Source organism: Symsagittifera roscoffensis, chromosome 4 (genome assembly GCF_963678635.1).
Source record: "Symsagittifera roscoffensis chromosome 4, txSymRosc1.1, whole genome shotgun sequence".
Taxonomy (NCBI): Eukaryota; Metazoa; Xenacoelomorpha; order Acoela; family Convolutidae; genus Symsagittifera; species Symsagittifera roscoffensis.
The window spans coordinates 10,135,999-10,208,087 of NC_087065.1; the positions used below are offsets into that span (position 1 = coordinate 10,135,999).

At 33.8% G+C, this 72,089-nt stretch overlaps 2 protein-coding genes across 3 annotated transcripts; both read right to left on the reverse strand.

The window, feature by feature from the left end:
* Positions 1-10,878: 10,878 nt before the first annotated feature.
* Positions 10,879-49,018, reverse strand: LOC134843649 (patched domain-containing protein 3-like). 2 transcript variants are annotated; one of them, XM_063859844.1, is made up of 8 exons: positions 48,538-49,018; positions 39,124-39,268; positions 26,048-26,239; positions 25,384-25,551; positions 17,316-18,191; positions 13,995-14,266; positions 13,439-13,592; positions 10,879-12,641 (listed from the first exon to the last, which is right to left on the reverse strand). In XM_063859844.1, the coding sequence occupies exons 2-8, from the start codon at positions 39,266-39,268 to the stop codon at positions 11,041-11,043; spliced, it is 3,408 nt and encodes a 1,135-aa protein (XP_063715914.1). In that variant the 5' UTR covers positions 48,538-49,018; the 3' UTR covers positions 10,879-11,040. The 2 variants fall into 2 exon arrangements, with proteins under 2 accessions (XP_063715914.1, XP_063715913.1); XM_063859843.1 differs by lacking the exon at positions 48,538-49,018 and adding an exon at positions 43,643-44,362.
* Positions 49,019-59,506: 10,488 nt separating this feature from the next.
* Positions 59,507-60,952, reverse strand: LOC134844544 (uncharacterized). The gene is made up of 2 exons (XM_063861270.1): positions 60,574-60,952; positions 59,507-60,229 (listed from the first exon to the last, which is right to left on the reverse strand). The coding sequence occupies exons 1-2, from the start codon at positions 60,800-60,802 to the stop codon at positions 59,670-59,672; spliced, it is 789 nt and encodes a 262-aa protein (XP_063717340.1). The 5' UTR covers positions 60,803-60,952; the 3' UTR covers positions 59,507-59,669.
* Positions 60,953-72,089: the final 11,137 nt, after the last annotated feature.

Below are 72,089 nucleotides of genomic sequence, written 5' to 3' on the forward strand. Positions count from 1 at the left end.
CGGGTGCTGTTCGTGAAATATTTACTGCTTTCAGATCAATCGATCACAATTTTCTATTAGTAAAAAAGAATAACTAGCCTTCAATTCAACCATCATTCATTTTATATTCATTTTATGACAAAGAGACATCATCAAGTTGCCTTAGAACAGAATCAGATTGGTTCACAGTCGTGGGAGGAATTTCTCAATGTACAGTTTTAAGAGCTCTTTTGTTTAATTTAAAATCAATGATATCTACAAAAATGTAAAATGTGTTAGCGAAAAAGTTGGCTGATGAAACAACTCTGCTGATGAACGCTAAGAAAGTTAGCAAGACAAAGAGAGTTTTGCAGAGAACATTGCTAACTTTTTGAACTAAATTGAGCAAAGTTCTGTAAGAACTAATCAAAGTTGAATTGAGTTTTTTCTTTCTAGAAGTATTTCAACAACGAACTTACATATCAAAATCAGGTTAAATATCAAAAATATCTATACACTCCTAAAAATTGCACCATCCAATTTAAAACTAATGCTCAATAAATGCTTAGCACTCAGCCATTTGCATCGTTCGACTGTTTTTTTGACTACAAAATTAAAAAACCTAGCTGTTACACTAGAAAAAAAAAACTCAACTGGGCCGTTAAAGCCTGCTACAGTGTGTGCAACTTTCAGTCCTTGTCAAATTAAAAACTCGTTTTACTAATGGTGGTCTCGATGGACCAACAGCAAAATGCTATTTGCATGAGATAAAAAATAAAAAGGTTCTCACAGTTTTCTGCTAAGAACAATAAAAAAAATGTGTTTGAAATGGTACTCTTTTTTATAAAGATGACCATTTAAAAGAGCATCGTTTCGCAATTGCAATACCTGTCGCATCCAAAAAATAAATAAAACAATTTTTTTGAGCCAAATTAAGAAGGACCCACGTCAAGTGTCCTGCGCAAACTATCTTGGAAATTGTTTAATTTCTCTCAAATCATGCCTGTGAGCAATGTTAGTAATATTTGTATATGTCAAAAAATACTGACTGTAAAATTTAAATAAAATCCGCTGATATATCAAACTACAGAAAAACACTCTTCATTTTTCTAAAGTGTCTCATCTCGTTCACTCTCCGACGCTGCAATAAAACGTTAAGGCTATCCATTAGTCGTTGATTAGGTTTGAATATCGTTATTCATTGGATCATTTAAGAGCTATTTTTCAGGTGCAAAAATTATTTTCTTGTCGCAGAACTTTTTGGTTGCACAGATTTAGTCTAACTACAAATTTTGTCCTATTAATTTAAATAACAGATTTCGTCCTATTCAAATTTTGTCCCATGTCCAACAGATTTCTTCCTATTTTAGGAAAATTACTGTAATTGCAAATTAAGTTGTTCTCAAAAGTGCTAATCAAGTCCTGCTGTGATTTGAAGCATTGAATTTTTTTAACTACTTTTTTTAACTACTTGCTTTCGAAAGCGCACACTTCACAAAAATTAGGACGAAATTTGAGTACTCCCAAATTTGTGGGACAAAATCTGTGTACGCTTTGAAATAGGACGATATCTGTTGAAAATAAGATGGGACGAGATCTGTAATGGGACGAAATCTGTCTTAGCCCAAATTCTGAGCGCATTTTTTAAGGCAAACAAGAGTAATCGTATCAGAGGAAAGCCTTGAACGTTCCGACTGCATTTTAAATTCTATGGAGCAGTAAAATTGTTTCAAATTGAAGTTCAGAAACCACCCCGAGCACAAATATTCCGTTAGTTTCGTTACAAAAGTCGGAACAATAAACTGCTTTTGCAAGTTTCAATTTGAATCAAATCAAATTTGGTGCAGAAATAAACAAAATACTGGTGTTCATAGTTTTACTCTAGGCTAAATATCAACACAGAATCCAATAAAAAAGCATTTGTTTTGTTTTTTCATTCCTAGTTTTCCTGTTTGGTCGAAAAAATTTTAAATAAATTCTGTTATAATCTGTTTATGACCTGTGAATGATCTGTAAAAAATTAATAAACAAAAAAACTGATAAAAATCAGTACAAGTTGATTTAAATAATTATTTTTGTTAAATTAATCCGCTTGAAACAGAATTAAAAAAATTGAACTTGATTGAAATTAATTTTTTCGGGCTACATTTCTGTATTGAACTTAATAGATTCTAAGTTGGTGCAAATTCATCGTCTGTATAAAACCGTTTACAATCCGTTTCTTGTCAGTACTCAGTGCGTGTCAATCAAGCTATTAGTGCAAACGGTTGCGCGTACTACCGCGAATCCTAAGCATTAATGATTAGTACTAATTCGATGATTTGGCAAATTTGCTTCAGTCTAGTAGTTATTCTAAATTTAAGAAAAAACGTCATAAATGAAAATAACGTGGGTTTTGTTTGAAGAACAAATCAATGGAAGTTTTTTTTTCAATTCAAATTTGAAACATGAATTGGGGGATTTTCTGTTTTTGGTTACTTGAGGGGGGGAGGGGTGGGAGGGGTACATTGTTTTATAAAGTGGAGCACTCTTATTTGTAGTTTTGGGGTAATTTTTATTTGCTTAAAAAGCCACAAATATGCGTCTTAGAAAAAAATATTGACCCAAATTTTTCAAAACAAGCACTATTTTATTCGTTCTGAGTTTCTGGTAAATTTTATTTTCAGTTTTTTGCCTAAATTCAACTCAGTTTATCATTATGCAATTTTTTTCAAGTTTTTTTTTTCCAGTTTCGTCCTTACATTCAATATAAGTTGTGCATATGCAACTCAAGATTTCTACACAATTTGGATTGTTTTGAAGGAATCGGAAACATATTTTGAAATGAGCCCCACCTTTGACCGGTCTGCCCATCGTCTTCTGAACAAATTCCCAGTTCTTCAACAAAACAGGACATAATTGCAAAAAATATCAGTAGCTATGATATAAGGAACACTGTTGTTCCCAGACCTTCCGCATTACAAGGACAAACTGTGCACTGGATAGGATAACAAATTTGTGTCTGTATGTTCCTGGATCCCAGAGACAAGTCTTTAAACATGTTCCAAAAAGTAAATGAATTCCACTTACAAAATTTGAGTGGGTTCCCATAGCGTAAATTTTGTCGGCACATTTTTTTGTTGCGGATTCCTTAAATTTTGTTGCGGATTCGACAAACTTGGTTGCGGGTTCCTCAAAGTTGCTAGTTTTTGGAGCGATTTTGAGCAAAAGAGTTTTTTTGCTATTTTTCCGTGGAATTCAAAACAGCAAAGAACAACAAAGAAAAAAAACAATGTTGCGGATTACCAACAATTCTGATTTTGGCTAGTTGTGGAATCCGCTGAGAATTAACAAAGTGCACAGTTTGGCCTCGTAATGTAATTTATTAGTCAAAAAATTTGTGAACAAAAAACGACCCAAGATCAAATATTCCATCATCTTCTTCAAAGACAGAAATTTCAATGAAACGTTTTTTTGACCCTCTTGATGATCAAAACAAAGCGTTCTAATAGAAAATGGCATACGATAGATTAGCATTGCTAGTAGCATCATTTGACTGATTAGAAGAAAGATTGGAATGGTGCTTAAACACATATGCCATGAGTATACTGCAACTTTTTCCTTTTGACATTAAATTTTAAACATACAGACACAAAAGTGTGCGCCTGTCCAAGGCACAGTTTGGCCTCGTTATGTTTTAATTCATTAAAACGGATTGTTTTCATAAAAAATATAAATATTATAATTCTTTTTAATGGATTACAATCGAATAATTTTCAGTTTCTTAGAGACTGACTATAATATGACATATAATTAATTATTATCTTTTTGGGCTCAGTGAGCCGAGCTAGCGTTCAAAAACAGATGGGATAGTACAAACTGAATTCAAATTAAATTCTTATTACGGAATAAAGGGGTAAATTTTTATTAGGAAGATCAAATTAGTCAGCTTTAAAGAAACAAAAGATAACCAATTTAAAAAAATCTAACTTTCATATCTAAACTTATTGTTCAGTTTTTTGTTTGGCAGCGCTTTTGTTCTTGGTCTTTTTTTTCAGTAAAATACTTTTTTCAGACTTCCGTAGATTTTACTGGTTGAATATACAAGTGAGATTACTTGTATTTGATCGACGCAGAAAAAATTATCAGTAACCCATGCAGTGTTTTTGATCAACCTCTATTGGGCTTCTAAGAAAAACAAAAGCATGCATTTTTCTTTATGTATTTTCTGGGCTGGATTCTGGGCTGGATTTTCTGGTCGATCACTCCTCTCACCCATTTGTGCCTATTTTTTTAAAAAAAGAATTCTCCTTTGGACGCCATTATACTCTAAATTCGAGGAAGAGAGCGCAAATAAAGGCATTTTTTGCTGATCTCAAGGTAAATTTTTTTAATTGTTTTTTAAAAAGGGCGTTGATTTGAGAGAGTGGGATGAGAAACTCTTTCATTCATGGATTTTAAAATGAGTCAATTTGTTTTCGTTTTTATAATTTTTAGATTTTTTTTTGCGAGTGACCAGTTAATTATATGCGAGAGGCCAGTAAATTATATGTCGTCTAAAAATCTTTTTAAAAAGTTGTAACTCATTTTTTTCTTTATTTATGTTACAAATAATGTGTCCCAAGCAGTTTAGGGGGTAAATGTTAGTTTGGTTCTGCGTATGAATTTTCAGCCAATCAGAGTAGAGCTTTTTACCCGCTGCGCTTGGTAAATTCAACATAAATCGAACACTGGGGTAGAGAAAGCTAACTTGGTCTTTTAGAAGGTTTGGTTGTGTTGAAAACATTTATTGCAAAATCCATTGAATACCACTTTGACTATCCATTAACTCTTTAAAACCATTTTGAAATTTTGTATGAAAATTGTACGACAAGCATTTTTTCCATAGACACCATATTTGAATTTGTATGCTAAGCATTTTTTCCATAGACACCATATATGAATTTGTATGCTAAGCATTTTTTCCATAGACACCATATATGAATTTGTATGACAAGCATTTTTTCCATAGACACCATATATGAATTTGTATGACAAGCAATTTTCCATAGACACCATATATGAATTTGTATGACAAGCATTTTTCTTTTATGGGCGTCAACCCGGGTAACCCTACTCTAAATCAGGAAACAGTTGTAAAATCAATTCAACAAAACAAGTAGATCCTAACGAAAGCTTGAACTTTGGTGAAACCATGCCTAGTCAACATTTATATAAGGCTTAACAAGTTCAGACCTGTAATGAAATTTTGTATATTCCTGGGAGCGTTTAAAATTTCAAGAGCCATTGTGTAATCATAATACTCTTGCTGTCCATAAGCTGCAAAAAGCCAAGACCTTATATCAAAATGCAAATTTTGGTCGAGTTAGTGAGTAATGCTAGCCAAATTAAGGTAAAAAATTTAACCACACCAATATCCACAGCGCTATTTCTAACTCTTTAACTTGCAGTCAATAAATTATTCAAGCGCATATTAGTTCTTAGTTTGTCATTTTTGTTGTTTAAATGCTAAAAACGGTCGTCAGGTTAATTAAAACTTACCGTCATTTCTTGTTAACCAAATTACGTTTGATTGATTTGATTTTAATTTACCTTTTTGGCTATTCAATGATTTTAAAAACTTCTACGCCAATGTTTTCCAATCATAAGGATTATATGTATTATTTATAAAAACCGAGAAGAGACTAAAAAGGCTTCGAAAATTTTGCTCAAAAACTTTTGTATTTGTTTTGAATATGAAAACCCATATAATTCAAAAAAAAATTTATACTGTCTGGGGGTGTCGAAAAAAAGGTCTAATGCTTCCAAGCACAGTTCTTTAAAAAACTCCTAATTTTCCAATCAAACGTACTTAGAGTGTTTTTGGTTTGCTTTTTGAGTTGATAGGTTTCCACACCATTATTCAAGTTAATCGATTTCAATCAATTTCGGTCAGTTATTATACTGTCCTAGAAAAGTCTAAATACTGACTTTTTAAGCAATTTGCAAAGGCATCGTAAAAAAAGTCATAGGCAGTACTTAGTAACTTCTGATTGGTGACTATAATTTGAGTTATCCCAAAAGAGATAGAAAAAACTGGATACGTACTTTGTACCTATGATCTATCGATTAACAACCATTTTTTACCCACAAGAACTGCTGGATATTCACTCATAGTTTATGACACCAGTTTGAGAATAGTAGATACCTTTGTAAGCTACTGTCCTGCAAAAAGTGATCATCATTCTTTAATAACAATTACGCAACTCAACTTCTTGTGAAATTCAAGCACATTTTTGTTAACAAAAAATATTCAGCTGAAGAATTCAGAAAAACAACGAAAACATCAGATTGGCCAAATTGATAAATGGAAACTGAAGATAAAAAGAGGTTTGCTGTTATTGAAGAAATTAAAATCTTTCGAAACATGCTCCGATCAACTACTTGTTCACAAAAGATGACCAACCGGTCTTTTTACTAGCTAAACATTATGCATCGAAAATCATTTGCAGTTGTAAAATCATGAAGTTAGAAGATCTAGTGTCCACGGAAAACAAGAAAAATTACGATACCTTTTGGAATCACTTCATTGAATCGGCTCATCAGATAGATTGAAATGAAAACGTATAAACGAAGTGACGAGAAGCAAAAAAAAATTGCTTGTGATATTGCTTGGATTTGAATTTTGTTTGGAAATGTTTTAACGGATGGAAAATAGATAGTAAAGTTTCTGAGTTCTTGTTTGCACCTTTTTTTCCAAATTTTGTAAACCCGAAGAATCTCATCAGCAGGGATTTTTCCTCTTGCACTTTGATTACCAGACTTCAATTACGAAAATATCTTCTCGCTTTGATGAAAAATTAAACCTTCCGATCTTTTGAATTACCAGCTTGTGTCAAGATGTTACCGAATTTGAAACAATTTACAGACCAATATCTATTACTCCTTCACTGGCGAAAATTTTTTTTGTAAAAATTTCTTCAACAACAAGTGACCCTAAATAAATCCCATTTGACGAGCAAACATCAATTTGGATTTCGAAAATGTTTTTCATGCATAGATGCTCCACTGTTAACAGAAACAATCAGACCAAAAGCCGAAGAAACGCGCTAATTGCGGGTGCTGTTCGTGAAATATTTACTGCTTTCAGATCAATCGATCACAATTTTTTATTAGTAAAAAAGAATAACTAGCCTTCAATTCAACCATCATTCATTTTATATTCATTTTATGACAAAGAGACATCATCAAGTTGCCTTAGAACAGAATCAGATTGGTTCACAGTCGTGGGAGGAATTTCTCAATGTACAGTTTTAAGAGCTCTTTTGTTTAATTTAAAATCAATGATATCTACAAAAATGTAAAATGTGTTAGCGAAAAAGTTGGCTGATGAAACAACTCTGCTGATGAACGCTAAGAAAGTTAGCAAGACAAAGAGAGTTTTGCAGAGAACATTGCTAACTTTTTGAACTAAATTGAGCAAAGTTCTGTAAGAACTAATCAAAGTTGAATTGAGTTTTTTCTTTCTAGAAGTATTTCAACAACGAACTAACATATCAAAATCAGGTTGAATATCAAAAATATCTATACACTCCTAAAAATTGCACCATCCAATTTAAAACTAATGCTCAATAAATGCTTAGCACTCAGCCATTTGCATCGTTCGACTGTATTTTTGACTACAAAATTAAAAAACCTAGCTGTTACACTAGAAAAAAAAAACTCAACTGGGCCGTTAAAGCCTGCTACAGTGTGTGCAACTTTCAGTCCTTGTCAAATTAAAAACTCGTTTTACTAATGGTGGTCTCGATGGACCAACAGCAAAATGCTATTTGCATGAGATAAAAAATAAAAAGGTTCTCACAGTTTTCTGCTAAGAACAATTAAAAAAATGTGTTTGAAATGGTACTCTTTTTTATAAAGATGACCATTTAAAAGAGCATCGTTTCGCAATTGCAATACCTGTCGCATCCAAAAAATAAATAAAACAATTTTTTTGAGCCAAATTAAGAAGGACCCACGTCAAGTGTCCTGCGCAAACTATCTTGGAAATTGTTTAATTTCTCTCAAATCATGCCTGTGAGCAATGTTAGTAATATTTGTATATGTCAAAAAATACTGACTGTAAAATTTAAATAAAATCCGCTGATATATCAAACTACAGAAAAACACTCTTCATTTTTCTAAAGTGTCTCATCTCGTTCACTCTCCGACGCTGCAATAAAACGTTAAGGCTATCCATTAGTCGTTGATTAGGTTTGAATATCGTTATTCATTGGATCATTTAAGAGCTATTTTTCAGGTGCAAAAATTATTTTCTTGTCGCAGAACTTTTTGGTTGCACAGATTTAGTCTAACTACAAATTTTGTCCTATTAATTTAAATAACAGATTTCGTCCTATTCAAATTTTGTCCCATGTCCAACAGATTTCTTCCTATTTTAGGAAAATTACTGTAATTGCAAATTAAGTTGTTCTCAAAAGTGCTAATCAAGTCCTGCTGTGATTTGAAGCATTGAATTTTTTTAACTACTTTTTTTAACTACTTGCTTTCGAAAGCGCACACTTCACAAAAATTAGGACGAAATTTGAGTACTCCCAAATTTGTGGGACAAAATCTGTGTACGCTTTGAAATAGGACGATATCTGTTGAAAATAAGATGGGACGAGATCTGTAATGGGACGAAATCTGTCTTAGCCCAAATTCTGAGCGCATTTTTTAAGGCAAACAAGAGTAATCGTATCAGAGGAAAGCCTTGAATGTTCCGACTGCATTTTAAATTCTATGGAGCAGTAAAATTGTTTCAAATTGAAGTTCAGAAACCACCCCGAGCACAAATATTCCGTTAGTTTCGTTACAAAAGTCGGAACAATAAACTGCTTTTGCAAGTTTCAATTTGAATCAAATCAAATTTGGTGCAGAAATAAACAAAATACTGGTGTTCATAGTTTTACTCTAGGCTAAATATCAACACAGAATCCAATAAAAAAGCATTTGTTTTGTTTTTTCATTCCTAGTTTTCCTGTTTGGTCGAAAAAATTTTAAATAAATTCTGTTATAATCTGTTTATGACCTGTGAATGATCTGTAAAAAATTAATAAACAAAAAAACTGATAAAAATCAGTACAAGTTGATTTAAATAATTATTTTTGTTAAATTAATCCGCTTGAAACAGAATTAAAAAAATTGAACTTGATTGAAATTAATTTTTTCGGGCTACATTTCTGTATTGAACTTAATAGATTCTAAGTTGGTGCAAATTCATCGTCTGTATAAAACCGTTTACAATCCGTTTCTTGTCAGTACTCAGTGCGTGTCAATCAAGCTATTAGTGCAAACGGTTGCGCGTACTACCGCGAATCCTAAGCATTAATGATTAGTACTAATTCGATGATTTGGCAAATTTGCTTCAGTCTAGTAGTTATTCTAAATTTAAGAAAAAACGTCATAAATGAAAATAACGTGGGTTTTGTTTGAAGAACAAATCAATGGAAGTTTTTTTTTCAATTCAAATTTGAAACATGAATTGGGGGATTTTCTATTTTTGGTTACTTGAGGGGGGGAGGGGTGGGAGGGGTACATTGTTTTATAAAGTGGAGCACTCTTATTTGTAGTTTTGGGGTAATTTTTATTTGCTTAAAAAGCCACAAATATGCGTCTTAGAAAAAAATATTGACCCAAATTTTTCAAAACAAGCACTATTTTATTCGTTCTGAGTTTCTGGTAAATTTTATTTTCAGTTTTTTGCCTAAATTCAACTCAGTTTATCATTATGCAATTTTTTTCAAGTTTTTTTTTTCCAGTTTCGTCCTTACATTCAATATAAGTTGTGCATATGCAACTCAAGATTTCTACACAATTTGGATTGTTTTGAAGGAATCGGAAACATATTTTGAAATGAGCCCCACCTTTGACCGGTCTGCCCATCGTCTTCTGAACAAATTCCCAGTTCTTCAACAAAACAGGACATAATTGCAAAAAATATCAGTAGCTATGATATAAGGAACACTGTTGTTCCCAGACCTTCCGCATTACAAGGACAAACTGTGCACTGGATAGGATAACAAATTTGTGTCTGTATGTTCCTGGATCCCAGAGACAAGTCTTTAAACATGTTCCAAAAAGTAAATGAATTCCACTTACAAAATTTGAGTGGGTTCCCATAGCGTAAATTTTGTCGGCACATTTTTTTGTTGCGGATTCCTTAAATTTTGTTGCGGATTCGACAAACTTGGTTGCGGGTTCCTCAAAGTTGCTAGTTTTTGGAGCGATTTTGAGCAAAAGAGTTTTTTTGCTATTTTTCCGTGGAATTCAAAACAGCAAAGAACAACAAAGAAAAAAAACAATGTTGCGGATTACCAACAATTCTGATTTTGGCTAGTTGTGGAATCCGCTGAGAATTAACAAAGTGCACAGTTTGGCCTCGTAATGTAATTTATTAGTCAAAAAATTTGTGAACAAAAAACGACCCAAGATCAAATATTCCATCATCTTCTTCAAAGACAGAAATTTCAATGAAACGTTTTTTTGACCCTCTTGATGATCAAAACAAAGCGTTCTAATAGAAAATGGCATACGATAGATTAGCATTGCTAGTAGCATCATTTGACTGATTAGAAGAAAGATTGGAATGGTGCTTAAACACATATGCCATGAGTATACTGCAACTTTTTCCTTTTGACATTAAATTTTAAACATACAGACACAAAAGTGTGCGCCTGTCCAAGGCACAGTTTGGCCTCGTTATGTTTTAATTCATTAAAACGGATTGTTTTCATAAAAAATATAAATATTATAATTCTTTTTAATGGATTACAATCGAATAATTTTCAGTTTCTTAGAGACTGACTATAATATGACATATAATTAATTATTATCTTTTTGGGCTCAGTGAGCCGAGCTAGCGTTCAAAAACAGATGGGATAGTACAAACTGAATTCAAATTAAATTCTTATTACGGAATAAAGGGGTAAATTTTTATTAGGAAGATCAAATTAGTCAGCTTTAAAGAAACAAAAGATAACCAATTTAAAAAAATCTAACTTTCATATCTAAACTTATTGTTCAGTTTTTTGTTTGGCAGCGCTTTTGTTCTTGGTCTTTTTTTTCAGTAAAATACTTTTTTCAGACTTTCGTCTCGCTTGGAGACACTGCAACTGCACTTGAAAGAGAGTTGGAAGACCCGTAAAACTCAAACTGTTCATACTCCGATGACGTAACAGGATGTTGTTGGGGGTTAACATCAAACGTCATGTTGTAGTTCGGATTACGTAAGTTCACCGGATCAACGCGCGTGAAAGCGCTCGTAATTGGCCGTTCTCGGCCGCTATATATTGCGGTGTCTCGACTATTTTGATTTTCGGATAATTGGTGAAAACTACCTGAGTTTACCTTTGATGTCGTGTTTCTAGGAGGCGGGAAAGCCGGTTTGTTCAAATTAGGCACCGAATATGCAGGTTGCGATTGATCGTTGCCCATGTTTGCATATGTTTCCAAGTTTTCTGTCGGCTGATTGACTTTTTCTGATGATGTCTGCACAGAAACACATCTGCCTAGAGTGTTATGACGACTATTTGGCCTGCTATTGGTGTGAACGGTTTTTTCACCCACTCGAGTTGAAGCTGAGCCCGCGCCAGGCGAGTTTATGGCGTCATTTTTACCATCTGAAGACGATGGACTCTTGGTAAGAAAACCTTGGCGTTCGAAAAATGGAAAATCATCTTCGTCGTAATTAGCTTGATTATTTTTAGGTGTTTGGGATCTGGATGAATTACTTTTCTCGGCTTTGTTCTTTTTCGGCCCAATCGGTCCTATTAGGCTCAAAATAACAGGTGTGAACAGTAAACAATGAATCACACCAATGCATATTACCAGTAGACATGTTTTAAAAAACGATCGGAACAAATAGGATTCGGCGACGGCAAAAACTGAAATTGCAGCCGACGTGCATAAAGCACCGTTGAATATTGGAACTCCGTTATTCTCTATCGCGTCACGGACACGAGCGTTCTTCGTGTGGCTGTCGGATTCGATATACCCGAGACATATATGGACCGCAAAGTCCATGACATAAGCCGTGCTTAGAATTACATCAATTAAAGTGATGATGCTAAACTTCATATCCCAAAAGTACATGAAGCCTAAAACTCCGACATTTATAGAAATAACAGTAAGTGTCATTACAATTGCGATCATCAACGAAGGAACCAACAAGACCGAAACACCAAAAAGAGCTAAAACACTGAAGACCAAAACTTCAACGGCTGTTTTTATCAAATAGGTGTACTGCTCGTAGTAAATGAAAACTCCAGAGAAAACAATTGCCGGCAACTTTGATTGGGTGGCAATTTCCCGAACGTTGACCATAAAATCGCTGGCAAGAATGTAATTTGAGCTCCACAAACTTTTCGCCTGAAAATGAAATCTAGAAGCCACAATTTTATAAGAATCGTCGTCTACAATAACATCACCGGCGTAATTTTTGCCCTCATTTTCCAGAAAATGCTTCAAACTTTTCCCGAAGTCGACCGCATTGGTAAAGTCGCGGCCTTTTTTGGGGTTGTCGTAAAATTTTGGGTCCATGAATTTGTTCAACCACGAGACTGTAAAGTTGTCCTCGATCAACTCATTTGCTTGAAGCTCATTGGTCAGTTGAAATATCTGATCACGCACTTCGCTTTTGTGATAATCGATGGGTTCTGTGAATACCAACATCATAGGGACACCTAAAACATTTGATATTACTATAACCAAATAAGGAAATAAGGCTAAAAAATTGAACCTTTTCCAGTTAAAACTTCTCACAGTTAAACATGAAATTTTTCTTAAATCTTAATCTAACTTTCCTTCAAACCTCTAAATTCATGCCCGTTTACAGTATTCCTTTTGAGTTGGCAGAAAAACAATATTATTACTGCACTTTTCCCTGATATTTGAAACATAGCCAACTGACAGCTGGAAAAGAGTAATGAACGCAAGGAAACTGAAAAAAAACGACTTGTTTTTCAAATATCTTCATTTTTTGAATTTCAAATTAAAAAATTAGATGGCCATAGAGCTCTTTGAATTTGTTGAACAATTTATGATGGACACTTTTTTGTTAAAATTAACCCAAATTGAAAGAACTGGTTCAATAGGTAAAAAACTTTTATTTCGCTGGGAAATCTGATAATTAACTTCCATTTTCTAAATCAGAAGTCGATCACGCTTTTCGTGACCTTTGCACTTTTGCTGTTCGGTAGTGGCGTTTGCCTTCCTTTAAGAACGAAAATGAACTGAACTTACTAAGAAGAAATCACAAGTCAAACCGCGAAAAATTAAAATTGAGCGTAAACAAATTTTAAGACTTTTTCCTGGATTTCCTGAAAAAAAAAATCAGCAAGACCTATATAAGAGTTTTCTCTACGTTCATTCTTCTTAAAAACTTCATCAAAATCAGTTGATAGAAATACTTTGATTCTTACTGTTTTACATTATTAGGAGACCGAGAAATTATCGACAAACAATGAAATTCAAAGGAGACCTGTCTGATTAAAGTAGGTTTTGCTGGTAATGAGGTGTTGGGCGAATGAGCTGTGCTTCTCCACAATTGAGAAAAGAGACACGCCCCTCTCTGTTTTGATCACACCGTAGATGGCCGCGCCCATGTAGGCAAGATAGAGCAGAATACACACAGCCTGAAGACAAAAGATAAATTTCTTTGCGAGTTGTCTTTTAATGCGAATTGTCGCATTACGAAGTATACCCTTATGGTATCAAATCAAGAAAAACCATGCCTAAGAGCCCTAAAAATGACTAATTCTGTATTGACAATTGAACAAATGTGAGTGCCGTACGCGGCGAAAATTTCCCCCCAATTTTATTTACTAGAGGATTTGTCGCACTTGAACCTTTGCTCTTTCCTATTCCCCATAATCCACCCCTTCCAATCTTGTTCTTAATCTATATGACCAAAAAGATCTTCAAAACCCCCCTGCTTGGTCCTGAAACATGCTGTTAATCGGAAACGTTCCTAATTTATTGCCCTTTTCTAAGAACTAAAAACAATTGAGTTAAATTAAAGAATCAATTTAGTTTACCTTTGAGACTGGATTGAGCAGTAGCTTCTCGAAATAATGTTTGACGAACTTCTGCATCAGACTGTCCAGTTCTTCCGACGTCTCACGCGAGTTTCCGGCACAACACAACAACTTAAGAGGATTCTTCTCTCCTTCTCTCTGTAAATGCAGTCGGGTCTTAACTCTCATGCAGCTGAGACAGTGGCGATATCTGTTCACGCGTCTGGCGTGGATCGCGAGACAACTGCCGAAAAAGGTCATCTGCACGACAAAACACCACGCCACGGCACTGGCTGAAAAAAATTGACTTTTCTGAAACAATCCCCTATGGGATCTACAAAATAATCTCCGCTCCTCCTCTAAATTAAAACATTATTCATTGTCGTAGCAGCATTTGCTGCTGAAATCTCATGTTTTTTGTTAAGTTTAACAGCTGTTTTCTGGTTTATGAAAATTTTAATTTTCATGATATCTGATAAAAGTAGCAGCTGTTGCAAATCAGAATTTTCTGATTTCAGTTTGGTTTCCGAAGCAAACTGAGCACACAAAACTGTTTTAAAGCCATTTGTTAAATTTGATAACATTTTTATTTCATTTGAAAATTACTTATATATAAATTTTTTATCTACAAGTGTAGTCGGTTACTGTACAACTAGCACAATTTTTTTCAACCAGTATTTATGTGAAAAGAATTTTTTTTAATTTTTCCTTAAATTTTTAATTATTGCTTCTTGTGTAGTGCGAGATGATCATCACGAAATCAATAAAAAAGAAATCAAGTTAATACAATTCAATCAGTAGCGGATTTGGGGGGAGGGAGATGCCCCTCCTCTCAGCGATTAGAACCCCTGACTACACAAAGGGTCCTCCTTTTGGTACTATTTTAAAACCTTAACTTTTGACTGGTTGATTCTAAAATGTTTCTACCCAAAAACAACTTTTTAGGCCAGTTTTTTGAAAATTTGCTTGCGGCGCAAAAATATGGCCGAAACAGGGTCTCGTTACTGGTTTGGGAGAGCCCGGAAAATCAATTTGGTCGATTTAAAAAAAATAATTGAAATTTGGCAAAAACTTTCGAAACTTTTTTTGAAAATACTCCCCCCCCCCTCGAGAAAATCCTAATCCGCCTCTGATTTCAGTCAACCTTAGAGATTTTGTGAAATGAAAAAGTTTTCATCGTTAAAACTGAGAAAGTTTAATTCATCCGCTCTTCAACATCATTTAGTGTTGAAAAGTTGAAATTTCAGACCGGGCATTCTCAACAAGTTTTTTTTGGAATCCAAATTACGACGGAAAAATCTTTATTATGATGCAATAAAATGATTTTTCTGTGGGTTAATTTGGATCATACAAAATGACGTACTATCCTACGCCAATTTCCTACTCAATTCAACAACTATTGAATAAAAAAAGAACGATTCTAACGGACTTTAATAGAATTCTTAAGTTTTAATGTCGTTTAATTGACTCAATTATGAACGCCATTAAACATATTCACAAAAATTTTATCATTTCATTTAAAAAAAATTCAGATTGCGCGTGTATAATATCAATTATCGATTTGAATCAAACTTAATTTTACAGCAACAATTCTTAGAACTTCAGTACTTTAATCTCAAAAATTACCGAAAACAATAACTCATTGCTCATCTAGAAGTTTTACCTGGATAACAAGGAACAAGGATCGATTAGTATCGGGTTTTTATAGCAAAATTTACTATCGGACGCGTATCTGACACAGATAAATTTCATGATTTCATTATTAGAAATAGTGTCAGCCAAATTTTTTTCGAATTTCAGAGCGATGGAACATTCCTTCTCGAGATGAAATTTTTCTAGTTTTTTCGTTGCTTTACTGCCTTCTATATAGTCTGAGAAAACTTAAAGCCTTTACATTTGATTCCTTGAAAATCCGTATAAGAGATTAATATGGAATAAAAATCTGTATAATATGGTCGATAGCCAAAAAAGGGCATTTTATTTAATAAAAATCAAAGTCTTTGATCAAAAACAAATTTCAAACATTTTGCAAATTTTTTGGAGTATTTTCTCTTAACTTACCCTTTTTGGAGTACTTGCCTCGGTAACTCCAACCTTATTCTTGATAAACTTCAAAATGCCAAAATGACTAATTTTAGGTAAAATTTTGGTTGCGAAATTCGAAATTTTTTTTGGCCATACAAATTTTGGCAAAAATTTGAGCAACTTTTGCTCCCTTCTTTTTTGTCTAATCTAAACCCAATTTGAGAAAAACGCGTTTGAATTTTCCAGTTTTGTTCGTTGTTTGCGATTAACTTAAATCAGCTCTGTATCTCTATGAAAATTAATTGAGGCGGACTTTATTTTGCGGAAATTGTAAGGATTTTTTCCATAATTTTCATTTCACTGTTTCTGCTTTAAGTTATTCCCGGTCGTAAATGTTGTTTTGCTTCGATAATTGAAGTTTTATGAAGGACTGATTGTCCCCAGCTTCCCTTATAAATGTTTGATGCCTACAGGTTTTCAAAAGGTTAAATTGTCTGGCATTTAAAAATCTAATTATTTTCCAATTCTTAACTCAATTAAATTACCGTTGATAGAAACAAGATTAATATGTTTTCGTTTTTTGTATTTTTAACAGAAATCTTTCATATGAAATATTGCGCATAAAAACAGGAAAGATCTGCTTAGTTTTTTTCCGCAAAATGGGAATGAGTTGTGTTTGGTGGATATATGAACCATGACGCTAGAGTAAAACTCCAGAAAGGAAAAAATCGAGAAAGGAATTTAAGACTGGAACAAGAATGCTCGCATATCAGGGCAAAGCTCTGAATGTTCCGACTGTCTCTTAATTCATAGCGAATATTTTTTTGGGAACAAAGATATTGAAAGCCTATAAATTGTGGAAAAATATCAAAGTGTGAAAGTTTGAGTCGTACGTAATTAATACGATCCATTAGCCAGCCTCAATTCAATTTGGAACACTTTTGTTGTGCGGGATAATTCGCCGCGCATAAATAATTTGGGGTACACTCTCAGCATTATGAATAAATTCTTTAAAGCGCGCATAATATGGCAAAATTGGCAATTTTCAAACCCAAGAACTTTACAAAAAATGATTGGAGGTAAAATATCTTTTTACATTTGAACTCAGGAAGTCGATATCTCCAATGGGGTATGAAATTTGTTCGTCGAAAAATATGATTTCGATCGGCGAAAATTAACTGAATAAAAAAACCACACCAAGAAAAAATATTCCGTTTTCTTTGAAAGTCGGAACAATAATTAAAAAAATTGATTAATTATCCATTCAGTGCGACCGTTTCAAATATAGTCATGGGAAAACAATGATCGTAATTTTACCTGAATATACGCAAAAGTTATTCACGTTTTCGAAATCTGTAAAAGTGCTGAGGAGAAAAGCCGACAATGAAGCCACGGAGCTAATCGTGATCGGGTATCCCGCTCGGCGCAGAGTCTGAGCTACTCGGATCTCTTCGGGAACAGTCGCGCTCGTCTTTTTCCACGCCGACATGAATATAAACAAGTCATCCAGTCCGTTTCCAATGACGAGTAGCGGCATTATAGACACACTGCTCACGAATTGAGTTCCGAGCATACCAACCATGCCAAGTGCGGCGACTGTCGCCATTCCGAGCGCTATGACGTCAACGCCAGCGAGAAACGAACGACTCGTGACCCAATTAGTACCGCCGGTAACGAACATCGTGAACAAAAGAACGAAAATGTAAGATATTATGAACAAATATGTGTCGCTAGGTGGGGCCGAGTTTAACAGCATATTTAAAGTTTCTGACATGGCGAAAGTGATGTTAATTTTGCACTCTGAATTAGCATAGGATAGAAAATTATCTGAAGTCGAAAACTGCATCACTTTTTCTTCGTAATTTTTAAGCCATGACAGACTTTTGTCGTAAGCACCAGTATCGTGAGCTTGTCTGAGATACCATCTTAGCTTCAAAGCTTGAGCTGAAGTTGCCTTTCCGTCTGTAATTGAAGTATTGCTAATGAAAGTCGGCAGGAAATCGTCGTTTTTTATAGGCCAAGTGAGGTCTTTGGCGAATGAAAAAGAGTCTTCTTTGTTCTTCTCTAGTTTGTCGAAGAATTCTTCATGATCTTTCATTTTGATGTACTTCGTAATTCCCTCTTTGACGCAATGCGTGCTGTGTTTAGCACATAGATCAGTGTACTTGTACACTCGGCCTTGAATTTGCAATTCTGAAAAGCAATTAGGTACGTAAATACTATTTTAAAAAATTAGAAAAAACGGAACTGTCCTTAGATGTGAATTTTGATGAAAAATTTGCTTGAATTGACTTTTTCCGTTTTGTACCTTTGTTTTTTGTTTGAAAAATCCACTAAAAAAACAACCACCAGCTAATTTGAAGTTAGTCACCAGAAACAAGAAAAAATTTGAAAGGCAATACACAATGCAGTTTTTCAGCTTTTCAAGTTCCTCTAAAACGTGCAGAACAGAGTTTCATTTTTAGGATTACATTGTAATTACAATGACCTCCGAGACATGAAAATTTTTTTGAAAGTTTCTTTTAGGAAATTACAGAACATTTTTGCATCTGCTGATCATTATTCATCATAAATATAAAAAAAGTAAAAATATAAATCGCACTCAATTAAGAAAACCCAAAATTTTAAATTGTCCGTAAAAAATCTAAGACATGGACATCAAAATTTGTTATTTAACTGGTCAAAATTTAACTGTTATTTAACTGGACCTGAACAAAGCAATGCCAATATCAAATGTTCCGTCCTTTAGTTCGATAGCTTATAAAATAAATAAATCAGTCCAAACAGCTTTAACAATTTATTTTGATGAACTATTATGTCCCAAAACTACGCTTATTAGTTAGTTAGAAAAAAACTTGACTGCTGATATCAAAGCAAAACCCCCAAAACTCCAGATGCCGTTAAACGTATGGCTATTGATGAAGACGATTAATAGCAAGATTTGCTTTAATTTTGCAAGTCAATGATTTTGGAAGATTCTTGAAAAAATTGCATTCAGTTTGCAGGTTTTTGCCAGTATCTAGCAGATAATGAACAAAACCTCGCAATGGAGACGGCTATATTATATGTTTCCCCTGAGACCAAAAAAAAGCATAAAAATTGCTTGAAAACATGCGAAACTAACGTTTCTAAAGGTGTATACACTCTTTTAACGCTATGGTGACAATTCGTAATAGGCGACAAATCGTAACAGGCGACAATTCATAACATGGCATTGGCAAGTAGAATACGCTTTTTCCTCTGCGCTTACATCAGGCACGAGAGGAATATTGCGCATGAATTAGTATTGCCGCTTAAGTTATTGTTACGAATTGTCCCCTGTTACGAATTGTCGCCTGTTACAAATTGTCGCCTCACGCCTTTCAACTTTTTTTCAAAACTGATAAATAAAAATTCAATTTTGAAAAAAACTGGTTGTGAAAGTAATGAACAGTTTTAATACCGCTAATCAAAACTAATAGAAAAAATTAAGGGCAATATGTTTATGCAAATTGATATGTTTGCGCAAAATGCATAAATTATAAATCATCAGTGGAAATTATATGTGGTTTAGAGAACTCAAATTTCGCAGGATTCTTCTACGATTCTAGCAATATATGTAATTTTTGTGAGAGTCTTGGATGATTTGCTATCCGAGTACACAACCCGGGTTAACCTCCATGCACGAAAAAAGCCACAAACACATTTCCATGCAAGAAAACTGCTTATCGTACTTTTTCATACACAGAGTGTATAAAAAAAATAATTATCATACACTTGCTATAAAAGTATAAAAAAATTATGTATGATAAGCAATGTTTGCATTGATCCAAAACATCATCCGTAAAAATCCAAGTTTAAATTTAAAAAATTTTCAGCCGCAATGTAATTTTCATGCCTATATAAACAATTTTTGAAAAAAAGGATCCAAAATTTGTTACTTTTGTCTACAGCATAGTTCAATCTGAATTTTTCATACAAAAGAAACAAAGTTGACTGAAAGTTTTGGTGCGAATATAAATTTGAATTAATTTGTGTTTATATTATAAGATACAATTTAATTTGTCAGAAAAAAGGCCAAACTTTTTGACTCGTAATATTGACCAAAATTTTTCTAGTTTCAATTTCTTTCATAGTTTTGAGTGAGCTAAGAAAAAGTTTTATCTCATACCGTTATTGATCATAAGCCTAGAATCTGTCGACCATAAGAGGTTTCTTGCGTTAGAAAGCCGAGGTTTTTGTAATTTCAGACAAAACACAAAAACATTTAGCAAAACTCATAAATTATTGTTTTTTATTCAGTTTATTGAAAATGATTTGTCATATAACTTACATAAATAAAAAAGTTGGTGGTTGAATTTTTCTTACAACCTTCTGTACGTATGGAATTGATCGAAATTGTATGATATGAGTTTTTCCATTTCATAAAAGCTGTAAGAAAATCGATTTTGATCAACCCATTTTGGTCAATTTTGGTCAATTTTGGAAAGGATTTGAACCAAGTTTTCATCTTATTATTGAAAAAGAAAAATCCATTCAGCGTGTATTGCAAAAAATAAAATAATTCGGTTTGCAAAAATTGCAATCCAGCACACAATTTGAATCAATTAGCTAACTTTGATGCGTTTATGGAATGATTTTCGAGCGATAACTATTTGCCGCCGACGCTAAGCAAAACTTGGAGTTTTCGCAGAAGTTGACTATCCCAAATTTACCATAGGCTTAGGATTAGGATTCCATAATTTTACAAAATCCATTTGTCGCAGCCGGAATAAACCACCGCAATCATAAAAAGAATCCGTCAATAAATAGGCTTTTGGCGGATTTAATGTCTTGCAAATAACATCTCAATCCATCCACAAGACTACACTTTCCGGAATACTTTTTTTCAGAAATTTTGGTTTTTGTATTTAAATTTATCGCTCAGCAAGGAAAAGTTGGCTCTTAACCAATTATGTCACTAATTAGTAACGTCTAAACCAACTCGTCTCCCTCAAGAAACAATACTTTTTTGAACAAAAGTCAACCTTTTTTAAAATAAGGAAGTCAAATTTAGCAAAATTCAAAATTCTCTAATTGATCGAATTCAACCATTGTCTTATTATCAATATGGCGCAGTCATAATCTCTTTTGTACTATTCATGAGCTACGCTTATGCTAATTGTAGTATTATGAATCGACTTTTTCACAAGGGAACGACATTATCACGTTGAAATTCCTTTTTGAAAAATAAATGAATATCTATTCTAAAAATAATATTGAAATATTAAATTTCAGTGGTACTCTAAAAAGGGAAACTTGATTATCCCCATATTAAATAGTATCGGACCAGTTTTGGCCTTTTATGCTCAGGTTCACTCTGAAATATATTATACTTGTTCAGAAAAACAACTTTGCATGCTCTAACAACAATATAAATGGCCCTTTAGCGAACCCGAGTCTAGATTTTTCACCTAATTTGAAGCAAGATTTAAGCGTTTTGAGCGTTTTTTTTAGACGATTACGCTCAAAATTTTGCTTCATAATGAGCGGTTTTAGCGGTTTTTAAGCGGTTTATTAAAAAAAAAAACAGCTCAAAAACCGCGCAAAATTTGAACGGTTTTTGAGCGGTTATCTAGAAAAACCGCTCAAAAACCGTTCAAATCTTGCGCGGCCTTTGAGCGGTGTTTTTAGATAAACCGCTCAAAAACGCTCAAACCGCTCTTTTTGAAGCAAGATTTTCAGCGCAATCGTCTAAAAAAACCGCTCAAACCTTGCTTCAATTTGGGCGAACAATCTCAACTTGAGAAGACAGCTGGCATGGAAGATTCTCAAACAAAACTGTCAAGCAATTTTTTTTGACGTTCCCGGGCCGAGATCCGCGACTCATATCGCGACCGAAATGTACTTTTTGCGACCGAAACTCCATCATCCCGCAAGAAATTTGAGTCGCACAAAGTCGCAATATATCTAATTTGGGTCGCGCAAAGTCGCAACATAACTAATTTGGGTCGCGCAAAGTCGCGACATAGCTAATTTGGGTCGCACAAAGTCGCAACATAGCTAATATGGGTCGCACGTTAATCTATGTTTTACTAATGAAGCAAACAACCGATCGATATTTTTTTGGTATTAACTTAGAAAAAATAGTTCCAGTGCAAGCTTTAAAACAAGCATAAATTTGCTTCTCAGATTAAAAAAAAAAGAATTCTTGAGCTCGAAGTGTTTTTTTCTTTGGACAATTTCGACTTTGTTACTAGCCACTTTTGAACGAATTTTTTAGCTTATGAAAACTATTGACGTCCTGAGGTCAATTTAAAAAACGTTTTCTACTTGGGATTAATGTTTACACGAAGGCGAAGCTGCGCTTTGCAAACAATTGCGAGAACACGACCAAAAAGCAGCTCTATCAAGTGAAATACAAAAGAGTACAAATAAGCTTCGGATTATCAAAAACTGGGCTTTGTGTAGGATTTGAATCTGCGACTGACTGCAATCAAGAGTCTCACGCACTATCCTCCAGCCACACAAGTTTAACAACCGACAAACACAAGTCACGAATAAAGCAGCTACATATGTAAAAGTTTGTGAAAGCCATTCAGCAAACGTGGCACCAAATACAGGTAGACCCAATTTGCATTCAATATTTTGGAGTATAACAAGTTGAAGGCATGTAAGCTAATTTTGCATGTATTAAAAATCGCAAAGCATAACGCTACAGTATATATAAATTAAAGTTTCAAAAAATTGCGAAATATATTGTGTCGGAAAATTTCGTAAATCGAGTTTTGATTATTGTTATGTTGATTGAAACAATTTTTTTTGGTTCATTTGATGAAATAAAAAAGCATCAAGCGTGTTAACTTATTAACTATTCGAGTGTCAATTTACATGCTATGAAAAAGCTGTATTGGTGCCCAAAAAGTGGCACCATTACTTGGCCTTAGGTTGGAAAAAAAGAGGATTCGTACCAGCACAATCGCTTCGCAAGTGTAATTACGCTATGGTAATTAAAAGTTGACGGTTTTGGAGTATTTAAATTTATGGTTGTTTAAAGAAGGACGGTTTGGGGGAACAGGACTGTTTGGGAGATTTAGTGCGCAATATATCTCTTTCTTTTAACTCGTAAGATGCTACTTAACCCCACTAAAAAATTGTAAGCTGTTAAAAGTAGAATTTTTTAACGCCAACAACATCAATTTGATTTTTAATAAACGTGTGGAAGAATTACTAAAAAAAACAATTTTTGTTCTAATTTTTCTTTGAAAATTTATCAAAATTTAAATTGCTTAACGATATGCTTAGATTGTTCATACATATCAAAACAGTCAAAAAGTAGAGACTTGACTTGTTATTAGCAAATTGATGTTTGGATTAATTTCTGATAATGATTTTTCACAGTTATGAGATTTTAAATTTCACATGGCTCATTCCAACATGAAGTTCCCACTCAATTTTTTATGCAAAATGTAAACATTTCACAACAAATCTGCTCGGATCAGGACGAATATATTCATGTTTCGACTGCAGTTGAATCTCTTTGTAGTAGTTTTAATTGAAATACTTAATGTATTTTTCAAAAAAAAAGAAAGAAACTCTTTTTGTAGTACAGTGCTGATTTAAATTAACCGGACAAAACGCGTTAAACTTGAAATTTAAAACGCGTTTTTCTCAAATTGGGTTGAGTTTAGATGAAAATTTATGAAGACAAAACTTGCTTAAAACTTTAGCAGAATTATTATGGTGTAATTTGTTTTGCAAAATACAGGCCCAAAATTTTACCCGAAAAATGAGTCATTTTGGTTTTTCTTAGTTAATCAAAAGTTAAGCCAAAAATACCCAGTCAATCACAGACATAATTAAATCAAAGTGAGCCCCTTACGTAGCCCAACAAACTTTATGAAGTGTATTTTCTCCAAAATAATGTATAAGTTAATTTATTTTTGTTTGATAGACAAAAAAATCATTTTTACTATATAAAATACCAACTTTTTATTTAAAAACAGTTTTTAAAAAATTTGCAATTTTTTTGGAGAAAATACTCTTCATAAAGTTTGTTGGGCTACAAAAGGGGCTCACTTTGATATAACTATGTCTGTGATCGACTGGGTAATTTTGACTTAATTTTTGATTAACTAAGAAAAGCCAAAATGACTCATTTTTGGGGTAAAATTTTGGGCCCGTATTTTGCAAAACAAATTACACCATAATAATTCTGCTAAAATTTTAAGCAAGTTTTGTCTTCATAAGTTTTCATCTAAACTCAACCCAATTTGAGAAAAACGCGTTTTAAATTTCAAGTTTAGCGCGTTTTGTCCGGTTAATTTAAATCAGCACTGTAGTTTAAATTGAAATAATTAATGTAATTTTCGAAAAAAAGAAAGAAAAAAGCTCCAAGTTTTTTTTTTGATTTTTTAAAAAAATATTCAATTGTGTAAAGTACAAAGTGACATATTTTGCTTTTAGCGAAGTATTAAATAAACTAAATAGCATACCTCTATTCAATTTGGAACAATTTATAAAAATGGATTAAGTCTCCGCTTACGAGTTAATAGCACGGAATATATAGCGCGCTTATTATCCGAAATTGAGCAAATTTGCAACCCCCAAAAATTCTCAAAAAATTAGAGGTACAATAAAATTTTAATTTTGAGCTCAAGACAGCAATACTTTTCGAATGATGTAAAAAAAATTCCGTAAAAAATGATAGTTAAAAAGTCGAAATTTGTCTGGAGAAAAAAACCACCCATGCACAAAATTGTCTGAAAAAAATGCAGACCATTTAAGAGCACCGACTTGAATATTAATCTTTTCTAATTACTAAGAGATTCTAAAGTATGGAAATGTGAAATTTATCCCTCCATACGTTAAGTGAAGCAACAAATGATGCCTTCTGGTTTACCAAATTGAAAAACCAAATATGCTGCGTCAATTCAATTCGAAAAAAAAATCGAGGGAATATGTTAAGCACAACTTAGTCGTGATACAAATTTCCAAAAAAAAGTGGGTTATTTGAAATTGACAAATGTAGGAAAAACTGTCTATTGGGTATTTCTTACCAAATACGTAACTCCTAAAAACAATTATGAACAAAGAAATTATGTTGGAAAAGCAATAATGGCCATGCCACCTGTCTCCCGATACTAAATGGGGAACTTTTAATGGTGATTCAAGTCGATACTGAAGAGAAATTTTATCCCCGATTAATTCTTCTGTTTAGTTTGTTTATTTGAGACATTAAAAACTTAAAAGAAAAGCTTCCTTAAAAGACAAAAGATTAATAATTTAAAAGGATAATTATTATCGCCAACGGTTTAACACCTCGCTTACAATATATGGTTTCACTTTGTTATTTACCGAACTATTCAAACGAAAAATTGTATACGAAAAACTGAAATACAGTGAAACTGGGCTTAAAACATCTAACGTATTTCGGAGTAGACGAAGTACTCGAATGCGATGATCTGGACCAGGTATTCCTCCGATAGAAGGTTGCCACTGGGGTCCCGGGGGACTATGAGGGCCTCCGCGTACAGTGGGGGGTATGGGTTGTGAGAGGGGATGTAGTCCTCGTCCCCGTGCTCGTAGAAGATGTCTATTCACAAGTAATTCATAGGTCTGTTGTTGTTTTAATCACGCCCATATTGAAAACCGCAGCAAGTTCATTTTAATTAGGAAATGAGTATGGATTACTTACATAGTTTTTCGACTTCCTTAGAAAGATTTGTTTTAGCAATCTTCTGATTCATCAAGTGGGGGTTCTAAGTTTTTTCCGATGGGGTGGGGAGGGGTTTCAAAAAAAACAAAGGTTCAATTTTTTGTCGTAGTCTTTCGAAACACTATAGCGGCCTAACTTTGCAAAGTTTTTCGCACCGCACGCTAAAATTTTTTTTGATGACAGTTCCATTGCTCAAGACATTCTCTTCTGAGGGAATTTTCCGTGGGCCAAAATCTTCCATGAGGCTCTCTCTAATTTTATTTCTTTGCTAATTGATTGATTCAGAAAAGTGCGTATTTTTTATTGTAGTCGGTTTTGAAGAGATAATAGATTGGTGGCGTAAGATGGTAAAAAACGACAAACGACAGCAGACCGGAAATGAGTCGTCTGTCCTTGAGAGAGGCGCTGTTGTTGGGGGTCATGAGTGCCTCGAAGTCAGTGAGGCTCTCGTTGATGAAGAGGCCGCAGAGGAGCAGAGTGGCGAAGAAGAGGTTGATTAAGATGACCACCCAGGGGTTCTCTGTCAGGAAGCACCCGTACCACGTGCTGATCGTGCCAGTCAGGCCTGCAATCGTATTTTATTATAAGAAAGTGGACTGAAAAAATTTTCAATCTTGATACTTTTAAATCTATGCACAAAATTAGTTGCTGTAAAAGCGACTAAACAGTTTTTCTGAATGGCCTTAATTTAAATTTGAGAAAAAACTGATCTGACGTAGAATACTTGCCCAAGAATATTTTCAAATTGCTCTGAATTTTTTGCTACTTTAGTATTGAGTTAAGACCGAAGTGTTTTCCGGTTTTAGTTCGGAAAAATTAATAATTTTAGAATATACATGTGTATGATAATCCTGAGTATGGATTATAAAATGTAATGTAGCCAATTGTGTTTTTGGTATATCTGTCGTATTTGTATATTACTTCAGTAGTTATAAACGGTGGTGGTAGTGATTGAGCTGTTATGTTAGGTGGATTTAATGGGTAGGGATGTTGGGTAATATTATTTAACTTAACTGTGATTTCAAATTTTAATTGTAAACTGTTTTGTTGGAGTATTTGAATATTGTGATCACGGATATCGTTGTGAATATCTTGGCGATATTGTAATCTATTAAGTGCCCAGTTATGAAGGCGGTTACTTTCTTGATGTTGTCCAAATAGTGGTGGAGGTGCTGTGAATGTATTCCAATCTAGTCTTAAAGGAATATTTATTGATGATTGTTCTCGATATCTGGCGTCGAGATTATTTGGAAAGTTTAAGTTAAAGGGTGGTGGTGAAAACTGGCTTATTGATGGTGTTGATGGTAGTGATAATGTTTCTGGTAGTGATGAGGATGTTGTTGTATCCGTAGAAATATCTATGCGGTCATTGACTAAATTTGGTTCACCTTGTGTAAATGAATGTGTAGTCCAATATGGGAATCGTGATGTTTGGTTTGTGGGGTTGAAAGGATTTTCACGTATTTGCTCAGATGTTGGTGTTGAACCTAAGTAATCTGATGGTAGGCTTGAGGTGCTACGTTGTGAAAGAAGCGTAGGGGTTTCTGGTAATATACCAATGGGGTTTTCTGGAGTGTTTTGTGATGGGGATTGAGGTATATCAAAATGAACTCGGGGAGTTTGAAGATTTCTGTTTCGTCGAGGATGTATAATTTGTCTATTTATTTCGACTGTATTTTGGTTTTGACTAGGATTTCTTATTCTACTTAGTTCTTGTGGTAGTGTTGGGTATAGGTTATATGTTGGTTCGCTTAGAGGTGCTTGTCGTTGAACTGGTTCTAGTGGTTCTGATAAACGAGCATGTCGTTCTTCAAAAGTGTATGGATTGTCTTGAAAAGAAATTCGTGTAGATGTTTGAGGATTTTGAGTAGTTGAAGGTGGTGTTTGGTTATCTTGGGATGATGTCGGTGAAGACTGATTCTGTGACTGTTGGGTAGCAATTTTTGATGGATTTTTGAATTGTTACTTTAGTGGGAAGGTTTATGTTTATTATAGTATTCTTCCAAAAAAAGAATTAGAAGGATTGTTGCTAGGGCAAAAGTGAAGATTGCTTTCTTTATACATTTACATATTGTCAAAATGAGGGATGATAAAAATGTTATGAAAATTACAAACAATAAAAAAATATCGGTTCTACTGAAAATTGTTCGTATCATTTAGACAAGTTATATGACTCGTACCTGTGGATGTAATCAAGGGTTTTGGAAAGTTGGAGGAATAGTTCGAGTATAGTGTAGAAAATTAAAAAAATGTTACAAAAAATGATTAGGATTATTAGAAAAGATTCAAGTATATCAAAAAGAAATATTATAAAGGTTTCAAGTATTGTAAAAAAATGTTTAAGATTTATGAGTATTTGAGTAACTGATTGAGAGAAGAGCATTTAAGAAATGATCTCTTGGTCGAATATTTTTTGCTGTTTGAGGCGATTTTCTAGTGTGGTCGGATTATTTATTAGTTTTTTGACAAGTGGGTTGAGTTCTGTAAAAAATTGTTGGGGGCAATTTTCATGGTGACTGGGAGGTCGTCTTTTTCTTTATTTTTGTTTGTCAAATGATCCGGGGTATGGTGAGATTTTTATACTTTAGGCTAATTAAAATCTTCATTTTGTTACTTTAGGCTAAGTTATCAAATTTGTTTTGGGGGTATTCGTGGTCTGAGTTGGGGAAATATTGTTGATCTTTGGGTTATTAGATAAGGGAGGGGTACGGTATTATGGTGATATCTATTTTAGCTGTCAAGTTGGAGTGATTTGCTTATTTTTGACCTGGAGGTTGTAAAGTTATAGTTAGAGATGTGCCTGGAGTTCTAGATTATTCGTCTAATTGATCTTAGTTTGAGTTAGAGAAAGTGACGGATTGGATGAATCCTATTGGTCTATTTTGAACTAGAATTATTACGTACTTGTCAGCATGTTATTTTGAAAAATGTAAATGAAAAATGTTTCGGAGGTTTCAAGATTGTGAAGCAAATGTTAAAATTACTTTTGAAATTCTACTTTCTTTAAAATTTTAGATTGGGGGATGAATATTTTATAGTTTTTACGTGGTTGATTTCGGAGTCTTGTTGTTTTTCTATGTTCAGATTTGTCGATTTGTTCTTGGGGTATTATTTGTTCGGTCATTTTTCTATTTTTTCTTTGTTTTGGAGATTCTTTATGGTTTTGTGTATTGATTTTGGTGGCGATTGGTTTTGTGTTTTGATTTTCGGTGGGGTTATCATTTTGTTCTGTGTTTTTCAGATGTGGTTCATTTTGAATGATTTTTAATCCTGTGAAAGAATATAATTGAGTTAATTCGCGGAGTGCGTATTCTTTTGGGTAATAAGGTAATAGGTTGTTTCGATGTTGAACGATTTCTTTTTTGTTTGAGTTCGTAATTTTATATGTGACATCATCGGGTTTTGCAATTATTTGGTATGGTCCTTTTCGAAGGGGTTGTAATTTTTTTGAAATTCCTTTTTGTGTATTAAAATTAGGTATTAAAACAAATGTTCCAATTTTTAAATCGGAGGCTGGTGTAAAACGTGAATTGATTTGTTCATTAATGTTTTGTCTTTGTAATAACTTTTTTGTTATTTTTTGATAAATTTCATTGTGTTTTTTATCTCTATTTAGAATCCATTCGGTGTGTGTACCGGAGGCTAGTTTAAGAATTTGTGGGTGATGAAAATGATCTTCATCGTGTGTATGTAAAGGTAGGTTATAACAAATTGAGTCTTTATTTGGTTGACAATAACCTTGTGCGTTTTTATGAGAATTTGCTGTAAACATTATTGGTTTGCGTGGCTTTTGGTTAAAAACCATTTCGTATGGTGACATTCCTAAAGTTGTCGTAATTTGTGAATTATATGCTAAGGGAAATAATTTTACATCTGCTGACCATTCGGTATATTTTGTATCATTTCCGTTGATGATACATCTAAGATATTCTTGTAATGAACGGTTCATACCTTCGACTAAGCCGTTTGTCCAAGGTGCATGAGATGTACGTGGTTTGTGTTTAATGTTATATAAATGACATAGTGTGATAATTTCATTATTTATGAATTCTGTACCGTTGTCTGTAACTAAAATTTCTGGTAGTCCGAATTTTGCTATCCAGTGTTCATAGAGTGTTGTGTAAGCGTAATAAGCGTTACAATGTGGTACTGGGTTAAGTGCTACATAATGTGTAAATGCGTCAACAATTACCATAATGTAGGAGTTTCCTTCTGATGAGGGTGAAATTGGTCCTTTGGTATCAAATGAGATACGATGATTAAAGTACAAACTTTGTCCTTTAAAATCTTGTTTTTGTGCTATTTGTTTTTGATTTGGGTAAGGTTTATTTAGTTGACATACTATACAGTCATTGCATAGTACTTTTATCCAAATTGGTGCATTTGGGAAATAAAAGTTTTGTATAAAATTTGAATATGTTTTTTCTGATCCAGAGTGTCCTTTAATATTTTGTGTATGTGAAATATTAAAAGCTATAAGAATCATACTTAAAGGGAGACATGGAACTGTAGATTCATTCAGGTTATACTCTAAAAGGTCTGTATTTTCGTTAATTGTTGTGTTGTTAAATTTGCGAAAGTATCGGAGGAGTGTTTTGTTTCCTAGAATGGTTGAATCTGCTTTGATAGGTTTAGTTTTATATTTGTGCCATGATTTTAGTTGTCTAATTATCGGGTCAAGATTTTGATATTGTTTCAGTGTTGAAATTGTAATTGTTTCTGTTGGGGGGAGAAAAATGTTTTCGATTTCTAATTTAGATAAGGGTATTGTGTCAAGTGGGTCGTGAAGGTCAAAAACTTGATTTATTGTGTATTTTGAATCATTTGTTTGTGGTCCTGATAAATTTATTTTATCAGTTAAATCTTCTTTTTCAATTAGTGGAAAATGGTCTTTTTTAGGCGGGTGTTGTTTTGTTCGTTTTTGTTGGGTGTTATTTTTGATCCATTGAGAATATGGGATTGGTTTGAAAGTTGATGTTCCAAGTAGATCAACTTCATAATGATTATTTTGACAATCTAAATAAAGTGGGAAATGTTGTAAATTATTTATTTGTGATTGTTCAATATCAGTTTTTACTGCATATTTGCATTCCAATCGGGGTGATGTTTCGTTTTCTGCAAGGTAGAATTTTATGTTTTTGGGTATTTCAACTGTTGTTTTTCGTGTAAGTAATTCAGGTGGTGTATTTCGACTTAAGGTGTCTGGTAATGCAAGATTTTTTCCTGCAGTCCAAACTATATGTAAGTTTGGAAATTTCATTAGAATTAGTTGAAATCTGTAAACTCGGTGGTTTGGATTAGACTTTTGTGTAAAAAGAAAAATGATTGGTTTATGGTCTGTGAATAAAACTGTTGGATGTTTTGATCCAAGTATCAGAAATTCATATTCTGTCAGTGTATATATTATGGCTGTACATTCTCTCATTAGAGTTGAGAGTCGTAGCTCTGCTTGAGTGAATAATCGAGAATTTGCTGATATGAGGTTCATTTTATTTGTACCATTTTGTGATTGTAATAGTGCTGCACCGATGCCAAAGTTCGAAGCATCGCACATTGCATAAAATGGTTGATTTGAATCTGGAATTGTGTTTGAAATTTGTTCAGTTAAAAGTTTCTTTATTTCTTCAAATCGTGTTTGATGTTCTATGTTCCATTCAAAGTTATTTTGTTGTCTAAGGATGTTATAAAATGGTCGTAGATATAATTGCATTTTATAAACATATTTACTTAAAAAGTTTAACATTCCAAGAAATTCTTGGATTTTCTTTTTATTTGTTGGTGGTTGAAGCTTTTGAATAGCGTCAATGCGTGATTTCAATGGAGTGATTGTTTTTCTTTCTATATTATGTCCTAAGAATTTAACTCTTGTCAAAAAGAAGTGTGATTTATCGGGGGCGGCCTTCAGATTTTCGTTCTGAAGTATTTGGTGATATTTTTCTAAAACATTGAACATCTCGTCTTTTGTTTGTGATTGCATAAAAACATCGTCTAAATAGGTGATTGCGTTTTTCTTGAGTATTAGTGGTCTAAAAATTTTGCTCATAAAAGCTGAAAATGCTGCTGGTCCTATGGATATTCCATAGAATAAGCGGTTGAATTCATATTGTTGGTTTCCGATAACAAATTGTGTTAAACGTCGTGATTGTTCATCTAGTGGCATTTGATTGTATGCACTATTCATATCGGCGGTTGTAAAGTATTTGCCGTTTATTTTTGTTAAAATAACTTGTATTGGTTCAATGGGCCAATTACATTTTGATTCATCTATGAGTGAATTGAGGTATCTAGCGTCGAGAACGATTTTTAATGATTCTCCTTTAGCTAGAATGATAACAGGGTTGATGAATGTGTTGCCTTTTGGTTGTTCTTCTTTGTTTACTGGTGATATAATGTTGTATTGTTCTAAAATATCGAGTAATCTGTTCACTTTATCATGTAAGTGAATTGGTACTTTACTTGCTCTCTGTTTTTTGAAAACTGCGTCTGGTTTTAACGGGAGATGTAGTGATGAACTGATTTTGCCAACATCGAATTTTGATGTTGCATAGACTGATGAATATTTAATTAGCTGTTTGGCTAATTTTTCGAATTCGTCTTGTGTTATTTGTGAATGTTGGAAATTAAACATTGTTAAAAATTTCTGTTGGTCCTCTGTGTAGTTACTTATGTTGAATGTAGGTTTGAAATATGGAGTTTTTGTGAAATAATCCGTATTTCTGTTTTCGTTACTTATTATATTATTTATAGATAATTCTTCATTAAGAATTGTAGATTGGCAAATATCTAGTAATTGGAGTATATTATTTACGCGATAGGCTTTTTCGTGTATTGGTGATATTGTAGCGTTGGTTTCGCAGTATCCTAAAAGTCCTAAAGGTAATGTTACTTGGTAAGGTGTGTTGTTATAGACATGTAAAGAAATGATATCGGAATTCGAATTTTTCAAATATTTTATGGATGAGATTGTGATTTTGAAAAATTTATGAATAGGTTTGAATTCAAATTCTGACATATAAAATTTTTGTTTGTTTTGTTCTTTATCATATTGGTGAACTTGTTTGATTGAAAAATTATAGATATTTCCTGATAGTGGTTTTAGGTGTTTTCTTTGTTTGTTAAATATCGGGTAGAATTTTGAAAAGTATGGTGGTTGTTTATTTAATCTTTGAAAAAATGTTAAGGATGTTTCTTTTGTTTTTGTATATTTATCTTTGATTAATATTTTACTATTTAGTATGTTAATTGTTGGTATATACTTCGAAATAAATGGTATTCCAATGATATTATATTTAATGTCAGTGATATGGAATATTTGTTTAAATGGCTTATTTAAAATTTTGCTTTGTTCCATTGTTCTGGTGGGGAGGAGAAATAATTGGATTTTTCCGTAGTTTATCAATGTTGATCCTTGTGCTGTTGCTAACTTACTGGAGGTTTCAAGAGGTATTAACTTTGGGTGTAAAGTTTTTATTTCATTCCATGTGGGGATGTTTATTATGTTTGATTCTGCTCCTGAATCAATTAAAAAATCTATTTCAAGGTCTGGTGGTTGAAATTCTTTATTTCTTGGGCTTTCTAAGAGAAATGGTATTGTCCAAATTTTTTCTTTGGGTTGTTCTTTTTGTATATTTTGATAAATGTGGTTTGTATTCAAGCATTTTGTTTTGGTATTTTTATTGGTTTGATCTGTAGTGTTAATCTCGTTTGTTTCTTGCGTCGTTGGTGTGGAATTTATGGGTGTAGTGTAATAATTTTGAAGAAATTCTGATTGATTTTCATATATGTGTGATGAAAAGGGTTGTTCATATATGACAGATTCATAGTCATTTTCGACTTTTATCATATTGATAGAAAGAGTGTTTTCAGTATCACTTTCTGAATCTGATGATGTACAGTTTATTTGATTGAGTTGTAACGTATCAGTTACTGTGTCATCAATACCTGGAGGGTCTGATGTTGTTTCTGGATTTGACTGTACTTGATTGATTTGTCTTTGATGTTTAGGTGTACTACTTCTGTGGCGATTATTAGAATTATTATAGTTATTATTATTCCGGTGTGGTGATTGGGAATAATTTCTATAACGATTATTATAACTTGGGTGTCGATTTTGTGAATTATTTCGCGATCTGTTTTGGTAATTATTGTTTGGTCTGTTATAGTTCGATCTATTATATGAGTTATTCCTTGATCGATTGTTCGGGTAATTCTGGTTTCGGTTGTTTGAATAACTTCTATTTCGATTATAGGAGTAGTTTCTATTCCTATTGTATGATGAATTTCGTGATTGGTTGTTTGGATAGTAGTTATTTCTTGATTGGGAATTAGATCTAGAAACAAATCGTTGTGTGTTTGAATTTGATCTGGAGTAGTTATTTCGACTATTTGGTCTATTGTAGTGATTTTGTGATGAATTATACGTGTTTCTTCGTTCTGGTGATCTTCCTCTATAACTTGAGTTATATGGTAATTGATTTCTTGTATAATTTGTATTGTTCGGGAGTGGTTTTCCTGAACTGTTGTTGCTGTGGACTGTTTTGTTCGGTAGATTTTGATCTTTTTTCATGTATTGATAGAATGATTTATTTGGTTCTTTATATTTTTGAGGTTTATTTTGATTATCTTGCTGTTTTTGTCTACATTCGGAAATACTATGTCCGTATCGTCGGCAATAATTACACCATTTTTTGAAAGATGGTTTGCCTTTAAAGTTCGGGTTCTTTTCGTAAATATTGAGTATTTCAGTGATTTTTTCAACGAGGTCTGTTTCTGATTCCTGTATATTATTAATATTAGTGGGAGTCGTTTCAATTCAGTTAACGTATTGTAATTTCAGATTTTCCGTTTCTTCTAGTTTCATCGTGATTTCTGCTTGTTCTAATTTGTCTACTAGTTTTCGAAAATCTAAATCGGGTTCTCGAATTGAAGAAGGATGAGATGCTCTCTTTTTTATTGCTATTTTCCTTAATTGTGGTGTTAAGGTCATCATTAAGATTTCTGTCATCTTTGTGTTTTTATAGTCATGTGTATTTAATGAATATGCTTTTCGAACTAGTGTTTCGATTCGTACTGCTATTTGCTTGATGGTTTCGTTTGGTAATCTGCGAATTTCATTACATAAAACTCTTTGTTGTTGTTTGTTTCTTTCGGAGTCAAACATTTTTGAAAATTCTTGTGTAAATCTTTTCCAGTTTGATTTTATTTCTAGAGGTAGTACTGAAAACCATTTTTGGGCTGCGCCATCTAAGGTTGTTTGTATTAACGCTGTGCGTCGATGTATCCAATTTTGATGTAGTGGCGTATTAATTGGTTCAGGTCCAATATTTAAAATCAGGTTTGCTGTTACTGCATTTAAATAATCTTCTACAGAGTATTCAGGGTCTGTTCCTGTGAAAACCATTAAAGGTTTGTTTGATGTTATTGATGATCCACCCATAAGGTATGGATTCATTGTCATTTGTAATGATTCTGCTGCATTTGGCATTTGAGAAAAATTCGAAAGTTGGTTTCTTGTTATCTCATGTTGTTGGAGATAATATGGGAGTGGTATTTCATTTTGCATTTGTGATGGTTGATACGAGTGTGCAGTCATTGGATTTTGTTGTTGAATTGGTTGAAAAGATTGTGTATTAATTGGATTTTGTTGTTGAATTGGTTGTTGATTTTGTGCATCTATTGGTTGTGGAGAAAAATTTCTATGATTTGTACGTGTTCTCTGTATTCCTTGTCTACGATATTCTTGAGTATTTTGTGCAAATATATCTGGTTGTAAGAAATCATCATCTGAGGATAAATAATCCATTTGATAAGATGTCTGTTTTTTATTTTTATTTTGTTGAAAAAATGGGTAATTTTCACTGTGATCCTGTGGAGGATTTGTTTGGAAATTTATTGAATTAGGTTGGGTCATTGGGTTATCCCAATTTCGAGATCTTGTATATTGGTTAAAATTTCTTTGTGGTTGATTATATGTTTTTGATGGATGTGTATAATTATAATTATGGTCTGCAAAGTTGTTTCTAGTGAATGTTTTGCGTGTTTTTGGTGGTATTGTCATGGGTCTGTATGTTTGGTAATCCATATGTGAATATTTAGGGGCAACCGAAGGTTTAACGGTTGATTGTAAGGTTACCTGTGTTTGTGAAGGATTTGTATTTCTTGGTGTTGTTAAATTTGGGCGTATTGGTGAAATACTTTGTTGCGTAGTTGTTGTGTGTACAATTTCTTCATTTATGAAGTGTGATGGTGTCTGGATATCTTGTTGAGTAAGATTCCTAGTTCCATTGAGGTTTTCATTGTGTATAACTGTAGAGTTTAAACTATTATTTTGTGTATCGGGTAAAAATGTATTATAGTTTAATGGTGTTGCATCAATTGTTAATGGTATTACTCTTACATAATCTCTTATGTAAGATATTGTACCTATTGCTTGACTTGAGATTGATTGTGGAAAGCTTATAAATGCGGGATGAGACCATTCGGGGTCCCAAACATAATCTGATTGTTCTGTGATAGCGGTATCATCGTTCGAATTTTGGGGTCTAAAATTTTTTCTTGCTTGTGCAATTAAATCAATATTGTGTGTGAAATAATCTATTATGAACCATGCCAAAATTTTTTGTAGATCGTGTTTTGTATGTTGTGAAACGTCGTCTTTCGTGAAATTTTCTTTAATGATGTTTAAATAACTAGAGAGTAGTGTGATTTCATGTCGTACTTTCAAATGTTTAGATGTTTCTTTTGGTGAGACATTTGTTATTGGGATTTCGTTTTCTAATATCGAAATATAACTATATATTATTGCGAAAACTTCATTGGTCAATATGGAGTTTGCTCTTTGTGAGTTATGGTATTGGATGCTTTTTATATATTCTGAAAAAACTTTTGAAAATTCTAAATCAAGATCGTCTGTTTGAATTGTATATTTTCTATTATTATGGTTTGGTGAGGTGAATTCTATGGAGTAGATTCCATACTGTTGTGTTATGTTGCATATATCTTTTAGATAGTGATCTATGATTTGTCTTTTGATTTTTACATCGGGGAACTCTGTTTTACATGGACTGATTCCGGGTTCAAATAAATTTACGAGTAAATTTTGACAAAATATGTGTTGTCCTCTATCAGTATCTGCGTCTACTATAAAAGGAAAGATTTCATCATCATCTGGAGTTTCTTCACCTGGGGTGTGCGTTGAACTCATTTTTTCGTTCGATTACTGTTAATATGTAATTATTAATGTGTCGAATTGGTTGATTCCAATTGTATAAATGTACTGGTTTGTGTTTGTACTGCTTTTTTATTCTTCTTTTTCCTCTTTGTGATGAATTTGAAGTTGTTTCTGAGTCAGAGAAATATAATTGATCGTGAATTGGGCAATTTTTATCTATTGATTCTTTTAGTTTGTAAAGTTCGTCTAAACTGTTGGTTTCTGATTCTGAAAATGCGTTTCGATTTTTTGAAAATCTTTTTCGTGTTATTTGTCTTTGTTTCGTTATTATTTTTCTTTTTAGTGTTTGTCGTTTTGTTCGAATGTATCCAACTGTTTGTGTATGAGGTGTGATTACAAGGTCGTATTTTTTGTTATCTATTTCACAATTGTGTAAAACGATTGTTTGTTTATTTCCTAGGTTTTTAAATGACATAAGGTTTAGATGATGGATGCAAAGGGTTGTTAAATGATTTCTATTTTCCTAAACTGTTAGTTCTTACGATTTTTTGGTTAGCTTAACATGTCTGTTTGTTCAGGGTTGGAGAGAAAAGTATATCAATTCCGAAGAATGATTTTTTACTTTCTCGTGGCTAGTATAAGTTAAGGTGTTAACTTACTTAATCTTACTTAGGGGTAGTGATTGTGTTCAAGGGTTGGAGAATAGTAAATCGATCCACAAGGTTCAGGTATAATTAGAACGCGAGTAGTTCGTTAGATACTATTTTAAACTTACTAAGTCTAAGATTTATCCTGGGTCTGGTAAGAGGGGGGGTCAAGTGAAGGATGAATAACCGAAGTTCTTCACTGTTTATCTTAATTTGAATGATGAGTTTTGTTTAAAAATTTCTATTAGTCTTAGGTCTTTAGAAAGGGTTGGGTAGTGAATCGACGTTTGAGGTCGTTAGACACTAATTAAGTGGGTGGGGGAGAACAAAGTTGTTCTGTTTGATCCAAGGATAAGCCTTGATGATCAAATTTGAAATTTAATTAAGTAGAAAATGATTTAAGATCCAAGGATAAGCCTTGATGATCTGGTTTTAAAATTAAGTGAATTTAAGTTTTAATAAAATTTTAAATGTGTGTAAAGGAAAGATTTAGTGTTCTGATGATATTAGTGGGTTTATGATTGCTGTTATGTTTTAGATGATGGAGCTGGAACAACAGGATGATTTATGATTACTAACCATTTATTGTCATGCTACTAATTTTTATTTTTATTTTCCAATAAATATTTTTCAAACATGTTTTGTATATTACTGCAGAGTTTTAGGAAAACGATCTTAGATCTTTTTATCAATCGTTATTGTATATTAATAAATTTGTTTAGCGCCTGAAATGATTTTGAAGATTAACTTCAAGGTTTTATGTTTGCAAATGAAAATCTAAATTCATTGCCAGTAGTATTCTAAATATAAAAGTTTGTTCTGGCTTTTGCCGAACTATCATATAACTATACGGCAAGTTTCTACTTTGTCGTATGTCGTCTCTGGTTCGAGGTCTTCTTCCAATTTCGGGTAGTTCTGTTATGGTTCGGAATATTGGCTCTGATCTATTGAGTCGTAGAGACATTTCGATTAAATTATTGTCGTATAACATTTTGTAAATGTTTTTGTCTAATTTCTAATCTATTTTGGTTAATTCTAAGCTATTAAGGTCTTGTTCGAGACTTATGGTCGCACCAGATGAGTTAAGACCGAAGTGTAACTCATAGAGTAATTTCGGATAGGGTACACCGTCTGCTCGTCACGCTATCTTATTTTCGGCCGGATAGATTCGTGCAACTTCTTAGTCTAATACCGATCCTAATCTTACTCTTATACTATCTAGTCTCAGGTTGTTTAACTAGTCTCTGCTAGGCTCAATAGATCTAGGGTATACTGGTTTATTGCGGCTGCTGAAGTGCTCGGGAGAGTCCAACTAATTTCTAAGTTAAATTCAAATCTCTCTGGTGCTGAAATTACAAGTAACTTCAGCACTTACAAATAAGTGGGTTGTTAGTTAGATGGATCATGATTGGTTAATATTAAATACTTTACATTGGTAAAACATTTAATTTATCCAATCATAAAATGTAGTTTAGATCAGGTTCCAGTATAGACTTTGTAAATTGTTTTCACTTCAACGTGATATTGGTGTATAAATGTTCTATAATTTATGTTTTGCCAAATCTTTAAATTTATTTTTGCTATTTCCTCTGTTTTTTTTCTGGTGGTATAATAGTTAAGTGTCACACTGACGTTTGATGTATCTGTGGAAATTGTTGCAAGGAGCCCAGCGGACTTTCTTCTTCATCACTGGACCCTCGCTCTTGTCCAGCACCACATTACCACACCGCTTCTCCATCTTCAGCAGTTCACGCTCCACCTCCCCACTAGTAGGCATCTGATCACGCAAAAACAGAAAAAAAAAGTGAATTAGTAGGTGAACAAAGGTTAAAATTAGAGATAGCTGAAATAAAGTCAAAGTTGAAATCAAATTAATTTTGGTTGTCAGCATTTAATCTAAATTCATGATCAAATGCTCTAATTTACTCTGAAAACCGAAAATAATCAGACCGGTTTTTTCTCGTCATTTAGAAAACATTTTAAAAATTTTTATTGAACTCAAAATAAGACCAAAAGGGTTTAAATTTGAAACTACAATTAACTTTAAACACACTTCACTTGATATATCTAATGTTAGGCGAAAAGAAAATCCCACCCTACGCCAGAGTTCCTTCCCCGAGACCTTCTTTCCGTGAAGTGGTCGGAACATTTGATTGTGGTCGGAACATTTCATGGTGGTCGGAACACAGAATGCATTTAAAATTTTACTGGAAGCAAATATAAAACGCGCATTTTAATTAAAGTTAATTCAAGTTAACTAACAGTAAAATAATTTCAATCCTCCAATCCGAAAAGAAAAAGAACTTATTCAATGCAGCTTAAGTTAAAGTCCCATGTATACAAGGAAAAGGGCCAATAACAAAGAAAAGGCCACTACGCTCCTGACGTAGAACCGATGTTGCTTGTTCTCAGGTGCGGATTTAGGGCTTCGCACGAGTGGCGGCATTTTTAGCACTCTTCGGTCATTTCTCTGAGTGCTTAAAGACAAAACTGATAGTTATAAATAAAACTTCTGATCCCTCGGCAAAATAGTCATAATCGACAATGAACTTTTAAGTCAAAATCAAATTTTTGAGTCCATTTTTTTTTCAAAAAAGAAACAAGGTACTACCCTTTCAGCAATAGTAATCTTCCTCACCACCCCAACTTAAACCGCTACTGCTCGTGCTCCTGATTTCATGCTTCTGAGCTTCACTATGCTTAACAAAAAACTGCGGTCCTCCATAAAACCATCTCAATTCTACACTTCCAGACAAAATGTTTCTGAGGTGATATAACCTCGGTATTGCGACAACTCTTTACAAATGACAATTCATGAATGGTTGCGAGTTGTCCTTTTTTTGCGAGCTGTCTTTTGTTGCGAGTTGTAGCGCTATGTATAACTTCAATAACTTTTCCTGTATGTCAAAATTTTTCCAAATGACTGCCACCAAAAACCGCACAACGAGAGATTCGATATGGAAAGCTTCATTTGATGGATGTTTTACTACTTATAATTACCGTTCTCGTTTCAATTTTGTAGCGAAGTGTTTGACTCAAAAAATTTCACTGAGCTCAAGCACCTGAGCAGAAATTATTTATTTGAGTAAACTCCGAGTTTACATTTTTTTTCTATCCAAAAACAAGAACAACGGTTGTTCAAAAAATTACAACTGTACTTATTATAGCTCAGGATTGGCATTAATGTTGTATTAGAAAAAACCTATTGAGGCAAGCAGCATAATTTTTTTGTTCTTGGTTACTTCTGCAAAAAAAGTATCTAAACAAACACCAATTTTTTTTGAATAAAAACTAGCTCAAAAAAAACATGTCCATACACTAAACAAGGATAATTGGTTACTGTGCAAGCAGCGCAGAATATTCCGACCATAGTCTTAAAAAAACAACCAAAAGTTTCTTCTAAATGACAAGGAGCTAGACATGTTCGAAGTCATAGTAAAGTAGGCAATCTGGACAAAATTTTTTTGAAGAAAATTGACCTGGAAAACAAAAAAGAAGTCATGAAAAAATCAAACAAAATTCTTCTTTTTTTTCAGTTAGTTTTGCAGAAATATTTAAATTTTTGAAGTTTTTGATTCCCAACATTGCGTTAAGAAGCTCCAAACACTAATTTTAATCGAGTGAAACTACATTAAATCATGAACAATTTTTTGTAAACAGCTTAATTTAGGCTTAAATGAGCATGATCGCTCGCTTGACCCGCTCGAAATAAGACAAAAAATTAAAAATTTTAAACCGATTTTACTCGAGACCAGCAAAAGTTTTCGAAATTTTTTAAGATAGTTTGAACTACAACTAAAAGTTTTTTATTATGATATATTACTCGACGCATTCCGACAATTATTTGTGGATCCTGATTTTGCATGGAAAACAAAAGGAAAAAACACTAAAAAACACCTGACTACAAAGCTTCCCACATCTTCAATGGTCGGAACAATAAAAAGCCAATCTAAACTCAATAGCATTTTCCAACCATTTTTGTAAAGCAGAATTGCAACATAGTCAACGAATAGTTCTAAACGCATAATCCTGACTTTGGCATCAATGACCCATCAAAAACCAGAAAAAAGTACAAGGGAACCATTGCTTTTCGTTTTCAAATTCATCATTTTTGGGTTTTTCAATCAAATTGTATGTTTTTCTTTCAAATAAAATAAAAAGCCCGAAATTATTCTGAATGACTCTCAAAAAATCAAAAAAATAAAAGTGGGAAGTTTCTTAAAAAGAGAAATAAATTAAAAAGAGATCATATCTTTGGAGTTTTTTTTGAAAAATAAACTAGTACTAAATGTATCATTTTAAGTTTTAAATGGCAAATTGTTGGATGATTGTCAACAGAAAATTTGAGAGACTTTTTTTTTTAAATTTTGCCTATGTTTTTTTAATTGAGCACTAATGGAAGACGTTAAAGTGCACTTGAAAATCAGGGCGGCATGCTGATATGAGGAGTTTTGTTGTGTTAACTTTCAAGGAAAGTTACGGAACTTTTTTCTTGAGGTGATTTTTTATTCGGTCAAATTTGATTTTTTAAGCAAACGTTTTTTCAGTCCATTTAGCTTTAATCAAGTTTATAAATCAATTTTTCAACCAAAATTTTTAATTGGCCTTTAAAAGCAGTCGGGATATTCAGGGTTTTGCCTCTAAAAGTTTTCCTTAAAATGCTAATCATGTTCCATGTTGTCGGTTTTTTCTTTGTTCTAAGCATTAGCCTTTTACAACTTTAGAACTGTTGATTTGATAGTTCACTGCAGATATTTGAGCCTTAAAAAAGGCGAACCTTACAGCTTGGTATCCATATCAACTATAAATTAAACTATAAATTGAGAAGTAGTTTTTCTACTTTCGAAACAAGTTTATAGCATATATGCTCTTTGCGATTTTTTCTTCAGGCAAACTTTGAAAATTCTATTTACCCTTTTTTGGAAGAATATTTCACACCTTCTGTAAAATATTGATGCCTTGAGCTCATAATTAAACATGAAATTTACCTGTGAGCACTTGCCTTAACATTTTAGGGCTAATTTGGAACGACTGATGTGCTATCAAGCGTAAGGAGCAATTTGAACTGGCTCAAAAATGTTTGAAATTAAATTGAGGAACGCTATTTGGACTTACTAGCTAATTTCTAGAAACCAATTACATTCTTTTGTACTTCACATGGAAGAAAATTGAAATTTTGTCAAAATTTTGTTTTTCAAAAAGATTTAATCAAAAATTATTCCAACATTCAGAGTTTCGCGATTACGCGAGCAATCTGGTCCGAGCTTGATAAATCATCGGTAGAACACAACTTAAATGTTTCGAAAAAATGGATGTGTTTGGATCAAACTGTCGATCAAAAAACAAACAGAGCAAGCTTCTCAATTTTGAATAAATTTAGAAGCCAAAAAAATCAGTTGTCTTTTGATTTGTCAAGTGACGGCTTGGTTGTTGAAAGGAGGGATTTGCAAAACGGGAGAAAAACCAGATTGGTCTGACACTTTTGACAGTTCTAATTTAAGTCGTTCGCTTCCTATAGAAAGCAGTTTGATTTTTCATAAATTGTAGAAAGATTGTTTATAAGTGCCACAAAGGAAGCCAAAACAGGTACTTTTATTTACTCAAGCGTAAAGAAAATTTTTAAGTTTATATAGCATTGTATGAACAACAAATCATGGATGTCTATACTAGTATTTAAAAACTTATACGACATTTAAATCGATGGAATGCAAGAAAGTTTTCAATTTTTTGATTTTCAGGCATAAATTTAAACCTTTAAATTATTGATTCAGTCTTGAAAAAAAAGTTAGTTGTCATATGAGGAAACTGGAAGACCATTTGAAATTCTTAGAAATGTTAGAAATCGTAGAACCACTGAAAAGGCTATCTAGCGAGTTATCTATCTGTGCCAATGGAAGCTGTTTATTTCCAAATGACAATTTTCTCTTTAGTTTTTTGGACTTTTGGTTCATTTTAACGATTTTTTAAAAAGTTTTTAAGATGTAGAAAACAAAAAAGTACACATTAAGACCAAAATTCAAGTCAATTTTCCAACCTCATTAGTTTTACTTAGAGTAGAAATTAAGAAAAAATTTGGATGTTGAAAAACTTCGCAGATTAAATTATCAACTAAGCCTGATGCGCCCAAATTAACTCGGTTAAAACGACCCACCTTTATTTCGGACTCAGAGCTGCACGAGTTGAACTGGGAAACAGAATGATCAACCTGGTCCTGATTGGCTCTCACTTTCATCAGCAGGGGCTTCGGAGTCGAAGTTCCCGTCGGCTCCCCCCTCATCGGAATTTTCGGACTCTTAGGGGGTAGAGGGGGAGGGCGCAACGGAGCATCGCGTAATGGTATCTTAACCTCCCCATAATTTTGGAGTTCATACGTTTCCGTGTTAACATAAAGGGGACTGTCAATATCTAAAGGTTTGGGATTCGAAACATACTTTTTGCGATTTTTAGACATTTTAATAACAAACCATTTGTACCAATAGAGAAAAATGGACGGTTGAAAGCTTTAAAAGCTGGTAAAACAGATTCAAAACCACTATGTAAAAAGTTTTAAAAATATTAAATAAGCACTGAAACCATTACCATTATTATGATGCCACATATCAGTGTAAAACGTTTTCTTTTTTATAATGTAGAATCAACTTTGAACAAGTCTTCATCATATCAAAAAATGAAGTAATTCAAGCATAAATGGCTCGTTTTACTTTATGATAGTTTTCGATTACGGCCCTTTCGCGCTGTTAAGTTGACACTTCTCAGCTCGATTGAAAAAATAAGATTTCAAACCACTTATTCAACTGCTCTGAATTGATTTTTATGCTTCAAAGAATATCACGAGAAAGCGTTAAGACAAGTTTGAGTATCATAGCAAAACTATGAACAAGTCTTGTGGGTTTGTTTAGTTTCAAAAGTGTTTTTTGTTTGTTTTTGTTTTTAATTTGGGGTTTTGTATTCAGTTAATACAGAAGTATGTTCAATTAATCCCGAAATGCAAAAAAAAATATGATTTTGTTGAGTGAAAAGGCGTTAGTGGAATTTATCACTCAAGACATTCTGATTACTACTTTGCGTGAAAAAAATCAGATGAATATTCTAAACACAACCGACAACAATGCTCCTCCCCGCTTTTTGTAGTCGGAACAAACCGATCGAATTTCGTACCTGAAAAACAACTAAAAGCCATCTGGATTGCCTCGATTTGCTCATACTTTAATTTTTACTCAGTTCTGTTGCTTCAAATACAAAACTATCTATAAAGATCGGATGTTCGAGGCCCACCATGATCCAATGCTCCTTGCTTGAGGGTGAGGCAACATTACACAGCCCAGGAAAAAAAATTGTATGTTGTTCTTAAGCAGGGGTACAACAGCGGTTCAGCTGTACAGCTCGTATGTTGGCCCTTTCCCTCGTGGATAAACGGTCTTATTTATAAATGTAACGCCAACTTGTTTCTTTTCAATCGTGAGAAGACGTGAAGTGATAATATTCATGAGAAATCAATAGATCTACACAACTAAGAAGATCCTCAGGTTTTTTTTTTCATTGGCTCCTTTCTCTTGACACCAACAATTCAACCAAAAAGAAACCTGATGATTGGCTTGCATGCATTTCTGATCTAGAGTGTGAACTTAACTGCCCTTTAAGTGAGAAAAAAGTCAAGCTTGTTACTGTTTAAGCAATGGTTTATTGCTCAAAATGAAAAGTTTTGCCTTTGTACTGACCTGTCTTCTTAAGCGATGGTCTATTTAATGCTACCTAAACACCGGCCGTAACTTTAACATAAAGATAAATTAGCATAAACATTTGAAAGTTTTGAAAAGATGTTTAAATACGTTTTAGCGAATCAGATTTCACGATACTAATACTATCTACAACATTCCAGTTATCGATTTCATAGTTTTAGATCAAAAATTTGGTTGTAATTGAGCTTAAAATCCAGGTCTTTCAGAATTCTAATTGTTCCGACTTTCGAAAAACAACATTTATGCTCGGTGTGGTTTTTTTATTCGGTCAACTTCACCGATCGAAATAAAAATTTTCATCCAAAATTTTTTATGCCCCATTGAAAATATTGACATCTTGAGTTCAAATATAAAAAGATATTTCACCTCCGGTTATTTTTTATAAAGTTCTGAGGGTTTGAAATTTGCCAAATTTGTCATAATCTGGACTAAATTATCCGCGCTTTGAAGAGTTGATTCATACTGCTGAGAGCGTAACGCGAATCATTTATGCGTGGTGAACTATTCCGCATAACAAAATCGCTCCAAATTGAATTGAGGCTAGCTAATTGGTCGTAAAAATTTATTATGACTCAAATTCTTACATTTTGATATTGTCCAAAATGTATAGATTATCAATATTTTTTTTCACAAAAACCATTCGATATGAACTATGGGATAGTCGGAACAATCAGGGCTTTGCCCTGATGTACGAGCAGTCTTGCTTTAGTTACAGAAGGCACGCGATAAGACGTATATGAAGCCAGCAAAAATTTCATGCTTTTTTATCAATATCCCATTTTACACATCCCTAATTAACCTGCCTAGTTAACTAAGTTTCCAGCCAAATTGCGATCACTATCTGAAAAACACGCAAATGGCCTGCTAGTTGTCGGGAATATTAGATAATTAGGTAGGTTGCGTAACAGTAAGCACAAATCCGCGTAACCAGACAAGTCCGTAATCAGAGAAAAAAAATTTTTCCAAGAGTTATGCCATTTTTGCACGGTAAAAAGTATCATTTTAATCCTCGAACTGTTGAAACCAAATTGTTTCTTCATATTTTTATTTCAAGTATTAACTCAATTCGATAAACATTGGTTTAAAAAGTTAACGTTTGAATCAAACTTTAAAAACTCAAAATCAAGTTAATTTTACAGCCAATCAATTGTGTATATAGCCAATTTCGTCTTGTTTTTGACCAGTCTGCTTATGCCGTTGACTAATTAACGGCCGCAATTAGCCAGTAAACAAGTTGCTCAAACCGTAAAAATGTTGACTTTTTTTTTTATTTTTTCATTGAAATGACAATAAAGCTCATTTCCAAGATCAAATCAGTCTGCTCAACATGCAGCGATCCACCTAAGCAGCTATCCATCTTTCTTCATCAAGGGGAAAAATAATTAGGTGATTGCGCGCGCCGTTTCATCATATTTTATTCTTTACACATTTATGTTTTTCGAAGGAGTTACTTTTTGGTCCTTCTACAACCTCTATATTTAGACTTACTAGATATATGAAGAAACTTCCTCTTTTTTCGGTCACTCCTTTTATTGAGACTAAAATCGAAAAAATTATGAAAAGAGCAAAACTTAGACAAAAGCTCCAATCTTCTGATCGAATATAAAAAATAGAGTTTTTTTCTTCCTTATTCTTTTTCATATTTAATAATTGTAAGCATTAATAAAGCTATGCTTCAGGCGCACACATCTAACAAATGGATGCATAAAAAAACTGTTAATTGAATTGGCTTTCATACGGAACAATGCTTATAATACAATTCCATTGATGGAGTTTATGAAAACGGCTTATTATGCAATTTCCATTAACGAAAAGAAAATTTTATACAATGATTTTTTCTATTGAAACAACAATTTCGAAAGAAATCCTGCAAGTAATTTTGAGCGATTGTATTGGGGTTTTTTATTGACTGAGAGACTTTTTGTTTTTTAAACGTTAGATTTTCTGTTGTGGGGGAAAAATTTATCATGCAACTTTCATTAATGAAAAATGTTTGAGAAAACGTTTTCTCTACACATAAATTCATAAATCAAAGTGTGTGTGGATGAATTTCGCAAAAAACTTAAATTATAAAAAATTCATTTTTTACATTTAATTTTTTCAAGTGATTACTGCTCCATAGACATAAGGAGGCAGTCGGAACATTCAGGGCCTCGCTCTAATACGATCAGTCTTGTTAAGTTTTGTTAACAAAACAATGATTTTACCTTCGTTTTTGTTTGAACTGACACTTACATACGGAAGCTGTACAACTGTAAGCGAATACTTTGATCATTTTAGCCTTGTCAAAGATCTGAAAAACGTTTTTTCCCCAAATTTTGAGGAACAAAATGTCGTTCAGCTCAATACATTTTTCAAAAGTTCCCACAGCGCAGCAAGAGAGAAAATTTTTTCAAAAATCAGCTGTAATACTGGCTGAAATTGGGTTAAAAAAATAGTGAAGTAATCGCAGTTACACTTAAATTTTTTCTCTAATCAACCTAATGATAAGATTTTTTCTTTGTTGTACGGCATGGAGACATTATATTAAATCCCTTTGAGTGGGGAGTATAATTTCAAACATGAATTAAGAACTCGAATCACGATTAAAAGGGTTTTTATATAATGCCTATCTGCTGTACGAGGTGTGAAAAAAACCAAAGGTCAAAGTTCCTTCCCACTACAAGGGGTGGTCGGGCAATAAAGTTTTCTTGATATCTTGCCTCTAGTTTTGTCCGTTAGTGGAAAATCCGTAGCTCACCGGCTGTGTTTTCGATAGAAGTAAAACGAATTTTGAAGTGGTTAGGAAATTATTCCAAAGTGATGAATGCTAAGATAATCGATAGCGTATTAGATTTATAACATGCAATCAGTTTATGAGGCCGAGCACCTTTCTGGCTAAATTGTGTTTAGGAAAACTAAGTTTTCAATCAAGCATTTATAATGTCAGAATTATAAAAATTCTTCAAAAGTGCTTTGCGCGATTTTAGGCTCAGATAACCAAACAAATTTTGGAAAATTGTCAAGAATTTTCAAAAAATGCAACTTATATTTGATAACCAAATATATGTCAATAAAATAGCAAAGTCCCCTAGAAAATGATTAAATAATAATAAACAGAAGGTTTTCGACACATTTTATGATATGATCCATGATACTAAGTAGGAAACTGTACCTAGTCTGAAAGTAAACTTAGACGATTATTTATAAATTGATTGACAAGCTTGGGGGAAAATATAAGGTAGAATCTTCGAATGAAAGCCTAAACAAAGAGGAAACTGGAAACCTATATTTTAAGAAGCAAAATAACGGACAAGGAATTACTTACCGGGAAAAGGAAATTAGAGAAAAAACCAAGAAGCAAAATAACGGATAATGATTACCGGTAAAATGAAGCTCGTGATAAATTATGAATTCACCAGCGCAGAACTCATTTTCAGATAAATCCCAGAATATGTTTTTTAAGGTTGACAGCTTAAGAATCGCAAACATTTACGCAATCTGTTCTAAGGAAAAATCAGCATAACTCTTCAAACGTATAATTCTTGATTCCAAAATTTTCTCTGAAGTGAGAAAAAGACGTATTGTAATAGGATTTCAGACTTTCGAGCTAAGCTTAATCCGCAATCAAATCGGGCATAATCAAAACGGGCCAGGATTTCAATTCACCCTATCCAGCTTTAATTGTGTAACGGTCCACAGGTATTATGCTTTTGTAAAGATAGAATTAAGGATAAATTTAAGAGTAGAAAAAGCAATTCCGGTCGACAGAGAGGAAAGCATAGGAGTCTCTGAGGCTGCCAATTTGTCCCAAGAGATACGGACAAAAATCAAAGCCAGATATTCCAAATTACACTCGAAGTCGACCAGCGATTCCAATATTCACCGGCGCATGCAATCTACATATAATTCTACACCGAGCGAGCATAACAATGCTTTGAAGCGTGTCAAACACTCATGTTTGAAAGGAAAAGGGAGAACTTTGTTTATCCAGGTAGTTAGAAAAGCAATCAAATGGTTCCTATCTCAAGTGTTTGGAGTATCAACCTGCTAGCGAAGATAGGTAAAAGTGTTAATATATTTGAAGTTAGGACAATGTGAAACTTGAGTCAAATTAGATTTTGATGATAATCTGCTGTTTTATTGGCAAACGCTGTTTTTTTGACCAAATTGGAGGCACCAAAAGTTTTCTTCCTTACAATTTTTTTCCCAAATGGGATAAAATATATGGCCTTTACCAACGTAAGATGTACAATAAAAATAAGGTATATAGGTCTTTTTTGAAAAGATTCCCCGCAATATTATAACATTGAGGGTGGGAAATATTTTAAAAAAAGACCTAAATAACTAGTTTTTATTATAGCTATAACCTTGACAATAAGTACAAAGTGATATATTTTGAATCTATTAGGCAGTTCTGTCAATAAAGCTTGATTAAAAAGTCGAAACATGATATAAATGAAATAAAAAACCCACTCCAAGCATATAGCTTCCGTCACCTTCTTCCAAAGTCCGAAAAATAATTATGTATAGTCATTGCTTTAATAACTAAAAAGTAAAAACAGTTACCAGCCAGTAAAGTTCTATCAATTTCAATTTTTTTATGAGAGCAACCTTTAAGTTTGACATCAGCCATCGTTCCCGTGCCTCAAACTATTAATTTGCTTAGCGACTTTCTATAATGCAAAATATTATTTAAATATATTCGTCAAAAATATATATTTGCCCAATCTAAAATCATAATGCGAAGGGGAAACTATCACTTCCTGGTTTGGTCTCATAAAGGAAATTAGAACTGTTACAGAAAATGTACTTGAGAATAAGATGCATCAATATCTGCGCGCTGGAGTCTTGATTAACGTTTCTGCGATTCGCGGATACCTATGAATAGCTATCCAGCCTGTCTAAACAAAGTCCGTTTTATCTCAACTCCCCTCATTTCAGATTGAGTTATTTTGCTGAGCGAGTCTCTTTTTTGCGTGTTTTATTAGAACTTTTACCTATTTTCGTCAAGATCTTTCACGTGGTACCGTTCATTATTGCAGCCGAAATCGGCCAGACTGTGTTAGAACCAGTAGCGGAATTAGGGGTGGAGGGGCTGCCCCCTTAGTGTTCCGACTCCCAGCCAACCCAAAGGGTCCGCTTTGTACGATTTTGAGATATCCATTTTTGGGTGACTGACCTTAAAAATTTTCGAATTTTTCTATACTAATTTTGAGGGAGGGGTGCGTACTGAAAAAACGCGAATTTTGCTCGAAACTTTCCAAAAAGTGCCTAAAAACGCTTTTCAAAAAACTGCTGCGCAGAAAATTTGATCAAATTTGGGTCTTTAGAGTGGTTTGGGAGAGCTCAGAAAACCAATTTGCTCGACCTAAAAAAAAGGTCAAGAAATTTTTCAAAATTCCTAGATTCAGAAATTCCTAGAAAAATTCCTAGATCCGCGCCTGGTTAGAACTGAAGTTAGAGGTCAAGTAAGAGCTCATCCTCACACTATCATTGTCTTGGTAAAAAGTCGAGTACACGACCTTAACGTGAACGTATTACCACTATGCTGAGATGCTGAGTGCCTTTTATGGAGCATAATCGATTATATTGGGTTTTTATTATCAGTTTCCAAAAAAAACTGTATAATCTATTTAAGTCGGATTATACATTTTCTGGAATCAAAAAGGCACATTAGAATTTGTTTTAGTTCATTAAAGTGGATTGTGATCAATTTTTTCCTAATTGGTTGTGTGCGTTCAATCTCCGTAAGATGAATTTGAAGTCGAAAAGAATCAAGAATAAATTCGTAGTATCGGCAATATAAACTTATCGGCAATTTTGATAATTTCCATCTAAATACATAAGCTCATCTAACACCAATAATTTAGCTTCAAAAACAAATTGGCGCAAGCTAGCCGGAAGAACCGGTCGGTAATGTCCTTGAGACAAATTGCTCTTTTTGGCGGTCAGCCTTAATCAAGGCTGAGCCGAATTAGAACCAAAAAAAAGTTTAAAACGGTCAAATGGGGCTATAGCCGCTCGGGTCTACATATTTAAAGGTCTGCGTATGGGGGGACTCGAACCCGGTTGACCGGCGTGAGAGACATGTCCCTAGGCCGCTCGGCCAACTGTGCTTAGGGTTGTTACATTTTGGTCCAATCATATTCAAGCTTGTGTATGGTTTTATATGCATTTATACTCTGTTTTATTTGCATCTATATTGTACATTTGCGTTGCAACATCCTCCCCCCTGAAGAAGGAAGAACCATAGCGAGCTTAACGGTCGGCCACGTGACTTCACGGGTTGCGGTTTTATCAAGGGCGGGTCGAGCGCAACCGTACTGTCCGTAGTTTTGCATGACGATTCGGGCGAGAGCGTAGTACCCACGCGGACTATCGGGCTCAATCACCCACACGAGATTGCCTGTCTTAAGAATGAAGTCAGAATGAGTGTGCCACTTGACCAGTGGCACATATACTTGCGAGGGAACATATACGCGAAGCCAACGAGACCAAATCGCGTTAGCATATGACTGCGCTCGCACGAACCTTTTCTTGTGGTCGAAGTGTTCCCCAGATAAAAGCGAAGGAAAGCTTGTGGCATGTTGTCCAAGCAAAAAGTGGTTTGGGGTTAACGATTCTAACTCACGTGAATCAGTACTAACAGGAGTGATTGGCCTCGAATTCAAAGCCTGCTCAACTAAGCAGAGTGTTGTTCCTATCACCTCTTCGGTGGCTCGCCTACTGCTTAGTATATCGTAAAGCACGCGATTCACGCTTCGGACGAGGCGCTCTCAGGAGCCGCAATGATGGGGTGCGCCTGGCTTGTTAAATTTCTAAGTAACACTTTTGCAGGAGATTTGCTATATAGGTTAACTTTTCGAATTCGACTCACAATTATATCGAAAACTTTCAAAAAAACAAGAATATATGAAAGCATGAATGCTTTTTCGACAGAAGTTATGTCTATTTCACTATATAAAATAAAACAGAATTTGGTTTCACAAAAAAAACACATTCGAACATTTTTGGTCTACAGTATAAAAAATTACATTTTGGTTGCAAATTTTTTGAGAGAAATCATGTTTTAAAAAATATGTTTCCCAATGATGACTAAAATACGTTTCCCAAATTTTTGAAATTCTGACTTCTTGAGAAAAAAGCTGGTAATCTTTTTTTCAAAGAATGAAATTTTATGACCAGCATTGTTTTCAGAGAACACATATATGAAGTTATATGATCTGCATTTTTTTGAGAATGAGAGCCTTGCTCGTGATTGGACCTGGATACAAAGACATGAAGCTACAAGATGATGATCATGAATTGTGTACTGTACTTAGCAAAAACAAAATTTGAGTGATCTGAATCTTCAGTTTTTTCGGGAAACCTATCTTTCTCAGACACGATTAAACACGAATAGACCGATTAGACATGATTCGACTTCTACACTGATTTTTCGACATTTCAAACATTTGAAAAGGAAATTGAAAATTGCGATAGTGTTGCAAAAAGTCAAAACTTTTTTAGATGGCAAACTTTTTGATAGAAACAACGGAACAACGGAAGTATAAATAAGCGTTCGCTATTAAAATAAAAACCAAAAATTTAATTGAGTTTGAAGATCATTCGCACGTTCTAAATCTCTTTTTCACTCTCTCTCTCTCTCTTCGGTTTTTTTTCTTTTTCGGTTTTCAGGGCCACTGTTTGTGAAGCTCAATAAAATTTTATTAAAAGTAATTGTATTAAATTTTCAAATATGGTTTAATTTCATTTAAAATTCTTAATTTAACCTTCAATAAAAAAAACGCTTGAACCCTATTGAAAATTTTGAACCGTTGATGTAAAACTTCAAACAAATAACTTTTTGCAATCTTTTTTTTTAAAGTATGCTGAAAGATGCAAAGTGGTCCCTTGCTGGTTCTAAGCGACATTGAAATAACGAACGAGAGTTGAAATTTAGCTTTGACAATTGAAAAATTTTGTATTAAGCTTTTTGCACAGTCTATTTTCAACATTCAGACAAGTTTCTGTCCAAGAGCTGTAAAGCTTAATGAAAAAAATTAAAATAACTTTCTCTAGAAAAATGTTTGCATTGTTTTTGTTTTTCTTCTAAAAAAATATAAATTTGTCAAATTTTAAATCAACGGTAAACTTCATACCTCCATTGAACTTTGGAATCCATGATTCGTATTTGCTTACATTCATTTTTGAAAAACTATGTTTTTGAAGGATTCCATTTGGTTGCTAATTGGACCTCTTTATGCGCACCTTGAATTGTTTTTGTTTTATGTTGTCTGATTCGTATGCGTAAAATCTTCCGCTCATAATCATTTCAATTAATTCAGGCAGATTATTTGCTTCCATCAAGTGCTTTTAGACTCAAACTTTGAAATTCAAAACTTATAGGTTTTTAAAAAATATATAGTTTTCAAGTTAGAGCTGTCAAATAAAAAATGACATTATGCAATTCTGTCAAAACATTTTCCCTGACACCACCTAAGAACTTTTTCAAGTACCACCACCAAAATAAACAAGTTGTTTTATTAATCGGCGTGAATACTTCGAAATTTGATTCCGTTTGAAAAAGTTTTGAAAATATTACTTGGATGACAAAATTGTTATTATTAAAAACGAAATCTGAAAATAATTTTAAGAAATTAGCTTTTTTTGTCTACATTTTAGTGCTTTTTAGTGCTTTCGAACTTTTTGTGCCATTTCACGGCTGATCATCCATCTAGCAGGGGAGAGAATATTTTCAGGACTGTTCCCCCATTATGCAGGCCTGTTCACAAGTGAGCATGAGTATTTTTCTACAGACATGGTCGTACCTGGATCTTACAAGATCAGACCTGAGTGAGACATGTCTATAGCTTTGAAGTTTGAAGTATAAAATAAATTTGAAGTAAAATGTCAAATTATTAGGCTAAGTGTATGATGTTGTTGCAATTTAACCATTTCCTTAATTATCTTATAATACTGAAGATACCGATTTGAAGCCATTTTTTTCTACGTTTTGAGTCTGTTTGTTAAAAAGAGTGTAGCAAAATCCACCAGCGGACATCAGAGCAATTTAGATACATTTCGTGAGTTCGAATATGCCGGGTAAAAGTGCTCAGTTCAGGTGTGTAAGCAGGTGTGAGCATGTTCCGATCACGTGTGGTCATATATCCTCCAGGTTTGGTCATGTTCAGTTCAGGTATGATAATGTAACCCGCAGATGTGAGCATATTCAGTTCAGGCATGATCATGTATCCTGTAGGTGTGAGCATATTCGGTTCAGGCATGATCATGTATCCTGCAGATGTGAGCATGTTCAGTTCAGGTATGATCATGTATCCTGCAGGTGTGAGCATGTTCAGTTCAGGCATGATCATGCATCCTGCAGGTGTGATTATATCTTCAGTTAGCACACCTGATGCAGGTCTGATGCAGATATGTGCATGCCCAATACAGACATGAATTTTGTATGATTTTACAATGATCAGATATGATTATGGCCAAAAAGTTCGGTACGGGTTATACAACATTTTCTTAGTTTATGCACTTACTATTGCGTGTTTTGATGGAAACACAAAACCAATTCCAGTAGGCGAATATATTTTTCTGTCATTACAATACTGATAATCAATAAAACTGCTTAATTATGATGCTTGTCGGCGGAATTCAAGTGACCAGTTGAAGAAACTTTTCTTCAGTTTTGAGAAAAATTGCAAACATAGGCTTATTTTCACAAGGGATGAGCCAAAACAGATTCTTCTGAAAATGAGAGAACTTTCCTCAAACATTTTCGTTAGGAACAAAAATCAACAAATAAATTAGCGTTATTTAAAAGAAGCTCAACTAAGTCGTTTTCTTCGCAATTTTAAATCCCTCGAAGTTTTTTGAAAGTTGTTTGGGTTGACCGAATTTTTTATGAAACTTTGAGCAACTTTGTAATTTTTTGAAAAATTTTCATTCGCACTGTTTTTTAAAATATCCTTTTGTGTCGCGATCAAATTTCCAAAAAACAAGCCAAAAAATTTAATTCTGGGTTTTCTGCATTTTGATTTTTTCTCCTAAAAATCATGTTTTTTGGCCCGCGTTTTCCTATCAATTTGTCTACATTTGCATCATATGCGTTTCTTAAAATCTTAGGTGCCGAAATGTGATGTGATTAAACGGTACCAAAGAAAAAGGGCGTTCACCCTTTCTCATTCCTAAATCCGCGTTCCCTCCTAAATCCTTATTCCTTCGTAAATCTGCATCTGATATCAGTTTATGTACATTTTTCTTAAAATTATGTTTTTTTAGATGCTGATTATCAGGACGCTGATTTAGATGCTGTTTATCGGATCTTGCCGCGATTTGAGAGAAACGAAATTTGAGGTGTCATGACCTTGAGTATAGTTTTCACTAGCTGTAAATAGTCTGTGCATGTATTCGAACAAACAGACAATTGTAGTCAAACAAACTAACATCAATAAAAAAGACTAAACACCAACAACAATATCGCCCCACAAAATCAGAATTAATTTCAATTTTAGATGACTTTAAAATGTTCGCAATTGACAATAAAACCGAGTTTCACTTCATCAAGAATGTTTTCAACCGATTCACTTTTGAATACGGTAAAGAAAAGCAGTTTTTTCACATATGGGTCAAAATAATCAGAAGAAAATTCTAAATTTATTACAGCGCAAGAACAAACTTTATGAAATTGAAGTATACTTTAATCAACAAGTCCGTTGTGTTTCCATAAAAAAATTTTTACTTGATAAACTAAAACTTAGTGATAGTTTTCAAAAAATTAAACAACAGGAATAGAAAACCAGGTCAGGTGCCGTCTTGTCAGAGTAAGAGTTATCCTCAGAAAACGATCAAATGAATGAACAGTAAATCAACAGAAACACTGACAAAAGGCGCCGAAATAAACTTCCTAGGAAAAGATATCCAGCCGAATTTAAAAAACAAAAGATCACAAGTAGCGGCTCTGACAATGGATCGAATCAGTGATATCTATCATGAACAAACAATAAGCACTATAATTCTGTATATTTGTATTTACAAGCAAGTTCTGTTTCTGGGTATTTTTGGAAACGTGTCAATTTATTCTCAATATTATGGATGTTTCTAAAATTATATTTATTGTGTCTAATTTGGTCAGGGTTTACATCTTCAAACGGTATTGATTCAATAAAATAGTTTTGATGAACTTTTGTCATTCTAACTTTTGTTACTTGAAATGTTGTACAGGTGTCTTCGGGGAACCAAACGATTGTTGCTTGTGTGCGCGTAGTAGGATCGCAATATCCTTGGTCGTTTTTGCATATATATTTATTTATATAAATACAGAATTATATATATATTCGTTTCTGTAATCCGTTTCAATCAATTAGGAGTGACTTTTAGGTTTTTTGACGAATTTGATGAAATTTGCTTTTCTTTCAACATACCACGCTTCCTGTTTATTGCAGGTGCTACGAATTACGTTTCATAAACTATTGCTTTTCATATAATTTTTTAATTACTTAAATTTTTCCCATTTTTTCAATTTAGCAGTTTAACACTTTGCTTAATTGTTTTGTTTCACTATTTATTGCTACTCTACCACGTGAGGGGGATCTCAATCCCGCGGTACGTGTAACACAACTTTTCCCGAAAAAAATCACGACGATGCGCTGATTTTTAAGTGGTTAAAAAAACTAAAATTAAGCATCTTGAAACAGTCTAAAGGATAAAAAAAAACTTAAAAAATTTGAATTGGCTACTGGGTACTGCTACAACGCTTTACCAATTTTCACATAGCTAGTCTTTATCTTCAATCAAGTGTCCGTGACTGAGGAGTTACTGCGTGAGATTCACAATCTCTGGGTCGCAATAGATCGTAGGTTCGAATACGAGACGTAACCGAGGTTTTAATAATTCGAAGCTTACTTCTAATTTTTCAAATTGCGCTTTGTAGAGATGCTTTTTGTCGTGCTCGCGCTAGTGTTTGCGAAGCGCAGCTTTGCCTCTGTTTAGGAGGAAAGTTACTTTCTTGTTTGCTAGATAACTTAGGAAACGCAATATTGTACTAACAATTGCCGGTAAATAGTGATTACTGGAGTTTTTGAAGGTGATCTGACTCATATCTTCTTCGTTCATTTGTAGAGTAATAGTATTTTGCGATACATTTAAAATTCAGAAACAACAAACTTATTGGGTGTTTTTTAATAATTTTTAAATTCAAAGTTTTTTTTATTCTATTTTGTACTTTCATTGGAATATAAAACGATACAATGTCTATATGAACAAGGGCAGGTTTAGGGGGGCGCCAACACATACATACTAATTTTGTAGTTATAAGGGTTGAAAGATTACCATTTTGGTCGATTTGGGAAAATTAACGCGTGATATATTTGTTTTGGGGTAAATGTACTTGGTGGTCTATTTGATGCTTTTCTGTATCCAAAATATATCACTTAGTACTTACCATGGTTTTCAACAAAAAACATCAAAAAATTTCTTTTGTTTTAAATTTGTTTTTTCTTTTTCAAAAGTGAACATTACTCCATAGAACTTGAGATGCAGTCAAAATTTTCAGAGCTTCACTTTGATACGAGCAATCGTGTCTATTTTTGAGCTAGAGCGCTGGAGCGCTCAATAATTCTGAGACTCATTGATTCTATCTATTGAAACACAAGGCCAACTTAAACAGAATCCAAACAAAACTGACCAAAATTGCGTTTCGGAAAACTAAATAAATTTGCTAAACATAAATTAGGATTAAACATAAAGCATAAACAGATCCAAAACGTAACAAAACTGCTCGTATCAGGGCGAAGCCCTGATTGTTCCGACTGCCTTTTAAGGTATTATGGAGCAGTAATAACATTAAAAATTAAATGTATTAAAATAAAATGAAAAAAAAAATTTCTAAAATTTGAAATTTTTTTATGAAAATCATCCCCCCACACGCCATATAAAATAAAAAAAGATAGATTTCGCTCCTTGTAAAAAATCAATTATTGCAAATAAGCTTCTTTCAACCAATTTGGAACGATTTCTGAAACGGATTAACTCTCCGCTTACCCGTTAATAGCGCGAAATATATCGCGCGTTAATTGTTCCAAATTGGCCAAAATGGCAATCTTTAAACCCCCATAACTTTTAAAAAAATGATCACAGGTAAAATATCTTTTCAAATTTGAGCTCAGGGCAACAATATCTTTGGAATGATATAAAAAAATTCCGTCAAAAATGGCTAGTTAAAAAGTCGAAATTTGTCTGAAGACAAAAAAACCCACCCCGAGCACAAATATTCCGTTACTTTTGTACCAAAAGTCGGAACAATAAGAATTAATTTCAACACACAAATTAGCAGTGATAGCTTTGAAACAGTCGTTCGTGGCATCTCTTTGTAATTAGTCGCTTAACAGACTATGTGTTTTACACGCCCAAATTTACCTTTCCTTCTCGTGTGAATTTTTTTCCAAACTGCAATTGCGAAAAACCTGCAAGGATTGTTGACATGTAAGAGAAGGTTGTTTTCTAGGAATCAGGGACTTCCTTTTACACTATTCCACACCTCCGCCTCAGTAAAAACACGAAGTTTTTGTCAGTGCAGTTGGTACATTCAACACATACCATTCAACGTTTCATTTTTAAGATTCGAATTCACGCCAATTGGCTCACCTTTATTTCATTACGTTTATTGTTAATTTTTTGCTATAAAGTAAAAAATATATTAATAGATTCATAAAACTTTTAAAACCTCACATCAAAATGGCGATGCATTCTTTTGTTTGTGCAGATGTCAAATTGAAATAGCTGAATCAAAAACTCAATTCAGAATGCTTTAAATATGTACTTTTGCGTTCCCTGGATCGTCCTAAGGCGATCTAGTCCTGGGGAATTTTGTCCTAGATCCGTTTTGATCAGTGGGCTGAATTTCTCGCTGAAAATCCAGACATGATTGGACTTCGGGTGCTTTGTCTATTCCGGTTTTCGCTGCGATTCTTTTGATTAGATCTCCCAGAAGCGGCGGATTTTTTGATGCTGCTCTAGGTTTTGGGTAAGATGAAGATGATTTTAAGGAGAGTCGTTTCGGATGAATGGTTGCGCTTGGAAACTGTTTTTCGAATGTCTTTGTGATTGCTAACTTTCTTCCCTAGTAGACGCTTTTTTAAGGTTTGTTCACAGGAGGTATTTCTATTTTGTTTGTCTATCCTGTTATCTTCCTAGCCCCATGGCTATGTATATCCGTACTTGTGTAATATCTAGTCGAAATTCCGAATTTAAATCTTGTGCAGATGACTTTAAAAAAAAATTGAAAAAAAAATGGAATAACTGTAGTTGCAATTTGAATAAGATATTTTAAATATATGATTCGGAAACAAAGACAATAATTTTGGCGAAGGATGAATGTATTAAAGAGGCATTTGGATTAGAGTTATATGGCTCTCTTCCACTCACACGCCCATTTGTAGTTTCGAGTAAAAAAGAGCCAGAATCATCTTAGTACCCAAGGAAAGCTTCATCGCATTCCTCTGGGCTTAGAACCCCAAGTCTGGCTCTCTGCAAGCACTTGTGATACAGCACCGGATAATAGTCATTGTCTTTGTTTTTCTTCAGGTTCACAAACTTATTTGTTGGAATCTCGTGAACTTCCCATGGATCCTTGTTTAACTCCGAGCATTGCTTGAATCCCGAATCTTGCATGTTTATCGACACTCCGTTTTCTTGCAGTTTTTCCTCCATTTCGTAAATTTTGTAGAAATCTGGGCTTTGATCACGTGAGTATATCCAGGCTCTCTCGTCCTTGTAATGACCCCTTTTGACCATGCAAAAGTAGAAAAGAGCAACGTCTTCATCTGCATGTAGAATGTAAAAATTAGGACTTGGCTTCTGGTAGTTTTCAGGATGCATAAGGGATACCTTGTCATAAGCATCTGGCAAGTGAACTACAAAAGAGGCCAGAGATGTGGTTTCCAGATCAGAGGGCTGTTTCGCTTCAAGACTGAAGTTGCTGAATTTGCCAACTCTGTAGATTGTCGTGTTCATCAATAGGTCCCAGCCTGAAACTAGATGTGATTAATCTGTAACCATGGGAGCGGGTTTAGTGAATTAGTTTTATCTTGTTCTGACTTTTTTAGATCAAATGATTGAATTTTGCCTTCTTTTTGCCACTTTTTTAAAGACTATTTTGATTTTAGTTTAAATTTTATAAAGTTTTTTTTCTACAAGATGAGTTTTGTTGCCTGGAAATTTATATAATTACTTGTTTGTAGAGTTTGCTTTAAATGTTTTGAATATAAATTATTAAAACTGTAAATTCTTGTTATCTTTTTCATTCAATGAAAGACATTTTGCTTCCAAAACCGATGGACTAATAAGAAAACGAATCCCTTGTATGACGAACCTTGATGCTGTTCCTCGAATGAGATGTCTGAATAAATGCAGTCTTCGTCTGCGTCTTTCGCTAAATGAGCAGCCTTGATCTCGTACCACCGTCCGGAAAGATCACCCTCGTGAAGATGGATTGGCGAGACTTCGGGACACTTTCCAATTTTCCATGGGTCGACGAAAGCCGCCGACTGAACAGCAATGACAAAAAAGCAAAGATAAGACACACTTTGCCACATTTTCATTACAAAAACTCTTTTATTACAATGATCTAATAAACAGAAATATTAGCAAATTTAATAAACAGAAACAAAAAGTTCACTTTTTCTAGATTTTGGGATGATTTAGATTGTTGTAACCTTTGTTGTTCGATGTTAAATCTTGTGACCGGAGAATATAACATTTGATCGAAGTAAATATTGTATCAACACAAATACAAACACGCCCTTTTGGAAATTAAACTTGAAAAGATCAAGGTGAAAAATGATTTCATCACTTCAATTTGATTTGGAAATGAAGCTGTGAACTATGAATTTACAAAATTGAATCGGTAGCGGATCTAAAATTTTCTCAAGGTGCAGGGGTGTAGGGGCAGGGGCAGGGGTGACCAATAATTGCACTTCATTGGCGCGCGCTCGATGCAAATATTGTGTATATTGTCACCCACCCGGGTCGAGGTCCAAGACTTAAGAAAAAACTTTGTAAGTCGCGCCGCATACAATTTGACTCTGAATTTCGTAGTCGGGTGCAAGGCTGGTGAAAGTTTTCGTAGTCGGGTGAAACTTTTGGGGTTGCTGGACCAAAATGACGGCTGTGTTACGTAGTAAAATAGCATCAAGGGGAGACAGTCTGAAGTTAAAAAACACTTTTAACTAAACGCTTTCCATCCAACTAAATTCCCGTTTGGACTGAATTATATTTTGACTGATTGGAACAGAAAAAAAAGAGCGTTTATATCAGGGTTTATCTAAGCTTACCGCAAAAGGAAGTTCCAACGAGGACCTGTAAAAACTCTTCACACTTTTTAAGGTCAACCAATTTGATTTTCAGAGCGCTTCTACAGCTGTAAGTGGAAAAGATCCTGAAAATCTTTTTGCACTGCTGCCGAGCTCTGTGCTGCTGCAAAAAACGTTCGTGCAGCTTTGTGTGTTAATATAGAAACTTGCATTGTCTTTCAGAGCCCGCCCCTGTTAAACTTTAGAAAAAAGCTGTGGGAAAGTATCTGTGGTTTTGTTTAACAAAAAATAGAATTTGACCCAACTATCTATGGGTATCATGAGGTAAAACAAGGTTTTACAAAAATAATACATAAAACAAAGGTTTAAAATGGCCAATGAAGTACAAGAGGAAAAAAAGTGTTTTTTTTTCTGCCCTCCGAGCTATAAAATTTTTTGGCGTTCATTCTCTTCTTTTTTTCTAGAATTTTTTGGTTTTTATAATTGACCAAACTCTCAGATCGTTCCTGGTCATTGGTCTTCCAACAAAGTCAATGATGTCGTAGATAAACCGAGTTGGAGCAATTTTTTGGAACCAAATCGACAACTGAGTGAAATCGATTAGTCGACATCTGACCAACTCGACTCTGCAGCACTGAATGAGGCCTTCGCCACTAATAGGTTAAATGGGGTCTTTTTATGAAAGTCCAGCTGAATGCTTCCGTCCATTGCCTTCGAGGAGCTTGATTCTAGAGGATTTGCTAGTTCTACGATTCCTGAGATCATAGGCGGTGCGGTGCTTCTACGGTAACGGTTCCAAGAGGGACGGTCCTAGGAGTTGGTATTTCTAATTGCTCACATTCGCAAGGGCGTTTGAGCAAATCTTTTTTCACTTCATAACTTATCTTCTAGTAATTTTCAAAGTTGTCTTGCTCTTAGGGGACGCATGTTATGTCTTATGATGTCTATCTAATTAGCCGGTGGTGGTGAGTGTATCGGACAGGATGCCTTTCGTTTGGCAGTATCTGAGATGTTTTAAGCTCTTTGGCAAAGATTTTGTTAATGCCAATTTTGGTGGCAAATTCTGGTGTTCTTCCTCGAATAGTCGGTTTTCTCCCACTTGATCATCGAGCTCGCCACTTTGATCGGAAACTGTGGAAAACATTGTAGACGGTAAAAAGATCATTTCGCTCTTTTGTTGAACCGTTAAATCCTGTCTGATCGGTGAGCCCATTTTTGGTTGAGAAGAAAAACGGTGTGCAGTATTGTTCAATACTGTGTCTTTCTCAGAACTACCAATAAAAACAGTCGTACTCGGATTCTGTAGCTTCGTTGGCTCTTGCTTCACTTGAGGGGTGATGATAAACTTGACGTTTCTAAAAATCTCGAAGACTGTTTGAGTCAAATGAATTCTCAGAGTCGACCATGATGGCGTCCACCAAATTAAAATGGCATCCCAATCTTTCCTTCTAGTTCTGCTCATCAGCTGTTTCGTCTTATCTAAGCATAGCATGATCCGATCCGAGTCCACTACTTGTTTAGATGGTGGCTTCACTTAATTATGCACGATTAGGAATCCAGTCGAAGTGTGTACCAAAAAATAAACAGTTTAGACATTGTTGCTTAGCAGTTCTTAGACACCTAAAATTTTTAGCATTTCTAGCTACACAGATGGCTTTAGTTTTTCTAGAGCCATCTGAGAGTGACTTTTTGATAGTTTTTTATTAGACGTTTTACCAGTCCCGTTCCTTTTTGGTCCCCCAATGGACTAAATATTAAGTTCATACAATTCCATCGGCAAAACTCTTTTACTTAAGCCGCGATACATCCTGAACCTTGATCTATTCAAAAGCTTCTAGAAATGCTATGCAGCGCTACGTAGGAAAATGATTTAAGTTTTTACTGAGGTGTTATTTGTATGTCTGGGCTGCCGGAAACTTATAAAAACGTTATATTCACTACGGATGCTGATTTTTCAACATCTGATACGGTAATAGTGCTTTTAAATTTTACTGGTGTTCACAGACTCTTTAAATGTTTCTCCGTGAACCAAATCGGGCGATAAATCGTTGGCCACTACAGGTACTGAAGGGCGCAGCTTTTTTTGAAAATGGGGCGGATGTGCTTCATGGAGCCCTGTTAATATGGGATAAATTAGCTTCCATCGAAGTTCACACAGCCCCAATGTTCTTGTTTGTTATCAGTGATGTTATTAAATATTTTACCAATTGGACAAGATCTTGCTTGCATTTTACAAAAACTGCCTTGATAAGCGTTTTAAAATCATTTTTTCCCCTTAATTAGGGCCATGAAACAAATCTCAAATATTTCCGACTCTTAAGATGAACAATTTTCACTCAACTTTGTCAGAAGAAAGGAGAATCAGGGATACTGAAGGATTCGAATCATCGTCGCGTTCATTTTTTTCGGTAGTCCAATTACATTGCAAAATAATTTTTTTTGGTAGTCCAATTACGTTGCAAAGCAAATTCAATCACGCTGAGATTATTGATCAAATTGAACCGTTTTCTGTCACTATTTGGTTCGGATTTTTTTATGATTTTGATGAACTCCGAAGAAAGACTCAAATTATTGATTGAAGTTACGAAAAAAACCTTCATCGTTTTCGAATTTGAATTAGTTTTTTTTTGGCTTGCAAAAACTGTTCCAAATAATGCTTTATGTTGTTCCAAATAATGCTTTATGTTATGTTCATATTTGGAACTGGGATCCTTGTAGGTAGTTTTAAAAAATCTAGTGACCATTCTCAACAAAGCACTTGCAATTCATTTGCGCAGTCGTCCAATTATGCTGCAAGTCTTCTATCGGCATAGATCATCCTAGGGGCTGTGCGTTTTTTGAACTTATCAAGAATCGTCATAGGTCTGCCGGCGCTTGTTGGAATAAACTTCATCGTATTTGTAAAATAACCAAATGAACTCTCAGAGTCATCCAAAAAGGCGCCTTCCATATGATAAGGGGCTCCAATTGATGCTTTAGGATCTGTTCATATTTGAAATCAATATCCGAGTAAGTCGTTTTTGAAAAAAATCTAGTCACAAAAACAATACCAAGCAGTGGCACTTCATTTGCGCAGTAGTTCATTTCGGCTGCATTTAAAAACCCAGAAGCGAAACCTAACGCATTCACTATAATCGCTTTATTCAATCGAGAATTCCAATATCATGTGTGATGCGTCACATTTAACTCTAGTGTGAAAGGAAGTCCCTGATTCCTAGAAAACAACCTTCTCTTACATGTCAACAATCCTTGCAGGTTTGTCGCAATTGCAGTTTGGAAAAAAATTCACACGAGAAGGAAAGGTAAATTTGGGCGTGTAAAACACATAGTCTATTAAGCGACTAATTACAAAGAGATGCCACGAACGACTGTTTCAAAGCTATCACTGCTAATTTGTGTGTTGAAATTATTTCTTATTGTTCCGACTTTTGGTACAAAAGTAACGGAATATTTGTGCTCGGGGTGGGTTTTTTTGTCTTCAGACAAATTTCGACTTTTTAACTAGCCATTTTTGACGGAATTTTTTTATATCATTCAAAAGATATTGTTGCCCTGAGCTCAAATTTGAAAAGATATTTTACCTGTGATCGTTTTTTTTTAAAGTTATGGGGGTTTAAAGATTGCCATTTTGGCCAATTTGGAACAATTAACGCGCGATATATTTCGCGCTATTAACGCGTAAGCGGAGAGTTAATCCGTTTCAGAAATCGTTCCAAATTGGTTGAAAGAAGCTTATTTGCAATAATTGATTTGTTACAAGGAGCGAAATTTATCTTTTTTTTATTTTATATGGCGTGTGGGGGGATGATTTTCATAAAAAATTTCAAATTTTAGAAAACTTTTTTTCATTTTATTTTAATACATTTAATTTTTAATGTTATTACTGCTCCATAATACCTTAAAAGGCAGTCGGAACATTCAGGGCTTCGCCCTAATACGAGCAGTCTTGTTACGTTTTGGATCTGTTTATGCTTTATGTTTAATCCTAATTTATGTTTAGCAAATTTATTTAGTTTTCCGAATTGCAATTTTGGTCGGTTTTGTTTGGATTCTGTTTAAGTTGGCCTTGTGTTTCAATAGATAGAATCAATGAGTCTCAGAATTATTGAGCGCTCCAGCGCTCTAGCTCAAAATTAGACACGATTGCTCGTATCAAAGTGAAGCTCTGAAAATTCTATGGGCTCTGTGAATCTCAAGTTCTATGGAGTAATGTTCACTTTTGAAAAAGAAAAAACAAGTTTAAAAAAAAGACATTTTTATTTTTTTGATGTTTTTTGTTGAAAACCATGGTAAGTACTAAGTGATATATTTTGGATACAGAAAAGCATCAAAAAGACCACCAAGTACATTTACCCCAACTCAAATATATCACGCGTTAATTCCCAAATCGACCAAAATGGCAATCTTTCAACCCTTATAACTACAAAATTAGTATGTGTTGGCGCCCCCCTAAACCTGCCCTTGTTCATATAGACATTGTATCGTTTTATATTCCAATGAAAGTACAAAATAGAATAAAAAAACTTTGAATTTAAAAATTATTAAAAAACACCCAATAAGTTTGTTGTTTCTGAATTTTGAATGTATCGCAAAATACTATTACTCTACAAATGAACGAAGAAGATATGAGTCAGATCACCTTCAAAAACTCCAGTAATCACTATTTACCGGCAATTGTTAGTACAATATTGCGTTTCCTAAGTTATCTAGCAAACAAGAAAGTAACTTTCCTCCTAAACAGAGGCGAAGCCGCGCTTCGCAAACACTAGCGCGAGCACGACAAAAAGCATCTCTACAAAGCGCAATTTGAAAAATTAGAAGTAAGCTTCGAATTACTAAAACCTCGGTTACGTCTCGTATTCGAACCTACGACCTATTGCGACCCAGAGATTGTGAATCTCACGCAGTAACTCCTCAGTCACGGACACTTGATTGAAGATAAAGACTAGCTATGTGAAAATTGGTAAAGCGTTGTAGCAGTACCCAGTAGCCAATTCAAATTTATTAAGTTTTTTTTATCCTTTAGACTGTTTCAAGATGCTTAATTTTAGTTTTTTTAACCACTTAAAAATCAGCGCATCGTCGTAATGTCATGATTTTTTTTCGGGAAAAGGTGTGTTACACGTACCGCGGGATCGAGATCCCTCTCACGTGGTAGAGTAGCAATAAATAGTAAAACAGAACAATTAAGCAAAGTGTTAAACTGCTAAATTGAAAAAATGGGAAAAATTTAAGTATATAAAAAATTATATGAAAAGCAATAGTTTATGAAACGTAATTCGTAGCACCTGCAATAAACAGGAAGCGTGGTATGTTGAAAGAAAAGCAAATTTCATCAAATTCGTCAAAAAACCTAAAAGTCACTCCTAATTGATTGAAACGGATTACAGTGAAACAAAAAATACTAGAATTATAGTCTATTTTTAATAGATTATTATCGATTATTTGGAACTGCCAAAAAACTGACAATAAAATGACAATATAATCGATTTGGATCTATATTCGCTTGCCACCGGAACTCCTCCCAGACCCAAATTTTCATTTGTTGTTTTTATAGACAAGATGATCGGACATGGGGGCTGTTTAAGACCACGTAATTTCTTTCGTTCAAAAAAGTGACTTAACCTTGGCTAACCTGGGCTTTATTTTAACTAATTAACCAGTACCGTCGGCTGCAAGTGGTTACTGTCAAAGTTTGAATGTTGAACACGTTGACCGTTCAGAATCGATTGAAGTTCACTGTTTTGTCTAATGTAATTTTTTCAAATAATATAGTTTCGATAGTTTCTAATTTTTGCTGCAATTAGTGGTTTTAAATTACGAGGCCGAGTCTGTCAGAAACAACAATGAGGTTGCAAGAATTGTTCTAATGCATGGAAAAATAAGGGTTGGCATGACGATAAATAATCAGTAAATTATACGGATTCAAGACCATTTTGTAATTCAAGACCATTTTGTAATTCAAGACCATTTTTTGCGCCCTGAAGGCTTACGTAGTACCACTAAACTAGCTAAAGTACTCAGACCTCAAGCTAGAGATCAAGTGAGAGCTCACTTTGGCACACTACCTTTGCCATTAGATTTCGTGGTTACCATTGCCGTTGGTTCTCGTCGATGTGACGTCGTTCTCAAACTGAACGTCGTACCACTTTGTTAAGTTCGTTGACTATCAAGTTCACCGTCTATATCAGATCCGTCCCGTCTCCGTGTTACCCGCATCCAAGTTTAGGCGTAAATAATCGATTATAATGGAATCTTATGATGACTTTTTGACAATTATAATTGATGATAATTACCAAAATTAGGTGTTTAAAGGATTTATAATTGATTATAATCGTGATATTTTCCAAGAGATTATATTCCTTTATTATCGATTATAATTGATTATAGTTCTTACAAAAAACCCTTAAAACCAATTATAATCGATTATAATCGATTATAATCTATCATTTTGCCACAATTTTGTCAATTCAAAACTATATTCGAATTATATCTTATGATATTATTATTTTTGTGCCATTAAAAAAATCTTTCAAAGAGAGATCTCTTGAACACTTTGGTTCATCTGAACACAAAGTTTTACCACGAAACAAAAGTTTCAAAGAGATCCTTTCATATGATTGGAAAAGTTCCCGCGGATGAAAAATAAATTTTCCGAATCAATCATGAAACTAAATCAAATTGCTGATCTTTTGGTGTTTAAAACAGCTTAAAATTTGCATCACAAAACAATTCTAATGGGGAAGAAATGAAAAAAAAACTTATAAATTTGAAATAATTGGAAAATTTTAAAAATATTTTTCTCATTTTTCATAGGAACCAACGACTACAAAAAGCATAAAATATGAGCAATTTAGATAGAACATCGAAGAGAAAATGGACAAATAAAAGGGATTATAATCAATTATAATCAATTTTAATGGATTTTTGTGCAAAACTAATGAAATAGAAATTTGAATAAAAATAATGGATTATAATCAATTATAATCGATTATAATTGTATAGAAAAATAGACGAATAAAAAAATGATTATATTCGATTATAATGGATTATAATTGATTATAATTTGATTTTAAAACGAGAGATTATAATCGATTATTAATTGATTAAAATCGACTGTTTCTCAATTTTAGTAAGACTGGTACTAAAATCGTAATCTAATCGAGTATTATCGCTTGAAACTGGATGCGGATAGTCACTTCAGTCCATTCATGTTCCCATTGAAATGCGTGTTCATTTAGCGTATAAGATTCACTTAGCGTCTTAAATTTCCGTAGATCAAAAAATAGTCTGCAGAAAAGCCGCTATTGCAAAACTTGATGATCATATTCGTTGTACTGGTGAAAGCAGTAAAAAAAATAAGCACAATTTTATTATCTCAGTAAATTTTTTTGCACTAACTTCAAAAAAATATATAGCTAAAAATTAACATGATAACCGTTTCTCGACTTCAAGATTACGTATGGGCATCATTTCTAATAGGAACTTTGATACTTTGTTTCACGACATTGGATTTCTTCATAATTTTTGTCGCCAGTTTTTTAAATACTGAAAGCAGTAGAGATTGAGAACCATATTGAGCTTGATTTGATTATTTTTTGACTTTGGGGAGTGACTTGAATTTTTATGCATGGTGTGCTTTGCTTTATAAATAGCAATTTGAACTTTTGTTTGCGGTCTGAGAAAACTTTTGGTTTTAAAAAGAACGGTTAAATTTTAACAAGCCGTTTAGCCACAAACAAATTAGACTTCTTTTTTATAGTGTAAAATCTTCGTCTAAAACTGAAAAAAGATGAAGGATATTGTGTAGCGTTTTGCAAGTGGGTTTAGATTGACAAGAAGAGAGGGTCGCAAGGAGTTTATTTGAGACAAAAAGTGCGCATGAGTCGGATTTGTCGTTTTATTGTTTCGATTTTCAATAAAACTGAGGAACCTTTATGCTCGGGGTAGTTTGTTTATTCAGACCAATTTTAGAAAAAGTGACTGCGTATGGGCATCTTTTCTGAAATCTAATGATTGCCAGCGAGTATGCTTGCACTCGGCTAACAAGCACCTTTGCTACCCTAAAATTTCTTTGATAGTTTCTTTCAAAACGCAAATTATTTGTAAGTGATAAATTATCTGCACTCATAATCGTTCCAAATTGAATTGAGGGAGGCTAATTGCTCTTCTTAATTTCATAAACGTCTCTAAAGTTAACACATTGATATTACCAGCCTTACAATTGGAATATGTCTATGTTTAATATACCAAAAAACTATTCGAAACCAATTAATGAACAAATGAAACAATCAGGGTTTTACCCTGATACGAGCAGTCTTGTTCTTCTAATTGACAATATAATGTTGCAAAAATTCCATGAGGAAATTTGACTATTTTTGTTGTAGAATGTTTTTCTACTTTTGATTGAATGATGGTCTGCAAATCTAGTTAGTTAAATTGTGTTTGGCTCAATAATTTGATCGAGTTTGGCATATTCGCATAGTTTTGCAATACAAGTTACATCAACCATTGAAACTGTTTATCTATCCGACTTTGTAGGAAGTTAAACGAATATTTGTGCTCGGGGTGGTTTTTTCTCCAAACAAAAGTCAATTTATTTAAGCAATTTTTGACAAAGTTTGAAAAAATCGTGTACAAGGTACTAAAGTCCTGAAGTTAAAAATTAGAAAAAAATTAACTGTGATTTTTAGTATATATATATATATATAGCTGTTTAAGTCTGGCATTTTAGCTAATTTGGGGAAAACAACGCGCGATATATTTAGTGGTTTTAACTCGTAAACGGAGATTTAACCCGTCTTATAAATCGTTCCAACTTAAATTGAGTCAGGTGATTTGGTCTATTCATTATTTTGCTATATGCGAAACCAGTTTGTGCTTTACATAGCGTGCGGGGGATGATTTTTGAAAAAGTCTCCATAAAGTTTTATTAATTTTTATCGTATTTTTGAAAGTTCAACCCATTTTTAAAACATTAACATAACATCAAAAGATCCTTATATTGAAGTTATCGGTGCCACGCCTTGATACAAACAGCGTTCTTTTGGGTTTTGTTCTCTTCTTTGCACTGACAAGGCTTACTGCAGTTAATAACATTTTCCGCGCAGACTCGAAATAAAAGATTGAACAAATTAAAACTTTGTCATAAGGTAATGAAGTTTGACAAACAAACTATAAGGAATGGATGTTTAACATCACGAGACTTTTTTCCGCACCCCCCCCCCCAAACATTTCAATCTTTCCATTTTCATATTTGCCTTACATTTTATGGCTCTTTTCCAGTTCCCCCCTTTCAAACTACCGAGTTTTATGTTTGTTTTACGTGTTATTACGGCTAAATGCGTGATGTTACGCTGTAAAGTATGAAGAACAAATATGTTCACAGTTGTCGATTTGTTCACCACGCCAATTTCATTGCATTATATTAACGTTAAATAAGCTTTTGAAAATTGAAATTGAAAGCGGGGGGAAGTGGAAATGAGCCCATTTTATAATGGCTGAATGCGTATTTTTACGATATAAGGCACTAAAAACAAAAGTGGGCTCTTTTTCTTTCCCCCTGCAAAATTTTACAAGCAAAATTTTTGTTCTCACCAACCAATTGTTATGAAAATTGACATGCTAACTAATTAGGCCATCAGAACCATTTTGGTCTTGATAATTAACCTTATAAAATCCCGGCTCTTTTCCAGTTCCCCCCTTTCAAAATACCGAGCTTTATGTTTGTTTTACGTGTTATTACGGTTAAATGCGTGATTTTACGCTGTAAAGTATGAAGAACAAATCTGTTCAGAATTGTCGATTTGTTCACCACGCCAAATTGCATTGCATCGTGACAACGTTTGATAGACTTTTCAAAATTGAATTTGAAAGGGGGGGAAACTGGAAAAGAGCCAAAATCCCTCGTTACATTGATGCTCATGTGAGGTGGGCGGGGTGATGGAGAGGAAAAAGAGTCGAAAGTTTGAAAGGCGGGGAAAATGGGAAAAGCCGCAAAGTTTTGCAACAACTCCTTTCACAAAAAAAAGATGCTTGTGTGAGATGGCGGGAATTAACCTTGATTTGTTCACAATAAACAAAATTCCATAAAAATAATTTTTCAAAACTGAAATTCTAGTTCATTGGTGGGGTTGAAAAAAGCCCTCGGGTCTTTTTTTCCTTTTACCCACCTTCGACTCTGCACAAGTAAATTATCGTTCGCGTTGTCCGATTGTTATGAGAAATGAGTTGCGGACTAACTAAGCCAGGACAACATATTCGGTTTTCATAACTAACTATGCAAAACCACTCGTTATACCATAAAATTGATGATCACGCGAGGTGGGGGTGATAAAAAGCCCTCAGGTTTTGCCCAGGTACATCAATGCCCCAGCAAGTTCTTTTTTCAAATCTTTTTTGTAAATGAACGCAAGACTCTAAGAGCACGTGACGTTTTTTTTTCTAGAGCCTTAGGTCAGTGTAACAACACTCGAATTGTCAGTCATATTTGAAATATAATAAAATTGTTGTATAAGAACCCTTCTCAAAAATATTTATCAGAAATGAACATAAAAGCTGATTATTATGGGTAAAC

What these genes read in the sequence shown, in the direction of transcription:
- LOC134843649 (XM_063859843.1), bottom strand. Translation starts at nt 43,942, where the DNA reads ATGTCTAAAAATCGCAAAAAGTATGTTTCGAATCCCAAACCTTTAGAT. An exon ending in GCTCTGAGTCCGAAATAAAG is followed by an intron (nt 39,269 to 43,642) that starts GTGGGTCGTTTT and finishes TTGCGTGATCAG; the next exon opens with ATGCCTACTAGTGGGGAGGT. An exon ending in AACCTACTTTAATCAGACAG is followed by an intron (nt 12,642 to 13,438) that starts GTCTCCTTTGAA and finishes CAAATGTTTTAG; the next exon opens with GTGTCCCTATGATGTTGGTA.
- LOC134844544 (XM_063861270.1), bottom strand. Translation starts at nt 60,802, where the DNA reads ATGAAAATGTGGCAAAGTGTGTCTTATCTTTGCTTTTTTGTCATTGCT. An exon ending in ATTCGAGGAACAGCATCAAG is followed by an intron (nt 60,230 to 60,573) that starts GTTCGTCATACA and finishes ATCTAGTTTCAG; the next exon opens with GCTGGGACCTATTGATGAAC.